The following is a 72,089-nucleotide window of genomic DNA, read 5'->3' as shown; positions in this document are numbered from 1 at the left end:
CAATCTGGGTTCTGAAATACAATGATAAATATTCTCATAAGATAAATAAAGAGAACACCCTGATATGGACAGTTAGGCATAGGATCAAGCTGGTAGGATGAAGTCACAAGCTGAGGAAACTACCTAAAGTTGGGAGAGAAACAAATTCTTTCCTTGAGTCTCTGGAGAGAATGTGTCTCTGGAGAGAACGTGGCCCTATGTAACTTGGTTTCACACTTCTGATCTTCTAATAGCTGAGAAAAATTTTATAGCAGTTCTAAGGATCATATACATCAGTAGTTTGGTCCATGGTTTATAGGGACATTCTTTCTCAATTCATTTCATACTGACCTTTATAAGAAAGAAGCTGGAATTTGATATCTTACATTTTCTGCTTCATTTCTTGTCTTCTTTCAAAAATCATTGATCCATCTGTTTTGGCACTTACCTTGAGTATTTATACAATTTTATCAATCTAATAGGACCCTTTCAACAATATCATCTATGTCTGAACCAATGGCTTATTCATTAGTATCATGTTTTTAAACTCCCTCACTATTTTATCTCTCCCTACCTCTCTCTTTCTTTCTCTTTTTTTATCTCTGTCTCCTTCCCCCACACATTCCTGATTTTTCTCTCTATATAATCTCCATCCTTCTCAAACTTTAGCAGTTTCCTTGAAATTAAAGTACACTGCCAATATGCCCTGTCTCAAGTGGAGAGCCAAATTTCATTACCACTTGGAGCATTTTAAATCAATATTTGGGCATTTAATGATTTTGCTCATTTTATTTGAATACATTAGAGAAGTCTGATAGGCCTATTAGGGTCTTGATGATTAACATCTTCGAATCAGCAAAAGGTGCCAATTTAAAAAAATCGGCTTGTTTGGAGCCCACCATAAAAATCTACATAATTTAGCAATTATTTTATCATTTTGAATATATATTAAAAATAGTTTTCAGTGTTTAATTAGAAGATATAGTCAACATATTTTAAAGTGAGCTACCTCCTCTATGTACTTAGAGTTGAAAGAAAGAAATATTTGGGACCAGTTCTAATTTGTAAACTAGCTTTACAACATATTTCTGCCCCAGACACTCATGACCCTCAATCATCTTGTGTGCCCTCATTAGGGGCTGATTTACAACTAATCAGATGAACTAGAATCTCCCCTCGAGAGTTTGTCTAGTGACACCACTATAAATGAAGACACTGTGTCTTCAAATCTAAATAGTTCCTTTAAAAACTGAACCCAAGAGACCTAATCCTAGAGACTTTATGGGATATTTTCTAGGAGGCACACGCTTAGCTATGGATCATCCTTTCTAAAAGAATTAAGAGTTTGGAAAGATGGTTTTAACCTACTCTTTTCACCTTCCAGCCTTTCAGGAATCCACGATCTATTCCTATCAGTCAACTTAGACTCATAAACAGAACTACAAAATGGTGAATGGTTGTCAGTGGTGGTTGTTTAAATTTTTTTTGCCAAGTGGCTTAGATAAGTGTGGCTAAAGCATTCACCAAGTCAGCTGACTGACTGACCAGTGAAGACTCTTGTTTCCAATGTTAAAAGACTAAACATGGCATACACCTGACATGTTGGAGATGTTGAGAACCAAAAAATACTACTAAGAAATATGACGGAGATCCATGATTACTGAGTACTGTGAAGAAAGACAAGGAACTAGAAGGAGCAAACAAATAAGTGATAAAATTGCAACTGAACATCAACAAAGCTGGAAGAGGTAGTCTTAACGCCTGAGCCATACTCCCTCCTAGGTAACGAACACATGATGTGAGGGAAATTACAAATACTGAGTCATCTGGGGAGAAAAGTGAGGCAGGTAAACCTTAGTTGATTTTACCTTCAGATCCTGATCCTCATTCATCATCTCCTGCATACACTAACACTGACCTTTCTCCCCAAATTCACCTACTACAGTAGGACTTCCTTTGTCCCACCATTGGATTGTTTCATTAGCTGCTTCCCCTTTGAAATTGGTTCTCAGTCATTTGGTCTCTACTCCTGAGATTCCTGAGACCTCAGTCCCTTCTTTTGAAGTCAAACACACACCAGTTATTGAAATACAGATGAGTGAGGCCCGAGCAATAGTACAGCATGTGGGGCACTTACTTGGCATGCGACAGACCTGAGTTAGTTTTCTGGCACCTCATATGGTTCCTGAGCAACATCAGGAGTTATTTAGGAGGGCTGAACCCAATGGTGCTCAGTATTACTTCTGGGTCTGTGCTCACCATACTCAACATCATATAATAATGAACAACACATGTATGTTGTGCATACATATAATGTATGTAGAGGAGAATAATATTTTATATAACTACTGAGGATAATATGAAAATATGGCAAAAGAAGCAGCCATAAGATCATTTTGGCTGATGAAGGAAGAATCAGGAGACATACTCAAGAGTGATATAGTGATATTTTCCTATAACTAGAGATATCAATGTACATAGTGAACAAATATTACCCAAGAGAGCTATAGGTATTAATAAAGCAGAAAAACCTGGTTAGAATACCAGACAAATAGTCAAGGAGTACCCTGGGAAGAGAGATAGGGACATGACTGGGAAGAAGAATTCATAGAACCTTCTCAGTGAAGAAAAGACCTTTTCTAGTTATGATATCGCCAATCTCCTTTGACCAGCAAGTTTCAGAAGTCTGTATTTATCTACAACATACTATGATGTTCTGTCACTAGTTTTTAACCCCTAACCATCTTTGGGAAGAGGACACATTATACTAGGAATGTGGCTCACCTACATCAGGAAGATCACTTCCTGATTTAGAATCAAAGGAATAGGACAGACACAGACTGATTAGTATTAGACTCTGATCATTCTGAAGATCCATTATTTTGAAATGTTATATCCAATAATTTCCTAAGCTAAATAACACTTTCCAAATATCTAATTTGGATGTCAGATACCAACCTATGAAGTTATGAACTGAATCTGTTACCTCTTGAGTCTAACTGATCCAACTTGAACTACTGGATTGTGAATTTTAGGCAGATAATTCACTTTGACCATCTGCCTAAAGCATAAAGAAAGCAAAATTTCCCACCTGTGTTTCCATTATATTTTTGAAAACAATTAATGTTAGAGTACCTAGTGAGAACTAAGTCAATCTGGGTGTTGGTACTTATAAATATAAATAGTAAATAGATTTTTCTTTCAAAATGAACAATCTTGGGCTGGGAATGTGGCTCAGTGATAGGGCACCTTCCTTGCATGTGTGAAGCCCTGGGTTCCATTGCTGGCACCATTAAAAAAAACAAACAGGGGCTGTAGTGCTTGTACAGTAGGTAGGGGACTTCCTTGCTTGCATCCTACCTGAGTTTGATGCCTTATATTCCATATGGTTCCCTGAGCCCATCAGGAGTGATCCCTGAGCAGAGCTAGGAGTAATATTTAAGTGCTACCAGGTGTAGTCCAAAAGCAAAAATTAAAAAAAGAAGAAAGAGAAAATAAATAATAAAGTGCAAAATTTTTATCATAGCCCCATTATCACTGTATCACTGTCATCCCACTGTTCATCAATTTGCTAAAGGGGGCATTAGTAACATCTCCATTCAATCCTGTCACATGCTAGTGTAGCCTGATGGCATATTGAGGGCTCTTTCAGGGTCAGGTGAATGAGGACAATTGTTGTTACTGTTTTTGGCATATCAAGTACGTCATGGATAACTTGCCAGGCTCTGCCATGCAGACGGGATACTCTCAGTAGCTTGCTGGCTATCCGAGAGGGACAGAAGTTTTTGGAGCAGCCTCTAATCACCATTACAGGTGTTTCCAGTCTACCAAATGTAAGCTTTTGGTCAACTGGCATGTTGTAACAATCCGCACACTGACAAACACGCACCTGCCTGCGTCTCTGGGCAGCACCTAGGACATCTGTGGCCTCAGATTGATCTTGAGATTGGTGGAGTGCGCCCGGAGGTTGTTGAGCAGCTGGCAAAGCAGGACCCTATCACAGAGGGTCTATGCCAGGTCAAACACCTGCACTAAGTCCCAGGTCACCCAGTGGTTGGCTGACAGCACCCCACAGTGGACGAGCCACTGTGCACACTGCTGCCACTGCTCTATGTCCAGTGGCACTGCGACTTGGCCCGGCTGGGGTAGGTAGTGACCCTGCTGCTGCTGCCACGCTTTCTCCGTGCCCCACCAACACCATTTGGAGGCAAGATAGCGCCCATGCCACCCAAACCCCTTGCACTCTCTCGAACCCAGCTCACCATCTCACCTTAGACAGCATGCGGTTCAGCACACCAGGCATAGAACTCTATGAGTGATCTCTGCTAGAACTCTATGCGTGACTCCTGCTGGACATCACCAGCTGTTTTGCAAGATTCAGACAGAATGCTTGAGTCAGGGGGCTACACGGGCTGTGCAGCTCGGAGGCAAGATTGTGCCACTGCCGCCTGAATCCCTCACGCTCTCCCGAACCCGGCTCACCATCTCACCCTAGACAACCCAGAATGTGATAAAGAAAACAAGAAACAAAACTGGGGGCTGGAGTGATAGCACAGCGGGTAGGGCGTTTGCCTTCGTTTGCCTTGCACACGGCCGACCTGGGTTCGATTCCCAGCATCCCATATGGTCTCCCGAGCACTGCCAGGAGTAATTTTTGAATGCAGATCCAGGAGTACCCCTGTGCAATGCCGGGTGTGACCCCAAAAGCAAAAAAAAAAAGAAGATGTGAAAATTATTAACCTTCCTTGAGCAAGTAATTCTTGTAATTTGTATTTAGTTACACTGATTCTGCTTAAGGGTGGAGATGACCTATGCTGTCATACTTCAGCCATGAATCAGATTTCCCAAAGTTCCAACATTTCAAATGTGGAAGAGAGGCCTTCCTAACGAGGCAGGGTCCCATCAGAGCTACACTTAGCAGTTCTTGTGGGGGCCATGCATTGCTTAGGATTGAACTGAGAATCTTGTGCATGCCTATGTGCTCCATTATACTGAACTATAATTACTCTCTTCCAATATTTATTGAAGTTTTTCAATACTGTTAATTTTCATGCATGTAGTATTTCAATAAAAAGCAAATTTCAAACGTTCATATTTATCCACAACATACTACAGTGTTTGCCAAAACAAATTCCACATCCTTTAAATAAATGCTCCAAAATCTGTTGCCCAATTAGTTATAGTTCTGTTGCTGTGAGTTTAATATTAATAGATCAACAATATGCATTAAACAAAATGTTTTGAAACAGAAAAGCAAACACTATATAAAGCGAGGTTATGTGAAAAAATTTGTGATATGAGACTGGTCAGAATCTAACCTTTCTCTTCCCCTAGAAGCAAATATTTGCTAATTTGATGTTTGTTAATTACTAGCTGCTGATTCAGCCATTGGAATGGCTTTAAATAAGACCTATTCTGAATATAAAAACCAACAAATTGTCCCTTTCCGGCCCTGCGCGAGATCGACCCCGGAGGCAACTGAACCACTTTCGACAGGAGCGGCGCCCCCAAAATGCCTCCAAACTGTGTGCCCGGAGCTTCTGGCCCAGGCGCTGCCAGCGAGTGATGCAATTACCAAAAGAATTTTCCCTGGACTTCATATAGAAATCCAAAACCGCGCTGCTGCTATTGCAGCCGCACGACCTAATATCTCTTGATTGTCAGCAACGTGTAAATGTTCCTTTTTGGCAGGGCTTACCATGGTGGGAAACTCCAAACAATAGTACTGAGTATTTTGTTGAAGGGTAAAAGATTGTAGTGATAGAATTTTAGGCAGAATTTTCCCTGGACTTTATATAGAAACCCAAAACCGCGCGGCCTCGGCAGCCTAATGTCATCTAATCATCAGCAATATGAAATGGTTCCTTTGTAATGGGTTGGACTTTGGGGGGACCATAATAGGGTTAAAGTTTATAGCGACGTGTAATTTCTGGCTGTACTTTCCCTGGACTTTATACAGAAATTCAAAGCCGCGAGGCCGCTGCCATGGCCGCGCAACCTATTGTCATTTAATCATCACCAATATGAAATGGTTCCTTCTTAGCGGGTCGGACTTTGGTGGGAAATCCTAACAAGAATAGTAAGTCTTTTGCTGAAATATTGAAGGCTACCAAAGTGGTAGCCATCTCTATAGACTGAACTAAGCCATATCCCCTCGCCGGCTGAGAAGAAATATCCTTCTTTCTCGGGAGGAAACGCGGCGTGGAGTTAACCATAGTATGATGTCCATTAAGCTGACACGGACCTGGTGGCGTGGGAATGGGATACAAGGGAATAAATTATTATGTACTTGGAACAGCAGGATGCTGGTGTAATCTCGAGCCGGGGCCGATACCAGCATATTACCTTTGATTCCAGAAACTGCTTGCAGACATTCTACCAGGCTATCAACTAAGCCAGAGCCCCACGCCAGCTGATGACGGGAAATAGCCATCTTTTTTGGTTTGTTTTCCCTTTGTCAGGCAGCGTGGTGATTACTAAACAGGCGTGATCTCGGTGGTGCGGGACGAGGGGGGAAAAAAATAGAAAAGTTATGTAACAAACAGCAGGACTTAATATCTCTACATTCTCAGCAATGGAGAGCCATCAAATGCTTCCTTGAGAGTGGGACTGTCTTTTCTTTTTTGGGGGAAACCCTAGCAACAATAGTGAGTTATGTGTTGAAACATGGACTGTAAACAAGATAAAGCGTAAACGAAGTGAAACTTATCATTTACAAGGGCGGGGACTGGGGGGGCGGGAGGAGGCGGGAGGTTTAATGGGGTGGTTTGCGATGGAATATGGGCACGGGTGAAGGGAATGGTGTTTGAGTATTGTATAACTGACATAATCTTGAGAACTATGTAACCCTCCACATGGTGATTCAATAAAATTTAAATTAAAAAAAAAAACCAACAAATTGATAAATTTAGGTTCATAATGTTTGATCACTATATCACTGTATCACTGTTGTCCCTTTGTTCATCAATTTGCTCTAGCGGACTCAGTAATGTCTCCATTCGTCCCTGTAGCATTCAGGGTCAGGGGAATTAGGCCCATTATTATTACTGTATTTGGCATATCAAATATGCCACGGGTAGCTTGTCAGGCTCTGCCATGAGAGATTCTGCATTGCTCTCTTCCAGGAGCTTCGTTTGATAGTCTCTGGATCTTGGCCATTGATGAGATTACATGACGCTAGGGGGCAGTTTGTGGGTGTGACTGCCAACCTACTGGAAGATTGGGTATCTGGGTGGAGGAGGCCCAGTCCTGATCTGAGCAGGTGTGGAGATCTCAGCCACGGGTCCTCTATACCTGTGTTCCTCTGTCGGTTCCTTCATGGGTGAGACTCGTCCAAGCATATGGAGAGTGGCCTTGAGCATGGCTGCAGCTGGGTTCTGGAGGTTTTCAGCTGCCCTCTGCTTGGGGCGGGGCAGGAGACTCAACCCGCCCCCTTCTGAGGGGACCCCAGTGAAGACAGCCTGGTGAGGGGGCAGGAGATTCTGCCTAATGTTTGATATCAATCAAAAACTAACAACCATATAAAGAAAAGTATTATGACTAACAAAGAAATTATAGAATGAAGGAATTAGCAAACAATTCCTTTAAAGCAACAATTTTGTTTTTGATTTAGGGTCACACTGGGTGATGCGTAGGGTTACTGCTGGCTCTGCACTCAGAAATAATTCCTGGAGGTGTTCAGGTAACCATATGGGATGCCGAGGATGGAATCCAGGTCTGCTGCATGCAAGGCAGAAGCCTACCCGCTGTACTATCACTCCGGGCCCTAAAGCAATTACCTAGTCACCCCACAAAACACTACCCAATTACCCAAAATGCTCAATGAACCCCAGTAGAAGAAAAAAAACATAATCTAAGTATTTTGCAATCAAACTGAGAACTTATTTATTATCAGAAACTAGAGATTAGAGTCCAAGGTGTGAAAAGAGAAACAGAAAACTGTCAGCCCAGAAAAATGTTTCAAAAATGAAAGCAAATAATTGTTTTTCTAATCTAGATGAAATGAGGAAATTTACAGCCAGTATTTTCACAAGAAATGCTAGAGGCAAATTTTCAAACATTTGAAAAGTAATACCTGATGAAAATTTAAATATGCACATGTGAATTAAGAAATTATAAATATGTAGGTAAGTACAAACTTTTTTTTTAATATAATAAACTTTGGGGGCCAGAGAGATAGTACAGGAGGCAAGGTGCTTGCCTTGCACACAGCTGGCCTGGGCTCTATTCTCAACACCCTTTATGGGCCTTTGAACCCTTCTAGGAGTGATCCCTGGTGAAGAGCCAGGAGTAAACCCTGAACCTTGCTAAGTGAGGCCCCAAATTTGTTTTCCTAAATTGGTTCATATATAATAAACTTTTAAAAGCCAAAATAATGATTTTTAATGATTCATATATAAATGAAAGATGATTATTTTTCATTTATATGGAGAAATAGCACAGCGGGTAGGGCATTTGCCTTGCATGTGGCTGACCCAGGTTCGATTCCTCCCTCCCTCTCAGAGAGCCTGGCAAGCTACCGAGATTATCTCACCTGCACGACAAAGTCTGGAAAGCTACCTGTGGAGTATTCAATATGCCAAAAACAGTAACAACAAGTCTCACAATGGAGACGTTACTGGTGCCCGCTCGAGCAAATCGATGAGCAACGGGATGACAGTGACCAAGAACTAGATTGTGTAAACACAAGGAAAAGTGGTGGGGGGGCACAGGGCAGAGGCACTCTATCTCTCTCCCACCGCCTGCGTTTGGTAGTCTCGAGCTGCTTCACCCACCCCAGAAAGGTTGATGGTGAAGAGGCAGGCGAAGGAAGAAACGGGAGCTGGAGTGGTTGGTCTCAGTTGCAGTTTATTCCATTCTCATCTCCATTCTCCTCTGATTCTCCTCCTGCTTCTTCCTCCCCCATGCTATTTCATTCTCCTTCTTGCTCTGGATCTGGATCTCGATCCAGCTTCTCTGGAGCCTAGTTAAATCCCCAAGCATGAGGGGTTGGGATTTACACATAGGTGTGGTCACAATTGTTTCCCTCAGGGGATGTTGCTTCTAGGACAGATTCTCATACAGCAAGATAAGGGCGAAATACCATCTAGGGGCGTATTTCTCCTTTCCTTAGTCCAACAAGCATACATTCATAATATTAGTCATTTTGTATGGACACAGTGAGAGATACATTGAACTTATAGAATTGCTTTCCTGGGGCCATCTCGATCTCAGACTACAGTGCTCAGACCAGATTGGTCTTTCCTATCCCTAGCAGGGTCCTAGCCTCATTGTTGCTTTTGGATCATGACAGCATTTGTCCATGATTAAGCTCTTAACTTATAGTTAAGAACCGTGGCTCTATGGCCTGGCCCATAATGATGCCAGGGTAGCTCACAGCTTGCCCTGGGTCCTTTCAGTCCCTCGTCAGGACCCTGTTTGGGGGGTACTAGGAACTAAGGGCAACTGAGGCTTAAATCAAGAAAGTAGATGCCCAGGAATGAATAATATTCAAAGCCAATTAAATCCCAAGTTCACTGTCACTGTCATCCCGTTGCTCATTGATTTGTTCGAGCGGGCACCAGTAACGTTTCCAGTAACGTTCTATCAAAGATCATTAAATAAGTGAAGCTCTTGATGTAAACTCATTCATTGGGCCAGCTCTACTAAATCTTGGAAGAAATACAAGCCAAGCTGCAAAAATTCAAGGGTACACTGGTCTCCCAGCAGAAAATTCTGGGGTGCTTTAGGAGAGTGTCCCCACCCTAATGAAGTCTTGGGAACTGCACCCACACCCCACAGCTGCCACCATGCCAATAGTCCAACTCCACTGCCTCATGACTAATCTCTGAAGAGACACAAAACAGATTAAAGTTCCAAGTACACCACTGTTTAGGCTGAAAACTATAGGATCTGTTCAGAGTTTCTGTGAGCAGACTCACTATTCCCCATACTTTCAGAAGCCCCCGCAATTACAACCACATCCTATAGCTGCTTCCATGTAAACTTATGAGTCCAATTCTACAGACCCTAGAGTTCTGGAATGCAGAGCCATGTAGGTGACAAGGAGATATCTCCAAATGCCTCAATACTGACATCCCAATAAAACCACACCAAATTCTATGGGAGAGTAACATAGAAGCCGCCTAAGCTCAATAAGAAAAAGCAATAACACAGAAGACACAACTAGCAAAAACCAGGTTCACTAAAACCCTCAAACACTTACTGACCCCATAATGAGATTTAACAATTTTCACAAATTTTTCTTTTACTGAAGTATTTTTGATAGTTCCATTAGCAATTTTGTTGTAATAAGCAATACAGAATAAATTATTTTGTGTCTGCTAAAGGGGCAGATTTGGGAGGTGGTTGGGAAAATGGGGATGATGGTGGAGAGAAATTCACTGTGTTGGTGGGACTGGTGTTGGAACACAGACTGCCCTTAACAACTGTATTATGAAAAACTTTGTAAACCACGGTGTTCAAATACAGTAAAAGTAACATTTTTTAAAAAAGATTAGTAAAACTCTTGGGAAACTAATCAAATAAAACATTGTTAAGTGTAGCCCCTCCCTCTCAAAAATTCCAAAAAATAAAGAAATAAAAAAAGAAACCATGAAGAACTGATTTTTTTAATAAAGACAGATATGAAAGATTTGTAAAGGAAATGAGGGGTTGGAATGAGAGTGCAGTGGGAAAAGTTTTTTCCTTGCATGTGGCAGAACCAAGATCCATCCTCTGGACCCCGCACGGTCCAGTTCTCAAGCCCCTCAAGGAGTGATCTTTGAGCACAGAGCCAAGAATAAACCCTGTGTGTGACTCAAAAGGCAAAAAATATTTTTAAGTAAATGAATATTATAAAAAATTTTTACTAATAAATCTGATTATTTCGATCAAATGGAAATATTCATGAAAAGACACATTCCCAAAGCTCACTCCAGAAGAAATGGCTAACTTGAATAGATCATAACCATTTATAAATTATATCTATAGTTAAATTCCTCTTCAGCCCAAAACTTTTTAGTGAGCCTCAAGCATAAAGGGACTGGCAGAGGAACCCAGGTGTGTGTGACCTGGCGCTGAGATCTCCAAGCCTGCTCAGCTTGGGACTGGGTCTTCTCCAGCCAGACCCCCCATTTTCCAGTAGCTTGGCAGCCACACCCACAAACTGCCCCCAGCACCGTGTAATCCACTAATGGCCAACATCCAGAGACTATAAGACCAAGCTCCCAGAAGAGAGCATGCAGAGTCTCTTGCCCCCCCCCCCACACACACACACCTGACTGTTTTCATGTAGGTCCCTCAGAGGGGACAGGTTGCCTTTTCCTCCCTAACCCAAGCAGATCCTTGACAGTTGAAGACCTCCGGAACCCAGCCACAGCCATGCTGAAGGTCACTCTCCACACACTTGGAAGAACCTCAAGCATGAAGGAACCGGCAGAGGAGCCCAGGTGTGCGGGACCTGGGGCTGAGATCTCCAAGCGTGCTCAGATTGGAACTGGGCCTACTCCAGCCAGAGGCCCCATTTTCCAGTAGTTTGGCAGCCACACTCACAAACTGCCTCCAGCTCCATGTAATTCCATCAACGGCCAGCATCCAGAGACTATAAAATCAAGCTTTGCGGCCGAGCGACATGTAATAGCCTTGTTCTCCCTCTTGGAGAACCTGACAAACTACCAACAGTTCATTGCCTTCATGGGAGAGCCTTGCAAGCTTCCCATGGTGGATTCATGTCCCAAAATACAGTAAGAGATATGTGCATGCCTCTCAGAGAGCCCGGCAAGCTACTGAGAGTATCCCACCAGCAAGGCAGAGCCTGGCAAGCTACCCGTGGCATATTCAATATGCCAAAAACAGTAAGAATAGGTCTCATTTCTCTGACCCTGAACGAGCCTCCAACCATTGGGAAAGATGAGTAAGGAGAGGCTGCTAAAATCTCAGGGCTGAGTGTAATAGAGACATTACTGGTGCCCGCTCGAATAAATCAATGAATAATGGGATGACAGTGATAGTGATACAGTCCAAAATAAAAATATTAACCCTCCAACCCAAATAACTTCTCTGCCAAATTCTAACATCCAATAATTTTTAAAAATTATTTTTGGTTTTAGGGTCTCAGTAGTGCTCAGGACTTAATTCCGGACTCTGTGCTCAGGGATCATACCTTGAAGTACTCAAATCCCATCAGGGCCACACCTGATGGTACTGGAGAATGGGGAGGGGGGGTGTGATATGTTGCTAGGTCTAGTACATGCTACTCATATAGTTTTTATAACATACTTTTGAAAACTGACAATTATACTTTTGATATTTTTCAGTCAGAAGGATCCTAACAGATAAAAATAGATCTACTGGTAATCTATTGCTTATATGCTTCTGTTTCCTCACTTCTAAATCATCATCATCCCACCAATCATCGAATTTCTTGAGAGGTCTCAGTAACGTCTCCATTCGTCCTAGCCCTGAGACTTTAGAAGCCTCTCTTTACTCGTCCTTTCCAATGGTGCCACATTGGAGGCTCTTTCAGGGTCAGGAGAATGAGACTCATCATTGTTACTGGTTTTGGCATATTAATACGCCATGGGGAGCTTGCAAGGCTCTCCCATGTGGGCAGGAAACTCTTGGTAGCTTGCCAGGTTCTCCCAGAGGGAGAACTAGGTGATAAGATGTCACGCTGCAGCAAAGCAGCTGTGCGCTTCCAGGAGCTTGGTTTTATAGTCTCTGGATGTTGGTCATTGAAGGAATTACACAGCGCAGGGGGTAGTCCCTGGGTGTGACCACATACCTGGAAAATGGGGAACCTGGGAGGAAGAGGCCCAGTCCCGATCTGAGCAGGCTTAGAAGTCTCAATCCCGGGTCCCACACACTTGGGTTCCTCTGCCGGTTCCTTCATGCATGAGGCTCATCCGAACGTGTGGAAAGGGGCCTTGAGCATGGCTGTGGTTAGGCTCCGGAGGTCTTCAGTTTCGGGAGCTCTGCTCAGGGCAGGGAGGAAAACTGAAGCCAAACCCCTCCGAGGGGCCCCAGGGAAGACAGCCAGGCGCGGGGCAAGGACTCTCTGCCCTTACTTCTAACACCCGTAAAAGAAGGGTCCCAAAGAGGGACTTGGATGGACCCAAGGCACGCTGTAAGCTACCCTGGCATCAAAAAGGAATAGGTTGAGCATGACAAGTAGTATAACAATTTAAGAGCAGGGTGATGGAACAAACTCTGTCATAACCCAAAAGATATAACTGAATAAGGACCTTGCTGGGGTTAGGAAAGACTAACTTAGCCTGAGGATTGTAGTCTGGGATATATGGTGAAATGTCCCCAGGAAGAGCCACTCTTTATACTTAATATATCTCTTACTGTGTTCATACAAAATGACTAGAAATATTAGTAAGAAGTAAATTTAATATAATTATTTAAATGGATTATTAGCTAAGGAAAGGAGAAAGAAATATGCCTTTGGATGAAATCCAGTCCCTGAGCCAATCTCCTAGTAATCTGGAACGCTGAACCCCCAAATACTTCTAAATAAGGAATAAGGAAAATTTCTAAATAAGGAATAATAATGAAAATAATACCCATGTAGTCTTTAGGCAGATATAACATGTAGTTGTTTAGGAAATATTCAGTTTGTGAATGTTTAGTAAATATTCAGTTTGTGAATATTTGCTCCTCCTCCTTTTGCTACTACTATTACTAATATATAGATTCTCAACAATGAGAATGAAGGAACCTCACAACTGAACAAAGGGATTTAATTCAGTCAACCATAATCTAATGACTGCCTGATATATATCAAGTCCTGTCACTATAGTTGTAAATGAATTTTTCTTAAAAATTTCACATGAGAGGGAAATAGAGCAAAGAAAAGAGGCAATTATGGTACAATACATTAGCAATTCACAACTGCTTTGACTGGTTAAGGATAGGGAGTTGGGGTTAAACAGAGAAGAGGCCTTTAGCCATGGTTTGATAGATTGTTAAGTCACTGAGACTTACTGGAGGAAATAACCCATAATCAAATGAATGAAATTCCCCATGAAGGAGACCCAGCAGAATATTTTAAAGGTGTTTCATGTAGAGAAAGGCGTATACAAAGTCCAAGACAAGGAAGAAGATGAAGCTTGCTCTGAATTCCAATATTCAGGTTACTAATCCATAGAGTCCTGTCAATCCAAAATATGAATAAGCACCTTGAAAACACTCACATTGAGTTTTTCCAAGTCATGAAAAGGAGGAAACTGCAGGCACGTTGGAAGGGTTTCTAATTTAGAAATCAGCGTAAAGTAGTTTTCAAATGAAAACCGCGCTCTTCCTGGTTCAGGTCTCTAAATATGAATTTGATGTGTTATTTATTTAAGCTCTTGCCTATACATCAAAGATCTGAGTTGAAAAAAGATAAAATTTGGCTCAAGTTAAGATTGGGTCTCTGAAAGTGGGGAAACTTATAAATTAACCAGTTACTCACCATATGCATGAATTGCAGGCTCATACTGAATTAGATCAGAGGCCTCGACCAGACTAATTGGTCTTGAAGTTTTTGAGTGCCCAAGTTGAGGCAGATATTTGGAAAAAGGCAAAAGAGTAATAATGGGAATATTAAACAAGCATAAGGTCTTGAGTTATAAATGTGATTAAACACAGATAGATATAAGAAGATTTCTGGAACTACTTTGGTCAGTAGCTCTAAAAAAAGTTTTTAAACGTTTACAAATATGCCATCCTCTTTTTAAACGTTCATTTATTTATTCTTATTTGGTTTTGGAGTCACAACCAGGCTGCTACCTTTTCTGAGTTCATAGATTGATCCTTGTGGTGCTCAAATGGGCATGTGGTGCCAGGAACTGAATCAAGAATGACCACATGTAAGACATATGCCTAAACAGCTGCACTAACCCTAAATGTTCATTTTTTAATCATGGTAAGTTGCAAAAGTGGCAAAATTTTCTTTAATTCTTTTGAACATGCTTTTTGTATTGTTACTCCCAAGCTTATCAAGGCCCTAAGAGAATCTGTACCCTTACTCCTTAAATCTCAGTTTGATCTTAGAATTTGTTTTGATCAACAAGATATTAGTGAATATAATGCACCTGGAAAACATTGCTTGTTGCAGTTTGTCCTGTTTTTCTGCTCCTAGTAACCAAAAGACTATATGGAAACAAATCCAGACTAATCTACTTAAGAAAAATAGGCCATGTAAGGAAAGGTTAAATTATCCGAAGCCTCCCTAGTCACATTAATTTGCTGCCCTCAGCTTCTTGAGTGAGCCTTTCTGAGAGAAGCACAAGTTCACCCATCGGAGCCCAGTCCAAAGTTCTGTCCATCTAGTCAGCAAATTAACACAATTATATTTTTAAATCACGAGACTTTGGTATTTTCTTTTTCCTTTTTTTAAAATTTTATTGAATCACCGTGAGATAGTTACAAGCTTTCATGATTGGGTTACAATCACACAACGATCAAACACCCATCCCTCCACCAGTGCACATTCCCCACCACCAATATCCCCAGTATGCCCCCCCCCCCATTTCCCACCCTTCCCCTGCCTCCATGGCAGACAATATTCCCCATACTCTTTCTCTACTTTTGGGCATTATGGCTTGCAACACAGAATTTTCTTTATGTAGCTGAAGTTAACTGGTTCAATCACCAGGTCTACACATGAGGAACAGATGAAATAAGATGTGTTCTTATTGAACCTGTGTAAAAGAAAGGGAGACTTGACCTTCTTTCTTCCTAAAAGACAATTTCACATCCCTTTTTCCTGAGTAGAGATTATTTAGAATCACTGGATCTCTCAAAAAGAGTTTGACTAATTTTTAAAAATTGAATGCCTACTTTGTAGGCCCAGTGGTGACCCTAATGGCTTAAGTCAATCAGTGCATTGTGAATGCCTGGCCATGGTTCATTGATATATATCATGAAAAATAATTAGACCCAATGAGTGACTTATGCTGAGAGGAATGAAAAATGGAGCCATTTTCACCATTCAGTAGAGACAAGCCTACTTAAGAACAGTGTCATCACCGAATCTGGCAGAGAGGAGAGATGGAGGAGTCAAATCTCAGTAATATTATACAAATTCACCTCAAGCTAAGCACAACTTTATTTTTACTTCCAGCTATATGCAGGGGATATTTTTCTTTCATCTATTAAGCCAGTAGGAGCAGTATTTTCTGTCACTATAGTCAACATTCCCAACTGCTTTCCTTGTGCAGACATACTTAATCAAGTTCACTTGGAGAGCCACTGCCCAAGCTAAAACCCCATCCTTCTGAGTCTAAATATTTGCTACTTTCTCTCTCCAACAGGCTGGGGAAAACTATAACCTTGCCATTCTCTGTGTGTCCTGAAGAGAACGGGGATCTGAAAATGTTTTCATGTAAAGAAGATATAAAGAAGTAGATACAAAGCAGAAAGAATCCTACAGACATGCGGGTTAGAAGGAGAACTTTGCTCCTAGTTGGTACTTCTGAGAGGCTAAGGTCTACATGGAACAGGAAGTCAGGCAGGAGGTCACCCCACAACAGACATAAACCAAGCAACAAAGTCAGACCTGACATATCAAGCATATGTCGGAACAGAACATAAGCTTGATAAGAACAGAACTGGTTTTGTCATGCTTAATATTTAAATCAGAATCAGAAGTTTCTCTCATGTGAACCCACAACAAAGTTGGACACATGTGTGCTCTATCTAATCATTGGAAAGTAAAAATAGGCCTTTCCTTCTTCTACTTGTTTGCAAATTGAAAGTCTAACAACTTTACCACTCAACTGCTTGATGATTAGTAGGCGGTAATTTAAACTATACACATTATGCTAAGTATCCTTATATTAATTCAGTCTGAGTGAGTTTTTATAAAATGCTTTGTTCTGCTCAATAAAGTTAATTATATGTTCTATGTTTCATAACTGAGTGTCTTGATTTTTTTTAACATAATGGCAGCTTCAATTGCATTTCCTTATCAACTGGGGTGTATAAAAAAAAAAGGAAGCACACTGTTAAGGAAGCAGAACTGTCTGTTCCATGCCATTCTGAGCTCTCCATGCCCCAAAGGCAACAGAGGTGGAAATCATCCTTTAACTTTGTAAAGTGCTTCTGTACCAAGGAGACAAAAGACAAAGCCCTGAGGAAACAGTCCCTGGGAAAAGTTCTAATGTAGAAGTGGAAGGTAAGATATAGTTCAGGAAGTATGCGCAGAAACACCCAGGACTGTGGGGCTAGAGCTATAGTACAGTGGGTAGGGTGTTTGCCTTGCATGCGGCCAACCGGGTTCATCCCCAGCATCCCATATGGTCCCCCAGCACTGCCAGGAATGATTCTTGAGTGCAGAGCCAGGAGTAATTCCTGAGCATCGCTGGGTGTGAAACAAAAAAGCCAAAACAAAAATCAAACAACAAAAAGAAACACCCAGAATTGGTCCTTAAAAACAGAGGCGTAAGAAGAGGTACTTGACCACAACACACAAGCTTATTCTGAAAAGTATAATCATTGACTCTCCTTAGTGCATTACCAGCCGGGGTTTAAGATCCCAAGAAGAAACTGATGCCAGTGGTTTCTCCTGGTGACTTGTGTGAAGTGGGAAAGAGAGTGGTGGCAGCCCCAAGAAAAAGATCTACTGCTTTCTCTCTATCCACTTTTTGCCACGAGAAATGGCTGGGGAGATTTAGGACTGCTAGGAATCTGCTGTGAGCCTTCCTCTTTGCATGAAAGGAAAGTCAGTCCTAGATTTTACGCAGGTCTTTTCAGTCCATTGCCTTTGCCTTTCAGAAAAGAATTTCAGGAGACTAGCAGTGAGGAAAAGCAGGTTTAATTTGGAAGTTTTGAGAGTGTGGGGGTGAGGAAGAGAGAGAAAGAGTTAGCAGTGGATGGTCTTCTTTGATATTCCTTTCCTGGTCTTTGTTCTTACTGGCACTTCCCTTGATAGGGTTTCCAGCCTTCTCTAGGTCTGTGCTGCTGCCAGGTAAAGGTTGTATCAGCCCTACGGTCTACAAGGTGGGTCCTGGCAGCCACAGGGTTAGTTGGTTTTATTACTTCCCAAAATCTCATTGCCCTGGGGAGACCCTTCCCTATCTGTCTGCCTGACTGCTGCAGCAAGAGAGATTTTATTTATTTGTCGGTTTGGAATACAAAGGGCTAGCATTTATTGAACACTTTTTCTAAACATTTTATGGGCATCAACCCATTAATTCTCTTCAGAGTCCTGTAAAATAGTTATGCTATCCCCAGTATAGAAATGTGCAAAGCTGAGATTTAGAGATGTTAGGTGAATTGGGCATAAAGCCAGGTAACTAGTACAGAGTCCAGAAGGTCAATCCATATTCCCAGGGGCAATGCCTTCTGAGGATAAAGAAAAAACCCCTACCAGATCATTATTGTGAAGAATCCGCTGGTCAGGAACAGTTTGGCCCCATAGCTCACAGGGGAATCTCAGAAAGAGGAGGATTAGAGGCAGAGGTGGGGCAAGCACTCCTGAATGGTTCTTAGGATGCATCCTCTCTGTGAAGCAGAGGTATTCAGGAGTCAACAGGTTCTGCTAAAGAGCAAGAAAACTCATGTTAGTCTCAGAAAATGAAAATTATTATTATTAATCTTATTATTCCAATAATTTAGCAATGTATTTTATTCAATCAATATACCTCTACATGCAATGTATTGTCTTATTTAATAAATAATTCTATCTAAAGGACCAAACGTGATAGCCTCCCAGTATCTGTACTGCAAACCATAATGCCCAAAGTTAGCGAGAGAGTATGGGAGAAACTGTCTGCCATAGAGGCAGGGAGAGGGTTGAGATGGGAGGTGGGGACATACTGGGGACATTGGTGGTGGAAAATGTGCACTGGTGGAGGGATGTGTGTTCGATCACTGTATGATTGAAACTCAAACATGAAAGCTTTGTAACTATCTCATGGTGATTTAATAAAAAAAAAAATTTAATCTAATTCTTACTCAGTGCAGAGTGTGGGTCTTGATAGGACTAAATTAATGCCTATTAAATAAATGTTTATTGATGGTTTTAACTAAATATAATATACATGTTAACTGCTCTTTAACTTAGTGTAAAGATAATAGCACTGATATGATAGTATTAAAATCTATATTTTGACATTTTTCTGGGGGGTCCAGCTACTCTTGAACAAATCATTTCAGCAACCTGATACTCATTTTTTGAAACAGTAAATGGGAATAAAATATCAGTAAACTCACCCTCAGACCTGTTTCTAAGATCAAGTAAGCATTTGAAAGCTTTTTAGAAACTATAAAATAACATTTTCATGTTTGGTTCCATTAATCTAATTAACCCTCTCACATACAAATACATTGCATTTTGACAGTTAATATTTCACCTAGTTTGTCCTAGGCGATGATATGTAAAGTAGAGCTACAGATCACCAGCCAGGGATGACTTCATACAAGCTACTGTTTCTTTTTCATTTGTGGTGGAAATAACCCTAGACAAGTACTCAGAAAACTCTGCCTTTCTAGCTCTTCTATTCAACTTCTGGTTAATAATAAACCAGATTATAAAATTTCTAAGTCTCAGGTTTCACCTCTAAAACTTAAAGGTAAGAATAATAGCTGTCTTACTCTTGTTACAGTGTTCTGCTGAGGAAACTAATTCTATTGAAAAAAAAAAAAAACAGGTCTTGGATGATATTTCTTACCTCCTCTGACTTAACCTTTCAATGTTGTTTATGTGATCATGATTGTATACATGTCATAACACAACTAATGTTAGCTCTGAACATTTAAATGAGCAGGGCATTAATTCACGGGACTCAAATAGTATTTTGAGCAGAATCAGTTTTCATAATCCAATTCAGAAAAACGAAGATATATTTCATATTTCACAGAGGGAAGAGGTATTATAAGTAATTCCAAATATCTGAAAATCTTCACATCCACCAAAGATTTTAAAATGCATACCATATCTAATTCAACATACTTCTGCTATCAACTCTTGAAGTAGTGGCGTTGGGTACTTTTGGGAACATTTCTCTTCTCTTATAGTAAAATCCAAATACTACAGAGATATGAATGCTCTATACTTATTTGTGCAGGAATCAACTTCAGAAATTAAAAGTGGTCCATGCCAGACTCATTCTCCAAGGTGACAAGAGAAGGCACAAGGCCACATTTTCTAAGTTAAGTAGGCGAGAGCCACGCAGCCCAGTCATGCAGCTCAGATGGCCCTTCCTTGATGGGTCTCAGTCTACCCTATCTGTAACACAAAGGATTTTGCTCCTGACTGTGACCCACGCTTCTAAGAGAAAAGCTCCGTAGTTCCATTCTTGTGAAGAATTCTATGATCAGAACCTTTTATTTTTTCTCTTTTCTTTTTTGGCTTATTTTCACATATGTGTCCATTCAGTTAACGGGCTTTCATGAGCGCTAATTTAATCAATCACGCCTTACAAACCCAGGGAAAAAAAAGTGCAGACTGAATGTTCCACTCAATTCTCTTCTCTGAGGAAAAATTCCTTTTTTCCTTTAACTTCTAAGAGAAAAAAATTAGTAGTCTTAACCACTAATCACAACTAATGGAAGATAGCACTGTGCTATTCTTGACTACAATGACTTGAAGCAGACCCCAGGGAAGTCAATATTAGATCCATTTGTGGATGGAGGCAGAGGAAGGTGTAAAAAGCTCCCACTGTAGGTCCATTGTAGAGCCCTGTGAGGGCTGCACTTGACGGGACACACTTAAATCTATTTTCTTCTGACCTCTGAGGACTCTTAAGTGAAGGGGGAAAAAAGCCCTTTGCAACAGGTCTGGTGTTTTGACATTCATTTCCCAGGGCACAGGTTCTTTTTGAAGGAGAAGAGGACAAGTGCTGAAAGTTAATGGAAGCCAAGCTGGGCAATTGGTGTCATCAGAACTTCAGGCTGAGTTCATAGACAGAATCTCAAATTTTGAGTCAAATTTGAGGGGCGCGACAAGGCTGCAATGCATGACTATTGACCAGGAGATGAAACAAGAAGTATCAGCACTCTCAACTGAAGTAGGTACCAGAGGAGGACACTTGACTTCTAATTTCACCCAGGATGTAATAATCAATTACTATGTGTGTTCCACATTTCTTCTACTCAGTAACCCTCTGTGATAGGCATTCTTGCACTCCTGTTTTGCCAAGTAGATAAACAAGGAATAATAGAACTGTGATTCAAATATAGATTTGAACTAAACATTTATGTTTTTAATTATTATGTTATCCCGATTTCTTGCTTTGTCACTAACTCTCTGACTGATGGAACAAGATGTAACTTCTCCAGGTTTCATTTTTGTAAGTTTAATGTGACCTACAGGTCTGTGATGATTAATTGTATATGTCAACTTGATTAAACATTATTTCTGGATATGTCTGTGAGGATGCTTCCCAGGGATATTAGCATTTGAATTGATGGACTCAGGTTGGTATCACTCAATCGTCTGAGTGCCTGAACAAAGAACTGAGAAATGGAATATGTATTCCTTCCTGCTTGCCTGCTTGAGTGACACATTGATCAGCTGCCCTGGCACTGGTGTTTACACAATCAGCTCCCCTGATTCTCAGATCTTCACACTAAAGTTGAATTACAACAAGCACCTTCTTGTGTTTCCAGCTTGCAGAGGGAAGATAGTTAGATTTCTTGGCATAATCACATGAACCAAATACACATAATGCCTAGTATAATCTCTTTTTTATATGTCTGTACATATACCTATACAGATATATCTGTATATATTTTTAAGAGAGCATTCATAGATATAAAATGTATTATATATAGATACACATACACATATACAGCATTAGGAATTCTCTTCACTAAATCCACTCCCCCTTTTCAATAGAAACTTTAAGGTTTAGATAATATTGATCTACCGCAGCACCAGTATTGGGACCTACTTAACCAAAGGCAGTGATTATAAAATTTTTCCATAAAAGGTAAGAAAGTAGATATTTTACAATGTGTTAGTCAGATGGTCCCAACTACACAACTCTGATCTTATATCATGAAAGCTGTGATAGGCAGTAAGTAAACAAAAGAATTTGGCTTTATTCCAATAAAACTTTATTTACAAAATTGGGCAGAAAGATGAATTTGGCTTGTGGCCAGCCAAAGTCTGCTGTTCTAAATCAATCAAAGTAACTTCATCTGCCCTTTTTCAAAATAATGCCTAATCCAAATGGTGCATGACATTCCAGTGGCTACAGTGATTGGCTTTGGAATAGTCTAATCAGAGTGCGCCTGAGGAATCTGGCTTGATGGTTGGCACAGGATATGTTATGACCTCTCACCTTAGACTTTTTCTGTGCACAAGCAAGAAAATGACCATAAGAAAACCCAGGCTAAGGAAGAACTCAGCAAAATGAAGAAGGAAAAGTCGAAAAGTATAGCAAAGAGAGGGATAATTGAACAATGCCTGAACCCTGCCCCATATCTTGACTTCATAGTTTCAAAATCAAACATATTCCCTCTTATAAGTTATTTTGTAGTCCTATCAATTTAAAACATTTTAACTGATACAAGTTGGATTTCATAAGAACTAATAGCAGCATCATAAGAACTATGGTGCTGCCAACAGGTCAACCTGTACCTGCAGGGGGAGTGTATCAGCAGCCTGATGGTGCCTTCAGGCTTCCTGACACTCCAAAATTGCCACTGGGCCTCTGGCCAGACCCCAACAACCTGGGACCAAGTTTACCAAGAAATCAAATGACCAACATTTAGGTGTGTGGGAGCCATGCTCACAAACCATTTCTGACTCAGTTGCACAGAGACCCATAGATAAATCTTGAAAGAGATCAAAAGATTCAGTCAATCTCGGACCCACACATGGCTGAACAGACTGGGGTAAATCAGAGGCGGTGGGTTGGGCTGGGGCCCACCCAAGCAGGTCCCCCAGCAGCCACTTGCTTCCACAACCCAAAATCACCACCATATTCCCCGAACTAACTCCACCATCTCAGAATGGACTCCATCAAGATATAATTCTGCTAAAAATTCTGGTATGTATGTGGTTTTTGTGACTGAAATCTCCAGGTTCTCTCAGAGTTGGGGTGGGTTACTTCCTCCCACTTCCCAATACCCATGGAAGCACTGCTAGTCACCCCCACGAACCAACTCCAGCACCACCCTATAAGCTCTACTACAGGCCTTGAAAGAGATCAAAAGCCACAGTTAAGCTCAGACCCACGCACAACTGAACAGACCAGGGTAAATCGAAGTGGGGCAGGTTGACCTGTGCCCACTCAAACAGAGCCCCTGGAAGCCACTTGCTTCCACAATCCAAAGTTGCCGCCATACTTCTGGCCTGACTCCACGTCTCAGGACAGACCTCACCAAGATAGAATCTGTTGAAATTTCTGGTATGCGGGTTTTGTAACTGAAATCTCCAGGCTTTCTTGGGGTTGGGATGAGTTACCTCCCTCTACTTCTCTGTACTTCCGGAAGCCTCAGCAGTCACATCCACACCCCGAAGCTGTCACCCAATTGGAAATCTATTCCAGCCTTACCATCCCAATAAAAATACCGAATGCCCTGAACAAACACCATGATCTCTTAGCACCGGTATTGCAAATCATAATGCATAAAAAGAAAAGGAGAGAGAGAGAGAGCAAGAAGGAAAGTGCATCCCATAGAGGGAGCCTTGGTGGGGGGTTGGGAGATGGTGGTGGGGAAACAACGGACATTAATGGTGGGAAATGTACACTGGTGAAGGGATGGGTACTGGATCATTGCATAACTGATAGCAGAAAAGCTGAGGGATATATGCTGAAGGATGATCCCACTCATTCGTGGTAGAGACACAAATCAAGGGTATGTACAACACAATCAATAATAAACTTTGGGCACTAGAATATAGATATGAGAGTGCCATATTTAGGGGGACAAGGAAAGGTGAACAAAAAGGCTCCATGAAGCTACACAAGTGCCTAAGGTTTTCAAGCACCTTGGTGGTGCTAATGGAGGTGACAGTATTCACTAAAACTATCACTGTCACTGTCATCCCGTTGCTCATCGATTTGCTTGAGCCGGCACCAGTAATGTCTTCAGTGTGAGACTTTGTTGTTACTGGTTTTGGCATATCGAATACACCACGGTAGCTTGCCAGGCTCTGCTGTGTAGGCGAGATACTCTTGGAATCTTGTTGAACTCTCCGAGAGGGGCAGAGGAACCGAACCCAGATCGGCTGCGTGTAAGGCAACTGCTTTATCAGCTGTGCTATTGCTTTATCCCACTAAAACTATAACTGCTAATAAATAAATAATGCTAGGATAGTTGGGTGAAAGAAAAATCATACTGTAGAAGACACAGAGGTGGGGGAGATGGTCATGAGTACTTTAGTGGCAGTGGTGTTCAATAACTTTTAACACCAATACCAGTAACTTGAACAAATTTATCACCAGATACTCCAAACTAGAATAATATGAAAAATTGAAATAAAGAACTAGTGGAAGGAAAATAATATTTTGCCTTTCCAAAACTAAAACATAATAATAAAAGAAATAAAACAAGTAGTGGCTAATGCATCAACTTAACTGTTTTATAGAGTCTTTAGAACATTAGCTAACTATTATTTCTGGATTCATTTTTCAGGATGTTTCTGAGTAATATTAATATTTGAATCAATAGAATAAGTAAAACAAATGGTCTCCCAATAGAGGTTTTGAATAAAAATGTAGGGGAAGAAATAATCTTCTTTCTGCTTCACTTTGAGCTATAGCACTGGTCTCCTCTCTTCAGACTTGTACTCAGGTGGGAACTTACAACATTAGGTTTGATGGTTTTCGGGACTTTTGATTTAGGCTGAGATTATACCATTGACTGCCCTGGACATGACTGCTTAGCCTTCAAAATGTATGAATCGATTCTATATTTATTTGGATAACTCTGACTAATACAAAATGAAATTGCTTTTGATGCAGCACTGGTTAGAACATCAAAGTGGACTGTGTTCTATTTGCCATTTAACCTATCCATAGAGGTCCTGAGGTATCTTCTCTGTCACATAAAGTATTAAAAATCATATTTGAAAAAGCACAATGAAAATAATCTGTTAGGCCATTTCTAATTTCAGAATACATAACTGAGAATGCTTTGTTAGGTCATAGAAGTTTTCAAATGTTTTTTTCTCCATGTGTTTGACTTGCTCCAGGTTCCCTCCATGGAGCTCTATTTCCTCATCCATAAATAAGCATCTTGGACAAAACACACATCAGAAACTCTCCTTTCCTGTCCTACCCAGTATCAGGGAAAGGGCAGCCTAATCATCTCTCTGATTAAGAAATAACTAGAATAAGACTTTGGGTAGCTACTATTATTTTTATTCTTATATTAAAGTGGTATAATACTATGGAAATATTTATAAATTAACATAAGGGTGGAGAAAGCATAAAATACAAATAACTAATAATACCCCTCTTGAAATAACCATTATGAACATTTGGTATCAATGTATTTATACCTCCTTCTTTCTTCTCTTCCACTCTCTCTCTCTCTCTCCTCTCTCTCTCTCACACACACAGAAGACATTATACAGTTGCAGGCTATCTATAACCTATTGAATTATCTTAAAAATACAATAATCATCTTTCCAAACTAATAAATATTCTTTTCTTATGCAAGTTTTAATGGCTATAACAAATTTCAATTGCATATTTATATAAAAATTTATTCCAATAATATCCTTCTGTTGGAAATTTAAGTTTATCCAACGTTCTGTTATTTTAATAGTATGGTGAGCATTATTATAGCTAAATCTCTACACATTTGCATTATTATATCCCTAGGATTTATTTTTAGAAATGAAATTGCTAATTCAAAGGGTTTAAAACCTTTTAAAATTGTTTGGTTCATTTTACCAAATTATCCAGAAATTTTATGCAAATGTAAGTACCCTTTCCTGTATATGAAAATGCCAGTTCCTCAAACTCTCACCACTAACATGTCATTATACTTCAAATTTTTAATGTTAGAAAAAGTGAGAAAAATGAGATCTGGGTTTCGTTTAAAACTATAACTTGGATTTTAATTTATATATATTTGGGAGGGAGAGGTTAGGAATCTCTTCTTAGTTTTGATTTGTAGTTGAACCTACAAGTTTTATTAGAATCTAACTCTATCTGTGCACCTAATATAAAGGCACATGAACACAATTTAATACTCTTAAAATATAAAAATGTAGAAATTGCCTCAATGGGACAAGGAAGAAAGGATTCTTGATAGACCATGGGGTGTCAGTAGCAATGCATATTAAATATAATCTCAGGTTTGGTGAATTTTTGTCTGTTTCTTTGTTGTTCACATTGCAGTGCTCAGAGCTTATTCCTGGCTTTATGCTTTTCATGAGGCACTTGCCTTGTACTATGTCTATGGCCTCGATTTGAACGTTTTTTTTTTAAATCCTATTTATCAGCCTCTAAGTATTTGAACTTAAACCTCTTGTAGATCATTATCTTAATTGTGACTTAAGAACTAAATTTTAGTCTAGTAATGGAACACAGTCTGCAAGAGCATATTTAAAAACTTTTTATGCATCTATTTATTTTTTATAAAGTCACTCTCAGCAAAGCTAACTAGATGCAGGTTAATTGTGCTGAGGGATCAGGGAACACCAGGGATACACCTGGGAGTACTCAGTGGAAGGATATGGAGCTGAGGAATCAATCTCAGGACCTTGCACATACAAGGCATATGTTCTGACACTTGAGCTCTCTCCTTCACCCTTCAAGAACCACTTTTATTTGGTTGCTTTTATGATTATTTATCAAGATAATTTCTTTAAAGCTGTCATACCATGTCCAAGATAGTGTTTTCAACATCCTGAGCAGAAATTTGGAGGCAAATTATCCTCCAGTGAGTCTCTGATGAAACTTCAGCTCCAACTAATACCTGGGTTCTACCTGATAAGAATTTGAAGCAAAGAACATAGATAAACCACACTTTGACTTTTGATCTACAGAAAATGTAAGATAGCACATATACGTGATTTGAGTTTTCCAAGGTTTTAGGAACCTGTTGTGCAGCAATAAAACAAAGGCCCCCTTCCATAACCAATTGTTCTAACGAAATTCTATTGCAAACCAATTTCTATGATTTAAGTAGTTCAGAGAATAGTTGAGTATATAGCATCAATAGAAAGAAAGGTTATAGAACTAGAGAACTGTAACTGTCACTGTCATCCCATTGCTCATCGATTTGTTTGAGTGGGCACCAGTAACGTCTCTCATTGTGAGACTTACTGTTATTGTTTTTGGCATATCCAATACACCACGGGTAGCTTGCCAGGCTCTGCAGTGCAGGCGCGATACTCTCGGTAGTTTGCAGGGCTCTCCGAGAGGGGCAGAGGAGTCGAACACGGGTCAGCCACATGAAAGAACTCCCTAGCACTGTGCTATTGTTCCAGCCCAACTAGAGAACAACAGAAAATACAGCCTATGTCCTTCAGCATCAGTTTTGGCAAGTCACCACCATTAGACAATTAGGTCATTATTATCTCTGCTAGATAATAACACCATTGGACCTGACTGCTACTGTTGGAGCTTTAGTGCCATATTCTCAGTATATCCTCACACATTTTAGAAGAGGCAAGAGAAATGGAGCTATCTTACTAGGATCAAGGCTCCACTCTCATGAGCTAATTGTCTGCCCATTATAAAAACTAGGGATTAGATTTCAACATATGGACATGGAGTACAGAAAGACACACTCTGTCTTTAGAAAATGGTCATTCTAAAGGTTCTTGACTGCTTGTTTGCGGGGGCCTGGGGTGGAAAAGTGGTATTCAGGGTGACTGAAGGCCAATGCTGGATATCCTTTCCCAAATGGGCCAGATGAGTCACCCATGGACAGGAAGGTGTTATGATACTTGGGCTCCTTGTTGTTGGGAACTCCAGGGTCACCTGGTTGATGATCAGGGGCCTCCAGAGAGAAGCTTAGCAATGCTAGGGAGGTCATCTGATATCACTGTATCACTGTCATCCCATTGCTCATCGGTTTACTCAAGCAGGCACCAGTAACGCCTCCATTGCAAGACTTGTTACTGTTTTTGGCATATCGAATACACCATGGGTAGCTGGCCAGGTTCTGCTGTGTGGGCAAGATAGTCTCGGTAGCTTGCCTGGCTCTCTGAAAGGGGCAGAGGAGTCGAACCCGGGTCATCTGCGTGCAAGGCAAACGCCCTACCCGCTGTGCTATTGCTCCAGCCCAGTCATGTGATTTTTGTTCAAGCGGGCACTAGTAATGTCTCTCATTGTGAGACTTATTGTTACTGTTTTTGGCATGCCCAATACGCCACGGGTAGCTTGCCAGGCTCTGCCGTGTGGGCACGATACTCTAGGTAGCTTGCCAGGCTCTGCGAAAGGGGCAAAGGAATCGAACGCGGGTCGGCTGTGTAAAAGGCGAACGCCTACCGCTGTGCTATCACTCCATATAACATAAGGAATAAAATGCAGAAGACTTGCATGCAAGATAATACCCTAGTACCTGTACTATCTACAATATTGTCCTACAATATTACAGGATTCAGCTATAGTAATCACAGTAAAAGTGGTGAATTTGTAATGTCTAGAATTATGCAATGTATAACTATTTGAAGATGTAACAATGAGACTTAAAACCCATTGGAGTTATGCAGGGCAGTCTCCTGTACACTGTTTCTGTCCATCTTCTACTGTGAAGGAAGAAATTTCATCCTATCAATACTTAGCCTATGGAATATGCCTCCCACTAGAAAAGTATTAAGACTCAGGGCAATCATGAAAAATTTAAAAATATAAATGACTCATATCAGTAGATAGATAGTAATTGAATCCATATGTGTGGATAAGCTTTGCTTAGTCAAAGATCAAAACATAAGGATAGAAGAGACCATAGAAAAAGCCGCAAGGCACTTTAGCAGTGCATAGTAAGGGAGAGAATGACAAGTGTGGAGATGGAACAGTGAGAGATGCATCTCTGAAGTATAATTCTGGAGAAGAAATTCCAAAAAAGAGTTCAAGGTACACATTATAATTAATTATTTTTGATAATGAAGTATAGCTTTCTAATAAAATATAATCTTTTTTTTGGGGGGGTGCGGGTCACACTCAGCAGTGCACAGGAGTTACTCCTGGCTCTGCACTCAGGAATTACTCTTGGCGGTGCTCAGGGGACCATATGCGATGCTGGGAATCGGTTGGCCGCATGCAAGGCAAATGCCCTACCCACTGTGCTATCACTCCATCCCCTATAATCTTATTTTATTATTATTTTTTTTATGTGTGGGCCACACCCAGTGGTGCTCAGGCCTGGAGGTACTTAGGGCACCACATATAGTGCTGAATATTTGTACCAGCGTTAGCTGCTTTTAAGGCAGCATCTTACTATAGTACTAGCTCTCTGAGCCTATGGTCTTATTTCTAAGGAAATAACTATAAAATAATATGAGTTGTGTGGTGTTTTAAAATTTATGGAATGATTTGAATTTGAAGTTGTGACTACTTTAGAAGTACTATTCAAACTCATGATTATAATTTTAGTTATAATGAGGGATCAGAGAACCCTCAGCCACTGTTATGGGAAAGCTGTTATAGCCTCTGCAGAAAAAAAATACTGAGAGTTTTCAGTAGACTTAGAATTGAATTGCCAAATGACCAATTCTACTTTTGACCATCTACCCCCAAAACATACTAATAATCTCTCAAAAGAATATATGCACACAATTATTCATTGCAACACTCAGTACAATAGATAAGCTATGGAATCAAACTAGATGTTCAACAACAGATAAATGGATTATGAAGATTAGGTATATATGCACAATGGAATATTATCACGTATATGGAATACTATAGCTACAAGGAAGAAATTGTGAAATTTTCTGCAACCTAGTTAGAGCTGGAAGATATCATGTTGAGTGGAATAAGCCAGAAGAAGAAAGACAAGCATAGGATGATCTCACTTATCTGGCATATATAGAATATTGTATGAGGAAATGTATTGTAAAAGGTAGATGCTTAGATCACCCTTTACCCAAGTGTTTAGAGATAAGGACAGAGAAGGAAAGAAATCAAAGAAGGAAGAATAGAACAGGAAGTTATGGGTGAACAGGCACCAGATCTTCAGTGATACCAGTAGCATGGGTGAGGAGTGTAGCCCTATATATATCCAAAACACAGATTCAATAGAACTGAAAACATGTGATCTAAGCTGCAACCATTGGAACTTTGTAATGTGCCTGTCAAGTTAACAGGTGGAAATAGGATTGGGTGGGAAGAGAATACAGGAACACTGGTAAAGGGAAGTAAATATTGATGGTGGGGTTGGTGTTAAAATAGTATATGCCTTATGTGCCTCACAATCAACTATTAATAATTTTGCAAATCGCAGTTTTTAATAAAAAATTATTTTTAATGAGGGATCAGAACCCAGGATTTGTAGCCCCACATCATGTGGGACCAAAGTAATTTCTCTCATGTTTCAATCTAGTCACTCTACCAGTAACTAACATATTAAAAGATGCAATATAATTGTAAAGCTGACTGTAACCTTTCCTAAAATAACCAAAATCAAATTCCTTTAATCATAGAGAATATGATGTGGTCATGATATAAACCTGGAAACTTAATCAGGAAAAGTTTTAGAATTCAACGAATTGAGTCTGATGGGTCATCATACATATCTACAGAAAAATCAGGTATAATCACAACTTTTAATAACCTGTGTCAGGTTTGTTTGGTTCCTAGAGAATGGGGAAAGTTAACCTGTAAAAGGTTATGATGGAGAAGAACTTAGCTAACTACATGACAGGAAGAAACGAGGTAAGCACTCTGGTCAACTAACTGATTCTGGGTAAACTAGGAGAGATTATTCTACAGGAAAAAATACCTTTTATAACATCTCTATATTTGATTAATGCAGAACTTTGTGACCTTTGACTCTGGACTCAATGGGACCCGGAAGCAGAGATCCTCGGCCTGCTATCCCCCAACCTCAGGTGACCCAGAGATCATACCCACAAGCCATACCCTGCCACACCCTGCCGGCACCAGATAATCTCCTCATCAGCCACCTTCCAGATCTCAATGGCTGCTCCTCCCAGACAAAACTATAAAATAAGGCCCCCAAAGTCATGCCACCAGACTCTGCAACCAGGCTGTTTTCACTCAGGACACGCCAGAGGGGGGCAGGTGAGAACCCTTCCTATCCCAAGGGACCCAGCCCTGGCAGCTTACCTCCATCCCCCAACCACCACCACGATCCAGGCTGCTTTCTGGACTGTGTGGCCGCTTTGTGGTAAGTATAAGACACTTCCTACCCATTTTCCATAACTACCACACCATATTTGATGGAGTTCAGACAGGCAACAAATCATAGAGAGTAATATATACATATATACATACATATATACACATACATATATACATACATATATACACATACATATATACACATATATGTATGTATACACATATGTATGTATATGTATATGTGTATATATGTGTGTATATATGTGTGTGGTATATATACATATATGTGTATATATGTATGTATATGTATGTGTGTATATATATGTATGTATACCTACCTCTCGGAGAACCCAGTAAGCTACCCCCTGCATGGTCAGAGCCTGGCAAGCTACTCATGGAATATTTGATATGCCAAAAACAGTAACGATAGGTCTCATTCCCCTGACCCTGAAAGAATGTCCAATCATTGGGAAAGACTAGTAAGAAGAGACTGGTAAAATCTCAGGGCTGGGAGGAATAAAGACGTTACTGGTGCCAGCTTGCGTAAATCGACGAACAACGGGATGACAGTGATACAGTGATATTTGATTATCACACACATGCTTAAGACCTATGTCTTTTCTTTGTTTAGGAATGAATCCAAGCACTTTTATGGGATCTTCAAGACCTTCTTTGTTCTGGCCAAACTTTAGTCAAATATGTTTATTTTTTCCCAGATCACTACTCATACCCAGACATGGAACTCAGTCTAAATATATTATTACAAACTTGTTTAGCAAGTTTGCAGAGAGTTTGAAGAGAGTCTCTTGCCCGAATGCCTGGATGTCTTCCCCGGGGCTCCTCGGAGGGGATGGGCTCCAGCATCCCTCCCTGCCCCAAGCAGAGCTCCCGGAGGCTGAAGATCACCGGAACCTAGCCACAGCCATGCTCAAGGCCCCTCTCCACATGTTTGGACAGGCCTCACGAATGAAGGTACCAGCAGAGGAACCCAGGTGTGTGTAATCCCATCAACAGCCAACATCCAGAGACTTAAAAGCAAGTTTCCAGAAGCTTCGCAGCCGCACGATATCTTATAACATACTTTTCCCTCTGGGAGAAACTCACAAACTATTTGAGTGCTTCCTGCCCACATGGGACAGCCTCGCAAGCTTCCCATGGTGTATTTATATGCCAAAGCCAGTAACCAGCTGAATCTCATTCCCCTGACCCTGAAGGAGCCTCTAATGTGGCATCGTTGGGATGGCTGAGAAGAGAGAGGCTTCTAAGATCTTAGGGATAGGACAAATGTAGAGGTTACTGAGGCCGCTCGAGCTACTCGACGATCAACGGGATTTCGTGATTTGTGATTTGTGTTTAGTAATTATCTGTAATTGAAAATTCTAGTCATATTCAGCCTCTTTCTAAATGTGGTCATTACCTAGAGTTTTGTGGCCCAGGAATTATTTATCCTAAGCCAGAATATAAGGAAAGTTCTTTGAAACAGAAGCAAGTGAGGGAAGAATGTATAACTAAAATAGGACCATGTTAGGAGAATCATTCTAACCTTGAGACTGATCCTTAGTTGTGCGATCCTTGTCTTACCATATATCCCTGAACAGGATGTCCAGGAAGGCAAAATGAATTTAGAATTAATTCAGGCCAGCACTGACCAGCAAGTCGAAGTGTAATTGCTATTATGAACGATCAATTAGAAGGGGAAATAAAAGTCTGTTCAAAGACAATATAGTTATCTGGCCACAAATGGATAAGGTCAGACCAGGTAACAAACCTTAATTACTAGAGCAAAAATCCCTTACTTGTGAGAGAAACAACTATACTTATATATACATATATATGTATATATATATAGTTGTTATATATATAAAACATATATACATATATATGTCATATATATGTATATATTTTTGGCTTTTGGGTCTCACCTGTCAATGCACAGGGGTTACCCCTGGTTCATGCACTCAGGAATTACTCATGGTGGTGCTCAGGGAACCGTATGGGATGCTAGGGATTGAACCTGGGTCAGCTATGTGCAAGGCAAATGCCCTACTTGCTGTGCTATCACTCCAGCCCCAAAACAACTATATTTTAAGTTATGGCAAAGACAATGAGAACAACCAATGATCACAATAAAGACTGACAACTACTACTATTGTTACCACTATCAACACTATCAACACTAATGGCTACCATCAACTGAATATCTACTGTCTCCAACTGGCTTACTAATACTTTACAATATACTTCAAGTTGCATGATATTATCTGGTTTTTTTTTACAGAAAATAAGTCAGGTAATTGAATTCATACAGCTAGAAAGTGGAAGAAGCAAGATGTAAACCAGTCTCTGAAGTCCATACATTGCCCTGTAAATCACATTTTAACAAAAACTGTCAAGGTAAGAAAACCTTGAGCTATAGCTTCAGTAAGGTTTGGGAGCATATCTTTAACTAAATTGGAGGAGGAAATGCAATTTAAGATGACAGTCCTGCGTAAACACCAAATACACTGGAGATCAGGTTTAACTTTTGGAGGACATTTGGGTCTCAACATTCTTCATGTTGAGGGCATTGGGCCTTTGTTTGTGTGGCTTAACCAGTAGAGCCTGGACTGAGCATGTTCAAGTTTATAGTTAATAATATCCAGGGAAATCAAATGCTATCATAATTGATTCATCTTCCGGGCTATAGAACTGTATTATCGATGAGATTATTGGTGGCACTGAATATCTTCTATACCTATCCTGAGGGCTGGCTCACAGTAGGTCCTCAATAACTGCTTGCTGGTATATTTGTTGATCAATTAGTTGATATGCTAATTGCCTGAATAAAAAATAATTAGGAAAAGCAATAATTGTTTTGTTTTTCCATTGTTCATTATCCATATACTACTACCATGTTTCCTTAGACCTATCACACAGATATATGACTTATAGTAGCCCCAAGTTTCTCAGCCCCATCTTCTCAGAAAATATGACATGACCTTTCTTGTTTCATATAATATATTTACTTTTCCCCTGGGTACTATTTACATAGAGTGAAACAATGCTCAATTTTATTTCTCCCTTGCCCTTAATAAATGGGAGCTCTGACTATGTTCAAAGTCCTAGACAAATCAATGATCCAGATCACATTAGCTCTGAGTGGATCCATCTCATAAGGCAATGGCTATACACACATCCTATCCTCTACTTCCCTTTCCCACCCACACCATCCCATACTTCAATACTCTAATTTGTCTAAGATATGAAAGATGGTGTATTGAGTTTCTGAACTTATTCCAGTCTTTCATACTGCCCAAAGAAATTGCTCAAGTATCCATGAACAGGAAGCTAGGGTCTAATGAAGTTGACCTTAATTACAAGGCTGGTCATATGTGATGCTGTTACATGAGTTCATATCAGATGAGGTCAAGTCTTTGTAGGTTCACTGTATCACTGTCATCTCTTTGTTTGTCAATTTACTCGAGCAGGCACCAGTAACGTCTCTATTCCTCCTAGCCCTGAGATTTTACCAGCCTCTCCTTGTCTTTCCCAATGATTGGAGCCTCTTTCAGGGTCAGGGGAATGAGACATATTGTTACTGTTTTTGGCATATTGAATACGCCATGGGTAGCTTGCCAGACTCTGCCCATGCGGGCAGGATACTCTCGTTAGCTTGCTGGGCTCTTTGAGAGGTGTGTGTGTGTGTGTGTGTGTGTGTATACACATATATATATGTGTGTATACACACACACACACACACACACACACATATATATATTACTCTCTATGATTTGTTGCCTACTGTCTGAACTCCATCAAATGTGATGTGGGAATTATGGAAAATGGGTAGGAAGTGTCTTATAATGTGTCTGGAAAGTGGCCTGGAGTGTGGTGGCGGTTGGCCGCCAGGGCTAGGGCCCTTGGGGTGGGGAGGGTTCTCACGCCTCCCCGCCCCAGGGCACCCTGAGTGAAAAAAGTCTGGTGCAGAGTCCCTTCGTAGGTTAAATGTCAATAACCCCTAACCACTGTGATATCTCACTCACTGGGAGACTGTGAATCCATTTTTAATATTTCTGAGATTTTCTAGACAGTGATTTCTAAATAGAAGCATGACTTGGTTTTAAGTCTGGTTTCAAGTAAAGGTAGTTTGCATTTTTATCTATTAAAACCATTTTGGATAATTTCTTATTAACATTACTGAATGGTCACTAATTTTTATTTTATCTGGAAATGTTCGAGAGAGGTCATAATAAATAAGTATACATGCATAAAAGACATATTTTTGGACTGTCCAAGAAAAACCAGGATGAATGGAGACCACACTATAGGCTTTTTTTTTTTAAGAAATATTTTATTGAACCACGTGAAAACAAAAAAAATACAAAGCTTTCAGGTTTAAGTCACAGTCAAATACTGATTAAACCACCATCCCTTCACCAGTGCACCCGTTCCACCACCAAGAACCCCAATACACCCCCCTCCCACTCCACCCCCCATCTAAGTAGCTAATGATATTCCCATTATTCCCTATATATGTTGAGTACATTTCATATTTCCATACAGAACTCATTATTATTGATTGGAAATTTTCCCCAACAATCAGGCCTGCTGAATAGTCATCATCTAATAATTTCTCTTCATTGCTGAGAGTGAAGACTTTGAGTCCTCACTCAAAGGTTTTGGGTTTCTAATATTTTAGCTCAAATCACAGTCAAAATGGATGGCTGCAAGAATCCGCTCTGGTGCCAAAATGGGTTAGGAGACCTCAGGATCACAGTCAATAGGCGCGGAGGCTCTGCTTCTCGTGCCGCAGCTCTCGGTTCATCTCTGGGCGGAAGGCGCACCGGGAACGCCCCCCCTCCCAGGACCACCTACAGGCTACGTCACTAAAGAAAGTCCTACCTCCTGGTGGAGGGGTCTTAGAGGGTGGCTCTCACCGCGTGGCTGCTGCCGCTGCCGCCATTTTCGCTCAGAAAAATGGGGTGGAGAGGGAAAAAAAAATCCCTCCCTGGGCTGCACGAGGTTGTAGCTCAGTTCACAGTCAAAATGCATGGCTCAAGCATCCGCTCTGGTGCCCAAATGGGTTAGGAGACCTCAGGATCACAGTCAATAGGCGTGGAGGCTCTGCTTCTTGTGCCACGGCTTTCGGTTCATCCACACTATAGGCTTTTCATCCTACAAGGAAGTTCCCTGGGGCAAAGCCAGTCAATGCTCTATCCCTTCTCTTCTCTCTCTTCCCAGGTAGATATTCAATTTTATTTAGGGTGAGTGTATTCACCACATTCTACAGACCAATTCTAATAGCATCCACTCATACGGAGATTTTGGTATAGAGTATTACATGCAAGCTTCAAGACCCTGATTTCTAACCAAAGCATGAGCAAGATAGTTCCAAAGACTGAAATATAGTCGTTACTCCTTTCCCCCATGCTCTTGGCCACTGTGGATAACTTACCTTCTTATTCTATAAGCAACCTGACTGTGGTCGGGAGAATACTTACTGAAAAGGAACTGGATAATCTAGCTCTCTGAGACACGAACGGATGAAAAGTACGTTAGCACAAAAGTGGATTTTTCTGCACTGTTGGGTTCTTGAGAATTGTATGAAAGATTTGCATACAAAACGTGAAACGTGGCAGATGAAAAGTTAGAGTTGATTATACAGATGAAAGGTAGAAGGGTCCGGTCTCTCACCAGATGTCCAGGCTTCTCTTTCACCCGTGGACAAGAAACCAGGTCCTGTCTCTGACGTTGCCGGTCCAGTAAACGACTTTACTGTACTGTCCCGCGTGGTTCACTCTCCTCTCGAGTACCAAATCTCGTCCCACTCCGTTTTCTTGCCTCTTGTACGATGGCCAAGTCCCGTCCCTGCTCCGCATTCTCTGTGCTGTGTCAGCTTTCCTCAGTCTCTGGCCATGGCCACAGGCACAAGACCCCTGTGACTTGTATTTTAGCCCCTATTTGGGCCTAGGTAACCTGCCTGTGCTGGGTCATGCTTCTGGGGTGCACAGCCCTACCCGAGAGAGGATCGAGTCCAGCGAATGCTGCTCAGGAGAGAGATGGGGTTAGGGCTTCCTTTTATCTGCTGCCAAATCTCATCTCCCGCGAATTACCACCCCCAGCCATCCCATTTTACATTCTGATTGGCTATCTGTTCCATGGACAGAGATTTAAAGCGACCTGACGCGCCACACTTCACCTGCTGTATCAGTCAGGAGAATACTTAACTGATGAGACTGAACATTCTAGCTGAGACACAAACATATGAAGAGGAATAACTACACAAAACAGGGTTCTTATGAAATCCTGAGAAGAGGCTTGAACTGTAGGTAATAGTTTGAGACCCTTGACAAAAATCAACATAAAAGCATTCCTTGCCAGATCAGGCATTATTCTTGATCCTGTCTTCATCAGAGAAGCAAACAACTCTTCAGGGTCTGCTAACATCTGGAGTCAGAAAGTCACCATATACAGTTTCCTTAACTATTGACCTGTGATTAATAAATGAAGTTCAATTTAAATTCTAATCACTCTGGTGGAACTATTTCTAAGAAGATATTTTATTATGGACTAGCAATGTAATGCTTTGTTTGAATTGTGCACTTAATTACCAAATAGTATTCGAGCACACATAAATGGAAAATACAGCATTAAAAAAAGCATTAGATAATAAAAAGTGGTGATGGTAGAATTATATATATACTTTTAAGTCTAGATACTTACAAAAGTATTCTAGTAAAGCTTTTTAAAAGCATGGTCTAAAGCAGAGCACGTAAATTTTGGCTGTAAAGCTCCACTCTTACTGAGTTTGTAGTTTTAGTTCTCTGAGCCCTGAGTTCTTCATTTTATAAAGTAAACACACAATCACTAAGTAATTCTGAAACACAAATGGTTTAATCCATTATCTAATGCTCAGTTTTACTCTCCTTTCTTCTCTCTTGAAAAAGAAAATGTCTTCAAGATAAGAAGAAAAAAGATCAACCAAGTGAAACATTCATTTGCTAGTCTTCTGCAGAGAAGTTTCCCAAGTCGAGAGATCAGCATTAGGACCCAGTCAGTGCCCAGAAATACATTTCCTTCTGCCACACTCAAGGCATCAGAAGAGTAGCTTTACCCATGAAAATCATAGCATTGGAGGAGGGGAATAAAACCTATAATTAATCAAACAGGAATTCCCAGAGCAAACATGCATCAATTAGGGGAAATGTTACCATCAGGTACTGGGTTTGGAATTTCACGAGGGACTCATAAGGTGAATAAACTAAGCTCTGGCATTGATTATGGAAAGCAGTGGCTGCATGATGTTAGGACTGCTGTGATCAGTTCAGCCAGAAACATATTTTTCAGTGCCTAGATTCCTGGATTACCTTTGTGCTGACTGACAGCCAAGAAAAGAAAAATAGGACCACTTAGTGGAAAACTTTCCCTGATGTGTTTGTCTTCAGACAACAGATACACCAATGGTGTTATACTTTGCCCAATTTTCAGCACTGCACAATCTTTAAATTGGAGAAAGTAAAAACAATAAACTCTTCATTGTCCCTTCTCTGTACCATGAGAGACAAACATGTTCTCTCAAACCTGTTAATGTGTTGGCTAAGACTGTGTATAATCTTATTTCTCCTTACAGCACCAGAACTTGGAAATTCAAAAGAATATTCACATCATTTTCTTAAGGAACTAGAAATACTAGAAATCAAGAATAGCTGTATGGTTAAATCAGGAAGAAGAGAGAGGTGAGGGAAGTGAACTAGCAGCAAAACTCAAAGAATCACTGCTTAATATCTCTAAATATCTGGCCATTCTCTTGTTCCAGTACTAGCTCAGTATATTATAGCTTTTTAGTTTTGGATCTGATTCTCCCATGAGAAGTTACCAAATTTCACCTAATTATTGCCACAACTCAGTTTTTTGTAAATTTTAGGAAAAAATTTCTTTATGACCTTTTAAAAATTCACATACTAGTTTCACCTCAATTTTCTACACATACACAAACACACACACACACACACACCACATGCTGATGACGGGAGTCAGTGGCAGAATGTATGCTTTGCATACAGTTCAATTCCTGGGACTGTCAAAATAAATATTTGGCATAATATCTGCTATCATTATGTGGTTAAAATGCTCTACCATATTTCATATTCATTGTTGCTAAATTTTAAGTGTATAGTTGGGGATTGTGTCCCAAGCTATAGATTTATATTATATTTATATTATATTTCAGAAGATGTTTATTTCCCAATTTGATACTAATGAGTTATGTGACCTACAGATCATATTTTTATTAGAATATTGAGATATTAAAAATCAAAAACCACTTTGTAAAGCAAAGTGTTTAAATAAAGTGTGTGTGGGAGGGAAGATAATATTTTTCTCCCTCAATTTCCCCAAGGAAATTGAGCCATAAAATCATATTAATGTATCCTATTTCTCTGTCACCTTCATACTACCTTCATAACTGTGCCATATCAAATCACATCTGTATTATTCTTTCTTTGTTTTGAAGCAAACCACTCAGACTGAATCCACTCCCTCTCCTTCTTCCAAGGGAAGAGAAGAATGAGCATCCATGGTAAAAGGCAGTTGCAAAAGCAACACCTAGAACCAGCTTGACGCTCAGGAAAGAATGCTCTGACTCCTCTTCGGGGTTTCGGGTGCTCTACACAATCAGAGAAACTTCTCTAATACAAGCTATAGAAAATATGATCTTCACATTATTCTTATTTACTAATTTCTACTTAGATGGACTGTTTTTAACTTAATTAAATTTTCTTCAAAAGAAGCATTTTATTACTGGCATGTCACTTAATAAACCCCAACACTATGGAAAAAAAACTTTAATGAAAAACAAAACAGTTTCATTACATTTTAGCTAAGTATTTTGTGTGCCATATGTTCTATTCTTTATTAAGAGTGAAAATTGCAACTGCCAGAGGGGTGTGACAGACACAACCATAACCAAAAGCTTCCTTCTGATAAAATAGAAAAATTGAAATAATAACAAGTGCTCTTGAACTTGACAGACTGGAGCGATAGCATAGCGGATAAGTCGTTTGTCTTGCACGCAGCCAACCTGGGATTGATTCCTCCATCCCTCTCAGAGAGCCCGACAAGCTACCAAGAGTATCCTGCCTGTACGGCAGAGCCTGGCAAGCTACCGGTGGTATATTGAATATGCCAAAAACAGTAACAACAAGTCTCACAATGGAGAAGTTACTGGTGCCCACTTGAGCAAATCAATGAACAACGGGTCGACAGTGCTATGACAGTACTATAGTGCTTGAACTTGACAACATTTTTCTCAGAGCACTACAAGCTGGAGTCCTAAATTTAAAGCACTAGATTAGATAATCCTTAAATCCTTCTACACCTTAGTGTTCTAATTCTGTTCTCTTTGCATTCATGGGTTATTCACACAAAGTCTATTCCTTGTCTATATATTCATGTGTCTCTTCTGTTCTCAGCTAAACTGCCACATCTTCAATTTCCTCCTGTTCTAATGACCCCTTGAATGCTGAAGGTCTAAGTAAGGTCACTTCTACTTTCTAGGTCTAATAGCATTTTTGTTTCATCTTTCCAGGGTTTGTACTTTCCCTCTGTGCCCACTTCACTCCATTTCCATCAGGAGGAGGCCAGACCCCCGGGGTTCAGTGGCCAGATGAGCTCCTGACACACCTGGTCACACTGCTAAAGCCTGTATTTTTCATATCTCACACTTGTCTGCCTGTGTCACTCACACCTGTGGTCAGCGCAGACTTGAAAACACACCTGCTTCAGAGCCAAACCTGCAGAGAAGGCGTGTCAAGCGTGACTAATGCCCCAGCAGGCCCGAGGACACAGCTTGCAGACCTTGTAGAAATTGGTTTAGATCCTTTCCCACAGCCAGCCTGAACTCTGTCTCCCAAGGAAGCATGGAAAATGGTGCCATCTCCTAGTGGCAGATAGGAGAACACAGGCACAGCATTTCAATTTCAGTCTTATCTAGAGTGAAATCAATGCTATTGTTCATCATCTTTTGAAGTCCCTCTTTGGTCACTGTCATTCTCACATTTTCTAGTTTTGGAAAAGAATAGAAAGAGCAACTTCACTTCCAAAAGTATAGCAATCAGGTATACAGAAGTGCTCTCCCACTGCACACAACATACGTGATACACTGTTGCGTGCAGTGCTGACATCTCAGAAAGCGAGACATTTCTAAGTATCCATTCTCCTACTCAAAAGAAGGAACAATAAAAACCTGAGTGTGGCCTGTAAAAAATATGGAAAGCAAGACGTTTTAAAAAATAAACACTGTTATTAGTGTGCTGAATTCTGGTGAAAATGCCTTTGTTGAACTCTGAAGTCCAACTTCATAGATGAACTGTGAAGTCATTTATCTTCATATGTTCCCACTAAGCTGGGGATCTAGAAATAGAGCAGCCCTAGGTAGGTAGCAGCACTCTGGCTGCCAGATGAAACAAATTTGGGGAGGAGTGAGAAGAAATTGTCCTTGATTTAGTCCACAAGAATTCCCAAAATGTATAATCAAGCAACGGAGAACTTAGTGAAAGGTAATTAAGGACACAAGAAAATAAATCATCATGTGTAAGATTCAGCAGAAACAAAGATACCAGATGTAGACCCTGTATCAGACACCGAACATCTTCTGTCTGATGCATTTGAACTCACCTGTTTCACATTCTGGTCACTGCTGTAACAACCAACTCTGTGTGGGCTCTAAACCAGCTTCGTACAGGTGCAGCCGGAAAGAGTCCTACATAGAGCCTGCACCTCAGGATCTCACTTCTTGTCTCTGGGCTTCCATGTTGCTATGCAGTGGAGAGACATTAAAAAAAACTTCACAGTGTGTGGAAACTGAGAATATGTGGGAGTCAGTGCCTCACGGGGCAAAACTTTAATGGCAGCAGCCAGTGGACAAATTCTTACTCATTCAATGAGATAGCTGATACTGAGAAGTAGTTTATGTGACTTCTTGAGATGTTAGTGCATAGTTTTGTCTTATTCTATGAGAAAAACAGTCACATTTAGTGTCAATGAGCAAGTTATACAAGTTCATTTAGTTATCACTCCTTCCCTGCTTTTTTCCCCCTGCAATCTTCTTTCCTGAATCGCACTACCTCTCATTCACAATGAGATGAATCTGAAGTTGATACATAATTCTCTTTTTGAATTTTTTAAGAGCTTTGTAACACTTAATTTAGTATCTGGGCCCAAATCCCTGAGCATTCCTCATTGTGAATAGTGAATAACAGATAATCATCAAAACTAGGAGTAAAATTTATAATTTCCTATTGTTAGTTAAAAAAGCAAAAATTCTTCAACTGAGAAAAAAGGATATAAATGTTTAGATCAAATTATAAAATAAATAGTGAACAGTCAGTGTTGGCATAAATATGAAAAACGGGGACCCTCATTTACTGCTGGTGGGACTGTTGACTAGTCTGACCTTTTGGGAAAACAATATGGATTCTCAAAACACTTCTCAAAAACTAGGGATTGATCTTTCAGCTGACCCAGCAATTCCACTTCTTGGCCTCTATCCCAAGGGCCCAAAAACTTTACTCAGAAAAGACATTTGTATCTTTATGTTCATTGTAACACTATTCACAGTAGTCCAAATCTAGAAACAACTCAAATGTCCTAGAACAGATGGGCAGATAAAGAAATTATGGAACATATTCACACTGGAATACTACTTAGCTTTAAGAAAGGATTAAATCATGCAATTTGCTGCTATGAGGACAGATCTGGAGAGTAGCATATTGAGTTAAGTTAATCAGAAGGAAAAAAACACAGAAAAATCTCTCTCCTGTGCTGAATGTTAAAAAAAAAAAAATGCCATGGGAGTAACAAGAGTCACAAAGGCAAAAGAAACAGAGAACTGGTTTCCAGTAGGAAGCTTATCTACTGGAAGGATGCAGGGGCAGAGGAGAAAGGGAGCAGGGGGGTTACTGGAACAACGGTGGAAGGAGGCAGACACCAGCGGAGAGTACGCTGCTAGGAATATTTATATTTGAAACCATACCATAACAGTTTTGTAAACCATGGTGCTTATAATAATTTTTTAGAAAGAAAATAGTAAATAGAAGTGTAAATATATCAATAGCCCTGATAAACATTAATAGATTAAACTCACCAGTAAAAGAGAACATTTTTTAGTTGGATTATGAAACCAAAGTTAGTTTCATATTCTTTGTAAGAGGCATTATTAAACACGAAAACTGCAAAGTCTGAAATCACTGTATCACTGTCGTCCTGTTGCTCATCTATTTGCTCAAGTGGGTGCCAGCAATGTCCCATTCATCCCTGTTGCATTCAGGATCAGAGGAATGAGGCCCATTATTGTTACTGTTTTTGGCATATAAAATAAGCTACAGGTAGCTTGCCAGGCTTTGCTGTGCGAGATTGTGCAAATCTGAAATAAGAGAGTAGAAAAAGAAATATCAGGCAAATAATGATCTCAGAAACTCAAGGTGCCTATATTATTATCAAACTAAGTTGATAGGGTAAACATTCTTAGAGATGGCCCTGCTTTCAGCTACTGACAACTTTGCTCCATCTTTCAGCAATTTACTTCCACCCAATAGAATATAGCAGTGTTGAGAGGATGCTATCTCAATGACAAAATATTATAATGTCTATGTTAGTATTAGAATTTATTGCTTAAACCTGACTTGCAAACCTTAAGGAAGCAATCTGTCATCTTGAAGAGGGTATAAATCCAGAAATTGGATATACTATTTGGTCACATACCAATTAGCAATGGAGATCAAGAGGAGTTCATTGAAAGCTTCCAATAGCTGTAGGCTGACCATTCCCTTCAGAAGAGCCTATAGACCCTGGACTTGTCATCATGACCATAACCTTGTAAAAGATTGAAGGAGAGACCCAGTGAAGTCTTGCCTGACTTTATGGTCTCACAGAGACTGAGATAATACATGGTACTGCAACAATATTTGGTTTAAGTTATTCAACAAAGATAACTAATATCCAGGAAGCAAATTCTTACATGGGAGCATTGCAATCACTACTAAAGATAAATATTCAACTCACAAGAAAAAGCTAAAAAAAATAAAATTAGGTTAAACCAATGCAATAAACTCAATTGCATAAACTGGAAGTTTGTGCAAATGCAGGTGCAGGGCAATAAGCTGGGCTCTAAGCTTGACTCTGCTAATCATTTTCTACGAAACCTTGTGCCAACTCACCTCTCCCGAGCCTCAGAGTTCAAGGCTAGAGACTGCATGCGGTCTAATTTCCTTTTCTTTTAAGAATTTGCTAATTTGGTGATTAAAAATTACAGAATTAAATAACTTGTGAATGTTTTTTACCAATGCCAATACATCTTTTTTTCATTTGTGACACAGGTTCTTTAGGATTCCTGAACAAGTCCAATGTAACATAGCATCTCGCTAGCTATGATGTACTGAATATGAAGTACAGAACGATTACAAGAAGTCGGGAAAGTTTAGCTTAGAAAAAAAAAGAAGATCAAAGAAGCCCCTCTGGGATATGTCCCATTCCTCCACCCCAAGCACTGCAGAAGAGCTTTGTACAATTTGCCGGTTTCCCTCCCCACTTTCAAATCAATAGGTTAAATCATCATGATTGAAGAAATCCAGCCAAAGGAAAAACAAGAGTCACTAGTGTGGCCAGTGCTGTAGGTCACCATATCCCAGAGAACTTGCTCTCATAAGTGAAAAAAAACCTTCTACAAGAATTGAAAAAACCATGGAAATACAATCACGTTGAGGCTAATAGTAGCTTGTCCCTCCCAACAGGTAAGGACATTAAATAATGCAAGAGTCAGTCTACTAGGTATTGATTTGGAGAGAAAAGTCTCACTGGTGAAACTATACATCTATGTATAGTAAATACAAAGTTGCAATTAAAAGTATATATTCAGAAATGCATGGGTCTGTGTGTGCTGCCTGTTCCTTATGCTTTATAAATGTAAACCATGATTCTTTGTCTTCGGGCAGAAATTTAGCCATACTCTCCTGCAGGTAAGTTATCTACAAATTCTAGCCTGAGGGTAGACTTTTTCACTTTGTATTTAATGCTGTTTGAAGATGCCTGAGTGGAACTTATGAAATTCCCAGTATCACAGAGGAGGTTTGTATTTTCCATTTAACCCCTGAGTTCTACCTCCTTTTTACAAATTGTTACTATGCTGCTGGCAGCCCCCTCCAGCCTAAAGCTAAGAGAGGCAGATAGGAAGATTTCAGAATAGTTTGGGGTTGGACATAAATATTCTCACTTCTTCCAAACCAAGATGAATACTAAATTTGGAAATATTTGTATAGAATGGGGTCCCGAAATAGAAGCTGATTCTTAACACACTCAAATCAAAGAATAAAGCATTTATTTTATTTTATTTTATTTTTTGTTTTTTGGGTCACACTCGGCAATGCACAGGGGTTACTCCTGGCTCTGAACTCAGGAATTACTCCCGGCGGTGCTCAGGGGACCATATGGGATGCTGGGATTCAAACCCAGGTTGGCTGTGTGCAAGGCAAACGCCCTACCCACTGTGCTATCCCTCCAGCCCCGGGAATAAAGCATTTAATGCTACAGTTTTGCTTTCAAACTAGCTCTGCCACTGCTCTGCCACTGCTGATTTTTCAACTTTGGGAATACTTCCCTTTAAGGGAGTTGGATGAAACCTAAGTGGTGCTCAGGAGGCCTGGGGGATCCACCAGTAATTCTTGGCCAATCTATGGGCAGTTCAGAGCAATGAACCCAGACTGCAATGCTGCTCAGTGCCACGGACACCCAGGCTGTGCCCACAAAACTGAGACTCCACAGCACCACACCCCATGATGCTAAAGGGACCATGTGGTTTCATCAATTCAATTCTAGTCTCAAACATGTTCGTCTCAAACATGTTCGCGTGTACTCTAACCACTGTATTTTCTCCAGCCATTAAGTAAATTTCTTAACCTTTTTGTACCCTCAGTTCCCTCATCTGTAACAGAGGACTGTTAAAATGCCTGTTTCAAAGCTTTTCTCTGAGAAAATATATATTAAATGTATGTAAACTTGTCACTGTCATTGTCATCCCATTGCTCATCGATTTGCTCCAGTGGGCACCAGTAACGTCTCCATTGTGAGGCTTGTTGTTACTGTTATTAGCATATTGAATATGCAAGGCAAACGCCCTGCCCGCTATGAATCTGGCATTCAAAAAAGTTTTAATTTAAGTAATTAGCAAAATTCTAAGTATAAAAAAAGTAATAAAAAGACCTGTAAGTGCTTTATTGTATCAGAACTCTTCAACAATTCATCAACCAGATACTCTTCACCTTTTTTATTTCCTGGACTAGAAACTGGATTGTCAGAGCAATCAAGTCAATTGTTTAAGTTTATGCGGAAGTTGTAGTGACATGCAGCAGAATTCACTTTCACTCTAAAAGCAGAGCCAGTAAAGATCGGGTAAAGTTAATTTAAATAGCTCACCCCTAAAGTTAATATACTTTTAGGACTGATAAAGATCATGTAATGGGGAATGCTCAGGAATCCAAATCTACTTGGCATTCTCAGAAGCGTCCTTGGCTGCTTGAAGATTCGCAGCCTATAGCTTTTGGCAGTCCCCAAAGAGGGAGCTCTTTCCACTAACAAAATACAAAATGCAAAATTAATAAAAAGACCCTTTGAAACTGACAAATGTGCCTCAGGCAAACTATCTGCCCAGCAGCTGGTTAAAATTTAATCAGTTTTTTTTTTAATTTTTTTTTCAGGCCTATATATCTTTTGTATGGCGCTCCCCAGTTTGAGAGTGGTCAAAGTTTATTAAACAAGAAATAACAACCAAGGCTTTTTAATTCTGCAAATAAGCAGCGGATGCTTAATGCAGCTGGGCAACAATCAAGAAACTAATTGCCCAGGTCTCAACAAAGCTGAATAATTCTTTATTAATTTCTATTCTTAATCTGTAGAAACCTAAATTGGCAACTATACAATATACAATGAATCATAAAATTGATTTTGGCTTCTGAATGACATTGTGGCTTCTTCTGGGAAGTTGAGTCTTAAGTGGAAAAGGAAGGTAGAAGAAGAAATGGAAAATAAATGACCATTATATTGATAGGGTTTTGTATTAAAACTCTGAAAACTTAGTTGAATTGATTGCCGCTACTGCCACTAGGATACTCAAAAGCAGTAGATGTTCAATTATTGGCCAATCAATTGTCACCAAGCAGAAAAATCAGACTAATGGGCCTAGCTCTAATTTAATTTTTTTATTAACTCTCCTTCCAAAAATATGAATAAAATTAAAGAATGAAGTAAAGCCAAGATAAACAATCATCTAGAATGGAAACCTATCAAGAAGTGAATTAGGAAAGTTCACAGTTGTCCAGAAAATGTAGCAATAACCATACAACTTCTCTAGTTACCTTTGGAAGAGGTAATTCTAAAAGGAGGAGAATGGGGGGTTGGAAGGGAGGGGGGTTACAGTTAACAGTGGACAAGAGTTTTTATGTGCAGTGTAGTTTTATAAAAGACGAAGTAACTTGAGTTGAAAAACACCAAGACCTTGGAACTGAATTCCTAGGGTGAGACAGGTGTGTGTTGGGGGTCAGGCATGAGGGGAAGCTTGAAATCAAGTTACAAAGTCTTCTAGGTACTATTGTGACCTGGTTGAGACAATCCCTTAGTTGAACACTGAGAGATTTTTGAGGGGAAAGGGGCTTTCTCCTCCTAATTAATCACAGGAGTAACTACTACTAGTAGTTAATTAAATACCTTAATTATCATAAGAATCAAAATCATTCATCCTTTGTGGACATAACTAGATTCTATGATGGTCAATTAAAGATAAGAACTAACAACTCTTCTAATAAGTGAAAGATAATACTCCTAACATCCAGCTCTCAACACTGTGAAATGGTGATTGACTTGAAATTCAAATCCACACCTCAATCTCAGTTCTTCATATACCAGTGACTTAACATAAACAACTCACTTTATCTCTTTGAAGTTAATCTTCATTACAAATTGAAGAAATAATATCTGACTTTCAGTATTATAGGAAGACTTAATAAACTATGCTAGACAATTTTTATTACTTATATAGAGTAAATGGTCTTTTTTTTTAACCCTCATTCATCTAGAGTACTAGGAGCCAAAGACCTAAATTTGCTCCTTATCTCCAGGTGGTCTCATCAGTACCACAGGTATAGTCCCAAAGGCTCCCAAGTACACGAGGGGACTCTGGTGGTCTCCCACACCATTTGTACTGAACCACTAGCCCAACAAACCAAATTTTGCTGGGAGTTATCTCTGAGCCCTGTACCACCACTTAGGAACACTGGCCCTCCCTCACACCTCCTTCCACCAATCCTGCACATGGAGTGGGATGGGGGACATAGCATTAACTTTACACCCAAGAGTGCAGATAATTGCTCTCAAGTGTTCAAGTTCTCTCAAGTTTTGAAAGTTCTGTTACATTTAATTCATCCACTGCCCTGGTGACAAATTCTTGATTCTTACTTCATTGAAGTTCTGGCCTCTCTTGGTACTTGTGTTCATCAGACAATCTAGTAATTAATTCGTGACTTTATTCTGTGATTTTGCTCTTGGCTTCAAAACAAATATGTGACAGAATGGAAAACATAAACATAACAATAACAAAAGTAATTACTGGTACTTACGTGGTGCTTAATAATATATACGAGCTATTATAAGTTTAATTGTTAAACCTCAAGGGAAACACATATGCCGGGTACCATTGTATCACCACTTTGAAAATGAGGAAACTAAATAACAGAAAAATTTACTTCTCTCAAGTTTTACATCAGAGTAAGAATTTGATTAGATGTTGGGATCCAAAGTTTTTCATAAACAGGAGCTAACGTTAAAACCAGAGTCAGCATGTAACAGTTGGATCGGTAACAGTGGTTGAGCTTTTACTCTGTGCTATGTACTGAATTAATTTTTGTGTTTTAAACATACAAATTGTCACTATAAACTTGATGTTGTGGGAGATATTACATACTTGTCTCACATATGAGAAAATGGAATCTGTATTTCTTTTTAGTGAGTTAAGTCTACCTGACTTTAGTCATTAATTAAAATTGTAGCGCTACCTACAAAAGTATGCATCATTGATATTATTCTTTAGGAATACATCACCTAGAAATTTTCTATACATCAAAATTTTGAGTTCCAAGGATTTTTCATCTGGATCTGTTCTCCCAACTGTAATCATGCATGCCCCAAAGACTGCCTCATTTTATACATTTTTAGTTTCCTTGTCCAGGCATTGACTCCAATTTCAACAGATAAAAAATCTTTAAATTATGTTTTAAGTTTACTAAAAATGTTTTGAAAATATTAAAATATTGTTCTAAAATTTGTTTCTATGTACATTTTATCTTTACTTTTCTTATTTGCCTCTTTACATATTAATTCTATGTTTTAAGCATATACATCTATTACAGTCATGTTTGTTAGAGAGTATCATCTTCTATTAAAATGATCTTCTGTAGGAAATATCATTTATATCATTTATTTTTCTATTCAGTATCTTTCCTTTCTTTCTACTGATAGTGATTCCAAGTTCCTTAGGAGAAATAATTCTTTCTTCAACCTACAACAAAAGAATTTGAATTTAACTGAATTTATGTGAATCTATAATTTAATAGAATTAGACAGTGTACTATACTTCAGTGATAAATCAATTACAATTTCTCCAATTGATTTAAAGATGGATACATGAACCAACTAAAGATTGTAAGATTCAGGATAAGTTTTAAAAAGAACAATTTCTGATGGTGTCCTTTGCATCTTTATTGGGACACCTATAGCTATTTAAATTTTCTATCACTAAAATAAAGTATAAAATCAAAACTACTGGGACATGATCAATAGTAGAGTGGCTACAGCATTTGCCTTGCGCGCAGGCGCAGTTGACCTGGGTTCCATGAAGGATATTCAATTTTTGGCATCCCATATGGTCTCCCGAGCATCACCAGGAGTGATCCCTGAGCACAGAGCAAAGAGAAAACAAACAAAAAAATAAATCAATACTATTTTCATTTTTAAATCTTGCCTTCCTATATTTATGTCCAAATAAATTTCTTACCTTATATATTCCATTCAGTTAAAGGTACCAAAGTCTTCCCAATATTTCTAAGTAAAAATCTAGAGAACTCAATCAAGGTGTTTATATAAGATATAAATGTTTTATGCTCAAATAAGTTACCAAATGCACAGCTATACACACCTCCATGAATACAAACCAATTATATCTAAACAAATCAATGCTTCTATCATTATGAAAAATTCTGTCATCTATAATATTATTCCAATCTTGGGTAGGAGTAGCTATTTATATAATAAAGCTTTGTGACATTTCTCAGTTTATTCTTTGCAAAATGCTTCTTTTTACCTCTTTCAATTATTCTGTATCTTTTTAATTAAAGTTGACATATTAATATATCAAGTGTCTGGATGAAAAAATAGAACATTCCCAGCATTCAAGATGCTCTTTACAGAACTACTAACCTTAACTAACTACTAACAAAACTACTAATGTGACTATTAATACCACAAAATCATGTCAACTATTTTTCTTAAGTAAGTGAATGTATAAGAAAAATAGTGTGTTTTGCTTAAACTGAAACAAAAAACTCATTTCTTTTGCTCAAAATTTTAGTTATGTAATTAACTTGTATATTTTATGTTTTAGCTTATTCATTTTATAGCTGTATCTATCCTGTTGTATGAATAATACCACAATTATCAATTCTACTGTCGATACCTTTTGATACCCATTGATACCCACTTCCAGACTTTAGCTCTTAAGAAGAGTGCCACGATAAATATATTCTCACCTCATTTTTGATACATATTTCTATAAGTTACTAGTAAACTTCTTTTAAAAACCTTGCAAATTTCTTTTTTTAATACTTACGAGCATTTTAGAACATTATCAAGAATTCTGAAAGGTGCTTTTATTTCTTCATACATGTAGAGAAAACTCCACAGATTTGGTACGACACAAGTTGTGGCTGAGCTTCAAACAGCAAGAGGTCTCCATTAGCTCACTAATCTTCATATTTACCGGAAACAGTCATCACAGTGTGAAAATTTCCAGAGAGAAAGCCCAATTTGGTGTTGGATGCCATACGGATCAGAAGCATGCTTGAGGTGCTAATGATTGCTGGTCTTTAATCCTGTGAATTTAGTGATAACAGGGCTGCCAGTTTGGGGTTGTCTGGATTTAGCATTATCCAGACCTCCCTGGCTATTTTCCAGAGTTCTAATGATTTTCTGCCTGCTTCTGTACTAGGCTGGGTTATTTAATTCACAGGAAACATTCTCTTAGGGATTCCCTTTTTTTAGTTGCTAGGTTTTCTCCCCCACCCATCCTATTCCCCACCTACTTCAGTGCCAAGAAAAGAAAAGTGTGAAATTGTACCCAGCTGGAATTTCTCTAACTACACATATCAGATATCATTAGATAGGGAAATAAGTCCTTGGGGACCTACAAGGTATAGAAAATTCCTACCCTGCATTTGAGTCTCTCTACAATTTTTCTCCCACATAATTTTCAGTACCATTTCCCATTGGTTCCAATGTGACCATTCCCAACCATCTTTCTTGCTGCTTTCTTCTATGCTTCCCATGCACTGAAGGACATATTCTCATTCCCCCAATTTCTTCATACTGTTTTATACTCTTCTTTCTATTCTATTGATTAACTGTTTCATCTCAAAAATATATCAATAGATATGTGTATGCACGTAAGTCCCAGTGCTTAAAATACTGCCGGACATTTGGAAATAAAAATTAGTAAAGCAGAAAACCTGTTTTCAAAATGCATACTTTGACAGAATGGGTAGGAAGCATAGAAGCAAAATAATCTCTGTAATTTGTGAAGAAAAGTATGCAGGTAATATCAGGATGGCTGCTTTGCACATATCTAGATTGGTACCAATAAGAAGATTTATTAGAACCAATTTGGAGGTCACAGTGCAAAATAAAAGCATGGAGTTTCTTATTAAAAATATTAAAAATTTTAAGATGCTATCATTAGAGTATTTACCCATGTAGAAGGCCAGGTTTCTCATGAAGCTGCCCATTGTTGAGATTATTTCAGGGACAAAATACAACTAATAACTCATACATCTGCCTGTCTCAAGAGGAGATTTAGAAAATCAGTCAAATTGGGATTGAATTAGTGATGAGTAAGTAGAAAATTAAACAAACATCAACAACAAAATAAGACAACCATTTTTTCTAGGAAAGTTGGGCAGAAAAATAAAAATGTTTATTTTCACATCTCAGCTGTGAATTGCTGTTTGCATAGTCTATTAGTCAGAGTTCTCTGAAGAAACAGAATCAGTAGAATGTGGAAAAAAAGAGAAAGAGAGATTTACTTTAAGGAATTGGCTCATCAGATTGTAGGGATTGGCAATCCTAAATTCTACAGAGCAGTAAACTAGAGATCCAGGGAAGAATTGATGTGGTAGCCCATGTCAGTTTAAAGTTCCTCTTCAAAATGGTCTATTATATTTCTGTTTGATTGGGCCCACCACAGTCTAGAATTTAGAATCATTAGAATTTACTCAAAGTCTAGTGATTTTAGTATTAATATGCCCTATAAAATACTCAGTAATAGATCCTAGTCTTGTTTTGACCAAACATCTGAGTACCTTAACCAACTTGACATATAAAATGCACTGTCACATCATCATAACAACTTAAACACAAAATCTCATCTCACCAAAGTCATTAAACTTTATTTTGGAAGGTTTAGAAAGACATTAGGCATTTCTACGTGGATACAGAAAGCTATAACTCAACTCTACCCTGTTCAGGGAAGTCAAGGAATAATTATAATAAAGACAAATCAGAGGTGGCAATGCAATCATGTTTTCCATAGAAGGGAAAACAGATGCAAGACTATAAGGTAGAAGAAGTAAAAGGTTTGCATTTGGAGAAGGGAGAAATAATAATAAGATGTAGAGAAATGCTGTTTTACATAACACACTAGAAAAATATTTTTAAGTATATGAACACAAAGAGCAAGGATTTACTCCAACATCAAAGCAAACACCATCCCATGAGGAACGAGGTACTGGCTAAACAATGACTGCATGTACCCCGTGATGCTCCCTGCTTGTGTGGGTGGTCTCTATCCTTGGGTCTCTGCTGTGGCAGGGAGAGAGCCACAAGGCTGGGACATATCACAGCCCCTTTCCAAAGAACCTTTGAAATGAAACCAGTGGGCAGGAGGCAGGGGGCCCTGACCTTCACGCCTGAGGTCTGCTGCCCATCAGGCTGCCTCCTCTCCTTAAATCATGTTGGCGATTTAAGATGCTTGAACTGGTCCTTCCCATTCCTAAACACTGACTACTGTGCCTCACATATTATCACTAACATTGGTGCTCACGTGCAGAGCATGAGATGGAGGTACTGGGGTTTCTAAATACTTTTGCAGAATATAATCCCACCAAGATCCAGAGACTACAAAACAAACCTCCCAGAAGTGTACTGCCGCATTTGTGGCCGTGCAACCTCTTGTAGCCTAGTTCTCCCTCTTGGAGAACATGGCAAACTACCGAGAGTATCCTGCCCGCATGTCAGAGCCTGGCAAGCTCCCGTGGCGTATTCGATATGCCAAAAACAATAACAATGATGGGTCTCATTCCCATGGCCCTGAAAGAGCCTCCAATGAGGCACAGTAGGGAAGGACAAGTAAAGAGAGGCTGCTAAAATCTCAGGCCTAGGACAAATGGAGACATTACTGTGCCTGCTTGAGCAAATTGATGAACAGGATGGCAGTGATACAGTGATATGCACACAAGCACACTTTAAGAAAGAAAAAAGAAGACATTCATAGAAGTTAAGTACTGCACGTCAATAATAAAAACAATAGAATCAAAGGGATATTGATATATAGTGAGCCTTATGGCAGTAATAAAGGTCCACTGTGGATTGATTGAAAGACAGAGAAATTTCGTCAAAGGACTCAGGCTGAGGAGAACATGCTGGAGAACACATTTAGCAAAGACATTCTAGGAAGATGTGGTATATATGGGTGGTCTATTCCTTATTATTTCTATTTTGCATATGAATGCAGGACCCTGCTCAAATTTCTTGCCATCCTTGATTTCTTTATACATCTTCCTAGAAACGTGATGCTATCTTCTTCTGAGATTGTTTGTTTGTTTTTCAGTTTTGGGTTTTGGGTGTTCAGGGCTTACCCCAAGGTCTGTGCTCAGAGATCACTCCTTGTGACGCTCAGGGGACCATATGCAGTGCTGGGGATTAAAATCTAGGCCATGCAAGGCAAGTGCCTCAATCACTAGACCATTTCTTCAGTCCCTCTTCTGAGTTTTTATAGCATGTAAAGTTCACCAGACTTCCCTTCAATTGTTTAATACACAGATTGTTTTTCCCTGCTAAGATCTCAGTACTTTGGAGTAAGAATACTGTATCATATTAACAATAGTCTAATTATCAGGACCCTTGTTTATTGAGCATTTACTCTTGACTGGTCTTTGACTAAATGTTCTGAAGATATATTACTTTATCAGTTGCTACATGAGTATAGTCACAACTTTGCATTTTGGAAAAAAGAGAGTGAATCTTAGAGAGTTGACTTACTAGAGCGATAGAAAGTAAGAAACAGGATTCAGACTCAGATCCTCCTGACTCTAAAGCATTTGTTTATTAACTTCTCTGTCATATCTTCCCCACTGCTTTACATTGTCTGGTATATTGTATGTGCTTAGGATATATCACCTATATAGTAGGTATATAGAATATGGTAGACTGGAAGAGACAAAGAGACAAAAGCCATTTGGAAGGTGTCTTGCTGCCCCCTTGCAGAAATACACAGAGTCAAATTACCATAACCAAACTAAGCTGTCATGGCGACAGAACATAGCTCTTCTGACCCTACATATGCATTTAATGACAGCTCACTGTGTGTAAACAGATGTCAGGTTTAAATCAATCTTGCTTCCTGACACCTTACTTAAAAACAGTAATTATGTGCTCATTTTTGAATATGCAACCCTAGGTAAATTATCCAACTCCACCCTCCTCCCCAAGTTTTAATTTTTTAATATCAATTAAAGTTGTTAGTTTTTTTTTTTCAAGGAGCTCACTACAGAAGATACACACACAGGGAGGCCAAAACAAGAATGTTTCTTTGCAGAAGGAAGGCTAAGTAAGACAGCATCAACTATGCTTACAACAGAGCATGGCGACATAGAAAGCACAGACTTTCAGAAACAACCTGAAGGGCATGGCAAGTGGACAAGGAAAATAAGTTCAGCGCACGACACAAGGCTTGCGCAGACGCAGGCACACAGGTTAACTCCCAAGGAAACAAGGCCTGACGTTGTAGGGAGAACACAAGAAAGAGCTGTTCAGCAGCTCTCTATCATGCTGGACTTCAGAGCCAGACCTGTCAAGTTTCAGACATCTCAGTAGCCCATACCCGAGACAATATCAGGCCCCAATAGTTAGGACACCACCTCTTGGCCTCCTCATGGGCCAATATAAGCATGTTTTTCTTAAGAGCTAGAAGATATCAAGGTCTTGTTTGCCTTTTGAATTTGTATCTCAGATCTTCTTCTATATTCCCTGCCTTCTGAGTATCCAACACGGTACCCTGCTTCCATTCCCAGCTACTCTAGCTCATCTCCCAAATCAGACCATGCTCTGGTTGAAGAGCTACAACTTGGTTTTTTCATCCCAGACAACTGCAAGTCTCTACTCTCTTCACTTCCACAAGTTGCCTTAACTAGCTTTTCTTCCCAATTCCTCTATGATTTTCATTTTTTTTTTTTTTTTACATTTGAGTATCATGCCCTCTCCAGCTCCAGGAGAAATTCCTACCCCCATGTCAGGCACTTCTCAAACTCAAAAGGTCTCTTGTAAAAAATATAAATGCGCACAGACATGGAAGGGTAATGTGTGTTAGCAGGCTCTCAGAGCAGCTCTCTCTCTCTCTCTCTCTCTCTCTCTCTCTCTCTCTCTCTCTCTCTCTCTGCTCGCATTCAGTGCTCTCAAGCCTCTGTGTATGGACCGGATCGGGATGGGTCCTCCTTTATGCTCTGCTTCTGTGTGTGCTGCTGTGCTCTCTTCTGTCTGCCTCTTTATCTCTGACTCTGTCTCTGTAGTCTCTCCTCTGCTTCTCTCTCTCTCTCTTTGGAGCCCAACTCACTCTCACTTCTGACTCTCTCTCTCTCCAGAGCCCTTCTGCTTCTCTCTCTGGAGCTCCCCCCGCTCTCACTTCTGACTCTGACTCTAACTTCTGACTATCACCCTTACTTCTGACTCTGACTCTGACTTCTGACTCTGACTGACTTCTGTCTCTTTCTTCCCCCTGCTTCTGACTCCAATGACTCCATGATTATCTTTCGCTTTGTGCTCTGCTTCTGTGTCTTCTCCCTCTACTTCTTTACAGTCTTAGTTTATACAGAAATCACATAGGGTGGTGACACAAAGGTGGGTTGAACACTAACAAATCAACAAAGAGGAGTAATATCACTCCTCCAGGAGATTAACAAAATCTCATCTAAGGAGATTACTCCAGATTACTAGGAGATCTGCTTAAGAGCAGGATCCCATCCAGGATGTGTTGCTTTCTTCCTTCCTCAGCTAGTAATCCACTTAAATAGTTATAGTAAATTTACTTCTAATATTTCTATCAATGTCATTCTGTATGAGCACAGTAAGAGATATATTAAACTTAAAGTTTGGTTCTTCCTGAGGACATTTCACTATATATTCCAGACCGTACTCCTCAGGTCAGGTTAGTCTTCCTAACCCCAGCAGGTTCCTAGTCTTGTCTTTTGGATCATGACAGCATTTGTCTATGACCATGCTCTCAACTTATAGTTGAGTATTGTGGCACTTTGGCCTGGCCCATTTTAATGCCAGGGTAGCTCACAGCTTGCCCTGGATCCATTCAGTTCCTTGACAGGACCCTGCTTTTGGGGTGTTAAAAATTAAGGGAAACTGAGTTGAGATGCTCAGAGTAAATATTATTGAAGTCAATCAACTCCCAAGTTACAAAGCATAATATTCACTGTCTTCCTGTGTCCATACAGAAAGGACATTGCTTTAAGATAAACTAAGTTCTCTGTGGCAATGCTGAAAAGAAAAACCCAATGTTATCCTACAGTTTCTGGATGTTGAAAGATGATGCTCCTCAGACCAACACAAATATGCTATAATGTTCATAAAATTTTGTTGTTTGCTTTGTTTTAGTTTGCTTTGTTTTAGTTTGCTTCCTTAGGGAGAATATCAGTGAGGCACTCTTTACATCGGGTGGAAATACCTGTGAAAACCCAAAGAAGTTAAATGTGGGAGTGAGCACAAGAGGATTCATCCAGAAACTCCCAAATGGATCTGAGCTAAAAGTGTTGTTGTGTTTGACCTCCCAAATCTATATTGTATAGAAAGGGTTGGTAATCCTTTGGTATAGACCTCTGAGTGCAGTGGGCTACAGCTAGAATTGAACACAGAATTTTTGTTTCCTGGACAACTATTTTTGTGTCTTAACAGTCTATCCTTTTTTACCTAGTGGGTTTTAGTTGAATGGAAACATCCATTAGTCTTTAATGACAGACTAGCACTCCCTTTAGGATGTATGGACTTATCAGAACCTCAAGCAAGGCTTGTATACTGCTCCTTGCTCCTACCCAGTTTCACATTGAACAGGTCATTGAACCATCTTTTAAGATCCAATTAGTCCTTTGTACTTGGCTGTTGCTTCTGAATTGGGTTCCTCACCCAGAACTCTCAGCAGTTGCTCAGTTAGATTTCTCCTGGTGTTTTCTGGAACTCACTGAGGTGTCCAATATGGGTCCCTCAGCTTACTCAAGAAGGGATATTTTAATACCATATTAATTTATGCCCCACAAGTATTTATCAAACAGCCCTTGAACTTTAGGCTAAAGGCAGAAGAGTGACCTTGAGCAGGGGGAAAGCACAGTGCCCAGAATAGGACTTACTTTGAGTCTACTGCTGTTGAGGTGCAGACAGAATTGTTAGCTGTGTAGGAAAGCTATGACATATGTTCCTGTTATTCACTCTTGAAAGGCCTCTGAGAACAAGGAATTGATCCTGCTGAAAGAATCAACAATAAAATGCAGAAGAATCTTCAGAAAAGTGCAAGCTGCTTTGCTGATGTCTGCAGAGAAGAGGTATCCACAACTCTGCCAGACACTTCCCAAGTACTAAAGGCTCACCTTTAGAGACATCCTATGTAGCGCCCTACCAGGAACTCAGGCCCAGAGCCAGACTCCTCGAAGGGTGATGAGAAAGTAAGCCATTATTACTTCATCAGCGTTTTCTCTGTGCTACATTTGAAACCAGTTTCCAAATATTATATTTTGACCAAATAATCCCAACTCCTCTGCCTTCTCACATCATTCTTAGACAGGGCTAAGACTGAAACTACTAAAGAAAATTCTCTGTAATAATCAGTAACTGATACTTGCTTTGGGAATGCTTTTCTAACTCCCAACCGCCACAGTGCAGCCACACCGAGGCCTGAACTTTCCTTTTAAGACTGTCTGTGGTAGCGAGGAGGAGGCACAATGGTCTCTATTGTTCTTCCCTGGCAAAGAAGAGTCCTGATGAAGTGTATAAGGCCCGGCTACAAGGCGTCTCCTGGGGCTTATACCTCAGTTCATTCTTGCTTTTTGAAGAGGCTTCTTTAAAGATTGGGCAGATACCAAGGTGTCAGCAAACACAGATATGCAGGCCACAGCTCCCCCTGGGTGTCTGCTGTTATACCTCTGATTTCTCTAGGTGAACTGCCACAATAGCATGTCCCCTACTGAGTCTGGAAGACCCTTATGTCATATCAACCAAACTCTTTCTCTCTGCATCATCCAGTTCCTCAGATAGCAGGAAACATAAAGCCTACCCCTGACCTGTAAAGGACCCTCGCAGAGAACTCCAAATTTACATTGCTAAGATGGGCTCTGCAAAATAATATCTCCATTTCAAGTGCCATCAGTTTACTGAGTTCCTGGGAACTGGGCAGGTGAAAGTACCATGTCTCTTACAGGCCCTGTAGTCAACAATGGTTAAATAATCAGAAAATATTTAAAGAACATCTTTCTACTGAGTAGCATGAAGCTGTGCTGTGAGAAGGTTACATATCTATTTTAGGAGTCATAAAATACTTCATTCACATTTAATTTGTGGGTGCATCTACAATTGACCTATCACCATGATCAAATAGATTTGATAACAGCCATTGAGCAAGTCAAAAATTTGGGGCAGTTTTTTTAAATTATTTTTTTTTATTATTTTTGGATCACATCCAGCAATGCTCAGGATTTACTCCTAGCTCTGCAGTCAGGAATTACTCCTGGCAGTGCTTGGGGGACCATATATATGGGATGCCAGGGATCTAACCCAGATTGGCTGTGTGCAAGGCAAATGCCCTACCCGATGTACTACCACTCCAGCTTTGGGCAGTTTCTTTAGGGTCTTCTCTACTCAAATATAGCAATCAGCTATCCTGTGGGCTATCACTGATGTCCAGGAAATGGCAAGAGTTTCCAAGTGATTCCATAATCTCACCTTTTGAACCTATAGGAACTGAAAATAGGGCTGCAAATAGCCAGTACTGACAATAGTCAAGTTAAGCAGGCCTATCAGACACAAATCCTGTCTATCAGTGGTCTTCAACATTAATTACAAAATTTAGCTACAGATTGTATTAATTAATCAGATAAAAAGGGGCTAGATAGACCACATAAAGAGGTGGAGCAATGTCTTGTACTGTGAAATCCATTTGATTCCCAGTGCCAAATATGACTGATAGTACATCGGTATTGCTGACAACTATTTCTTTAGTACTCCCAATCAAATTGCTGTCAGCTTACCAACCAACTGACTTCTGGGGACCTCTATCTCTCTGACCATGCTTAATGCTTTTGACTTGTGATTCTCAGCCTCCCACTCTCTATTTTAGGAGAAAGAGCTATGTCTTCCTTCACATTTAACTTTAAATAATATGTATTTCTAAAAAAGGTCAAACATACACCTTTCTCCTAAACCGTATATGATGTACTATTAAAATGGTATATGATACTAGACCTAACTTTTCTTATAAATAATCTACTCATCTCAATCCCACCAAAATCAAAAACTCATGGAGCATTATTGAGTTGTTATAATGATTTAACATGCAAGTAAGATAGAGAATTGGGAGGTAGATGGTAAATGTAAAGTCCAGGAAAGGAGAAGTGGTGAGGTACAGAGTCTGTGAGTCTACCTTTCAGATTTATGTCCTTAGTACCTTATGCATTGGTTTCACTATTGACTCCCTGATTGATACTGTAATCGTATTCAACTCATCATCTAAGCATTGCCTTCTCCAATTCATCTGCAAATAGCTCTGAGAATATTACTTCTAAAGCTGAACTGTCCCCAGAAATAGTATTGGCAAAGGACTGAATCTATATTTAGAATAAAATACTTAGTAGAGGGGTTGGAGAGATATTATAGTTGACCAACATGGGTTTGATCCTAAAATGCCATATAGTCTCCTGAGATCTACCAGGAATGGTGCTTGAGCACATAGCTAGGAGTAAACATAGAATACTGCCAGGTGTGGTTCAAAAAAAAAAAGTTAGTTGCTTATTAAACAATGATCTACATCAAGCAACAAGGTGACTAGGCTAGAGAGACAGCTTCAAGGGATTTGTAAAAGATTCTCATTTATGTGACTGCTAAGAAGTATTTTCATGCCTTTGAACCCATAAGGATTTATGTGAAAGGGGGCTCTTTACTGCTACCCAGGATTCAGCACAGATACCTAGCATCTCTGCTCCCTCTTTCAGGTTCTCACCTTTGTGTCTGTTACGTGGAGTGGCCTGTAATTATGGCAGGTAGTAGGAAGGAAGTGGGGAGGGGCAGATAATGTAGATTGGAATAGAAACTATTCTGGTTCTCAAGCCAGTCAAATGGTATGAAGGTCTTTGAAATACAGGACCCATCTGAGGCCCAGAAAATGTTTGCGATGTGGAATTCCTGGACTAGGACATCTGATACACCTCCCTTGAAGGAGAGACTTCATTGCATAAATAAAGGTCACACTAAAAATATCAAAGAGGACAATCAATAATTTTAAACTTTCCCCGTTGGTCATACCCTAGCCCAGATTTTGGATTGGGGGTGTAGGTGGGAAAACCTATATAAAAACTAATTAATTGAACAGAGGAAAAGGCACATATCTCCCAAACTAGAGTAGCCCACATATCTGCCTATATATATATATATACAATATATGTATATACTTCCTTTCTTTAGATTCATAGCACTCTTGAGGATTTGCCTACCTCTCAAAATATGTACTTAATTGGCTTGTTCCATGTTAAAAAATCCTGACTTCTCTCTTGTGCTTGTAACTCTTTTTCTCTCACTTTATATTTTTCAAATTAACTAATCTTCACTACTTATATATTTCTTGAAATTCTTTTCTGTGATGATAGGTGATGTACTAGAGAAGAAATCTAAACAGAGATAGGACTGGTTTTCCAATTTCTCGCTCTAATCTGATCCCACAGATTCCTCAGAAATCATATGACATCATTAGTTCTAGTACTATAAAGATCAAGTGGGACTCAGGTGCTGTTTGACAAATGCCACATGAAGCTGGTGAGATACAAGTTCTATGTTTCATAGGTGTTAGTAGAAGACTATCAGTCCTCTCCTCCCAGACTCTTCCCCCAGTGACTGGGTTGGGTAAAGAGGAAGGTAATAGACTTCCCTCTCAAAGCTACTACCTCTCTTCCACTTCATGCAAGTCACCAGCACAGTGTATGAGATGAAATACGAATATGGTTGAGGCTTTCTGCTGCCTTCTAAATAAAGTCTAAAGGCCAAATTAAGTCTAAAGCCACCTTCCTACTCAGTCCTCCCTTTATGTTACTTTGATTCCAGTGTCCCTATCTCTCCAGTGGTATCCTTCATCCATCCTGCCTAATTCAAGTTATTTTTTTTTACCTGAGTGATAGGACAGCGGGTAGGGCATTTGCCTTGTACACAACCAACCCGAGTTTGATTCCTCTGCCGCTCTCGGAGAGCCTGGCAAGCTACCGAAAGTATCTCTCCCTCACGGCAGAGCCTGACAAGCTACCCATGGTGTATTCGATATGCCAAAGACAGTAACAAGTCTCACAACGGAGACGTTACTGGTGCCCGCTCGAGCAAATCGATGAGCACCGGGATGACAGTGACAGTGACATAACCATGCCCTAATTTTCATAGACCCAAACACCTCTCATTCTATTGTCATATTAATCAGAGGCCCCCAGTTGCTCCTCACGCTTAGCATTTATCCTTTAAGCAGGTGTTTAAGACATATTTTCCTTAGGTTTTTAACGGTTTAAACTTCCTGAAAATTACTAGAGCTTTTAGGTTTCTCTAGGTATAGTATCATATCGTCTGCGAATAGTGAGAGCTTGATTTCTTCCTTTCAAATCTGAATCCCCTTAATATCTTTTTCTTGCCTGATGGCTATTGCTAAAACTTCCAGTACTATATTAAAGAGAAGTGGTGAGAGTGGACATCCTTGTCTTGTCCCCGATCTTAGAGGAAAAGCCCTTAGTTTTTCTCCATTGATGATAATGCTTGCCATAGGTTCATGGTAGATGGCTTTGACTATCTTCAGAAAAGTTCCTCCAAAACCCATTTTGCTGAGAGTTTTTATCATGAATGGGTGGAATATCCCCACACACAACCTCAAATATATGATCATCTAATCTTTGATAAAGGTGCAAGAGATGTGAAGTGGAGCAAGGAAAGTCTCTTTAACAAATGGTGCTGGCACAACTGGACAACCACATGCAAAAAAATGGGCTTAAAACTCAACCTGACACCATGCACAAAAGTCAGATCAAAATGGATTAAAGACCTCAACATCAGACCACAAACCATAAGGTACATTGAAGACAAGGTAGGCAAAACCCTCCACGATATTGAAGATAAAGGTATCTTCAAAGATGACACGGAACTAAGCAATCTAGTAAAAACAGAGATCAACAAATGGGACTACATTAAACTAAAAAGCTTCTGCACCGCAAAAGATACAGTGACCAGAATACAAAGACTATCTACAGAATGGGAAAGGATATTTACACAATACCCATCAGATAAGGGGTTGATATCAAGGGTATATAAAGCACTGGTTGAACTCTACAAGAAGAAAACATCCAACCCCATCAAAAAATGGGGCAAAGAAATGAACAGAAACTTTACCAAGGAAGAGATACGAATGGCCAAAAGGCACATGAAAAAGTGCTCTACATCACTAATCATCAGAGAGATGCAGATCAAAACAACCATGAGATACCACCTCACACCACAGAGGCTAGCACACATCCAAAAGAACAAAAGCAACTGCTGTTGGAGAGGATGTGGGGAGAAAGGGACCCTTCTACACTGCTGGTGGGAATGCCGGCTAGTTCAGCCCTTTTGGAAAACAATATGGACGATTCTCAAAAAATTAGAGGTTGAGCTCCCATTTGACCCAGCAATACCACTGCTGGGAATATATCCCAGAAAAGCCAAAAATTATAGTCGAAATGACATCTGCACTTATATGTTCATCGCAGCACTGTTTACAATAGCCAGAATCTGGAAAAAACCCGAGTACCCTAGAACAGATGACTGGTTGAAGAAACTTTGGTATATCTATACAATGGAATACTATGCAGCTCTTAGAAAGAATGAGGTCATGACGTTTGCATATAAGTGGATCAGCATGGAAAGTATTATGCTAAGTGAAATGAGTCAGAAAGAGAGAGACAGACATAGAAAGATTGCACTCATCTGTGGAATATAGAATGATAGACTATAGAACTAACACCCAAGAATAGTAGAAATAAGTACCAGGAGGCTGTCTCCATGGCTTGGAGGCTGGTCTCTCATTCTGGGCAACTCAGAGAAGGGAACACCAAGTAAAATGTGGTTGGAGGTCATGTGGGGGAAAGATGATGCGGACCAAATATAGACTAGAGACTGAACACAATGGCCACTCAACACCTTTATTGCAAACCACAACACCTAATCAGAGAGAGAGAACAACAGGAAATACCCTGCCATAGTGGCAGTGTGGGGTGGGGGGAGACGGGACTGGGGAGGGGGGGAGGGATGTTGGGTTTACTGGTGGTGGAGAATGGGCACTGGTGAAGGGATGGGCTATCAAACTTTGTAAGGGAGAAACATGAGCACAAAAATGTATAAATCTGTAACTGTAAAAAATAAATAAATAAATAAAATAAAATCCAAAAAAAAAACTTCCTGAAAATTGATTTTGTGTTTTGTGTAAACTTATAACACCTTAAAATTCGTGTTCACTATATGAACTATCAAGATAATGAATCTGCCCTCTGTCTTCTGATTGCTCTTTAAGTTCTCACTTGACCTCAACCCTACCACTTTGCTGATGCCTTATCATTCCCTCCAGACTCTGTTGTGCTTTGTGCTCTGATTTGACCTTTGCCCTCTAGTACTGGTGAATTTTTTATCTAACACACACTTCTTTACTTTTATTTTCCTCTGTGACTGGTAAGCAGCCTCTATTTCAAAGATAGCCCCTTCCTCACTTAAAAGCTTAGAGCTTGAAGAGGTCTAGATCCTAGTTTGGCTGAGGAACTCTAGCCACATGGCCCTAGGCAAAGCACTTAACCTTTCTGAGCCTCATTGTCTTTATAAAAAGAACAAATTAACCCAGCTGATCTCTGTGGTCCTCCACACGCAACAATTTCTGGTTCTAAATTCAAATATTATGTGATCATTTTCTATATCCACACACTTACAATCTCGTTATATTTCTATTAAAGGGGACATGCAACAAAATGCAAGAAGCGTTTCTAATAGATCCCAGTGATTTTTCTGACCTCCCTATTCCAACAGGCCCTTTCCTCAGGGAGCGCTTGTTTCTCCCACAGTCTTTGAACCTCTTACAGGCCCGCTCATTATTTTGTTGTCTGAAGTTAAGCAGGAATGTTTCTGTGATTAATTAAGCAAAAGGCCCCAGTACTGGTTATGCATTTGAAACCATCAGATAATCACGCCCTTGGGGTGATTGCCAGGCCTGGGGAGCGGCTGGTCTGGGGTCCTCAGAGGGTTGATTAACTCTGGGAATCTCAGACCTACACTAGATACATGGATGCCTAAGACACAAACCATTTTATCAAAATAGTCAAAGGCTTGCCTTGCGGGGGGCTGCGGGGATTGGCGGAGTAGGATGACAAGGTTGTCCCACTGGGATTGACCCAATGGCAGATCTTCGAAACATTGAGCTAGAATTTTTAAAATAAGGACTACTTCTAAGTCTTCCCTGAGGAGGCCTCAAATTCCAGAGTGGCATCTCACAAGTAGCCTGGATTTGGGAAAGTAGATGAGAGTTAAGTGGTTAGGCTCTACTTTGATTCAGCTGAGTTTTGATAGAAGCCTGTTGAACAAAATAGCCTGTTGTAACAAAATAGCACAATTTAGATGACTTAAAGCAACAGAAAAAAAAAGTGAATGATCCTACAGGTATTGGATATACAAAATCAAGGTGTCAGCTGATTTTGGAAGCTCTAAGAAAGAAGCTGTCCATGTACCTTTCCATATTTTTGGTTATTGCTGGCTACTTTAGCTTGTAGATACATAACTCCTAACTCTGACTAGCTTCCCTGGATTTCTTTCTAGTGGCTGTGTTTCTGCACCTAAAAGTCTCTTTTCTCTCACTTTTTAGGTCCCACTCCATACCACTGTGAACTTCCTTAAATCGATGACAGCTGAAAAGATCCTATCTAGAAATAAGGTCATGTTCATAACTACCAGAGTTGGAAATTAAACATATTCTGGGAAGACATAAATTTATGCCTTATATCCTATTATTTGGGTTTAATGCCTGCATACAATTGTTTTGTTTTGTTTTTGATTGTTTTGTTTTGTTTGGGGGCCATACCAACTGTGCTCAGGGCTTACTTTTGGCTCTGAACTCAAGAATCATTCCTGACAGTGCTCAGGGAACATATGGGATGCCAGGGATTAAACCAGAGTTAGCTGGTGCCAGGAAACCATCCTACCCACTGTATTATCTCTCCGGCCCCACCGGCTTAAGGTTTTCTTCAAAGAAAGCATCTTACAACTTAAATAAGTTTAATGAGAAATCAAAGTTATAAAACATCATAGGGATCATGATTGAAATATTACAGTTGCAGATTCTTCACTGAGCCTGGAATACCAACTTCACCAGGACTCTGTGAGCAGAAAATTGCACTTATGATAATTTTCTTCCCTCAAGATTCAACCAGAGAGCAGAACCTTATGGATATAGGGAGTTGTCTAAGCTCTCTGTAAGGTTCTTCTCATCACCTGTAATGATTACCTTGAATATTACAAGGCAGACAGGAAAGAAATACGGGTATAAATTAAGGAAGATTAAGAATAAACCAGAACCAACAAGCAAGAGCTAGAATCCTTGAGGATGCATATCAAAACCAGTAAAGCTGTGACCTCTGGCCTTGTTGTCCTATGATATCCTGCATAAGAGGCAAAGGTCCTTCATTAAGAAACTCTCCTGACTGCTGTCAATGCTAAAGGAGCATCTAGGATTAGCAGAGCAGTGGCCAGCCTCACCTTTGCTTCATAGGTGTCAGCCAGCAGATAAATGACAAATAGTATAAACTCCAAGTAGCTATTTCCCTACAAGAAATTTCTCTGATGGCCCACCTTCACTAAAATTTAAAGGAAAAGTAATTTAGGGAAAAGGAGGTTAGCTCAGCCAAGTTGACACATTAGAAAGCTGTCATGTCTAAGTAACTCCCTGTGAGTCCCTTTGAACTCCTGTCCCCTTCTCACCGGACAGTGCATATGGGACCATTGATGGGGCCTACCCCATCTCCCTAGTTTATTCTGTGTCCAGTACTTAGTATTCAGGATTAAATGGTAGGCACTCACTGATGAAAGTTGAACGACACAGACCTGAAAGACAGGCAGACTTCCAAGACAGATCCCCAAATTATTCTCATGCTTTTAAACCATACTCAACATGGTTTCTAAAGCATGCTAACTGTGTTAAAATCCGTGCTGGGCTAGAATTGTCATTTTAATTCTATGACTGTTCTGTGAAGAAAAGCTAAGTGCCTCCCTCTTCTCAGATAAAGAAATCAAGCTTCAATTAAGTCATGATTGGAGGCCATATGTTAATCACCGGAAAAACTTAGATTTAAATTCAAATCTTCTAAAGCCACGTCCATTTCTGGCTCAGAACTGGCAAAGGAACTGGTGCCTTCAGCACTGCTCTCAGGCAATATGTGAAAATACCAGTATTGGATCTTGGAGAGGAGAAAATCTAATTTGACTTTGATAAGCTAGGCCCAGCGCTCTCAATGGTGCTTTGGAGAAAGTAGTACATGCAATGCCAGAGACAATTAACCCTGAGTAACAGGATCTCTTAGCAAAGCAAAAGGGTCACATGCTAAAGTAGGCGTTGCTGTTTCCAAGGAAAAAAGATGATCTTGCCAATGAGCTTGGGCCTCCCCTCCAAGCTCCTCAGACCTAGCTGTGACCCTCCCGGCAGAATCTGTTTACTAAATTAACTAATGAAGGGAATTGATTGGGAGGACTTCATCAGAGAGAGAGGACTAGCAGCCTGGAGGGTGAGAAAGATTGGGGGGTGGGGGGGCGGCGAACAGCCGAGAATGAGAGGACTAGCAAGATGGGGAAAAAAGAAGCAGAGTTCTACCCCTGGAAGCATTCCAGGTGGGAATATTGGATTGTATTCAGGGAGGAGAAAGATGATTGGCCATTATAAATGGAATAACTTGCGGAGCCAGAATGATAGTATAGTAAGGTAATTGCCTTGCACATGGCCCACCGTGGTTTGATCCCCGGTCCCTCAAGTCCACCAGGAGTGAGCCCTGAACACAGAACCAAGAGTAAGCCCTGTGCACCACTGGGTGTGGCCCCCAAACTAAATACAAATAAACAACAACAACAAAATAAACTGAATAAGTTGAGTGAGTTAGGAAGGTGTTTGTAGCATAGCAATCTGTGAGTGTAGCTTTTTTTAAATTTTTCCTGAGAATATTTTTATATTCCTCTTACCTTCAAATAATAATTAATTTAGATTATTGATCTTAATTTTTTGTAGTGAAATGTTTTCTATTCCAATAATCACATATTTGATTTCACAACATTTTCTTATTGCCTATTTATCCTGATATCCACATTTTTATTAGCATCTGGCTCAGATTTACTTCTAGTTATTCTGATCAGAAATTCTAAGATCCCACATTTCATGCCTTTCATCAGTTCTTATATTTTTTGCCACTACTTTCTTTGGACTTTTGCCAATCTCGCATTCCCCTTATTTTCTCTTTCTGCTGCAATTATAAATTACAATCTGTATACATATTCATTTCATAATTTTCCCTGGATATTCTAACCATATCTGTCATCTAATATACTGATTCTCTATTCACTAATATCTAACCTAGAATTTTATTATCAGCAGAGCTTTTGATAGCCAGGATTATATTTTGTATGTCTTTATGTTATTAAGGAGATACCGATACACACACACAAGCACACACACATACACATATATATGTATATATATATACATACACATATACATGCTTGTATATGTATATATATGCAGATCATTGAGTCTCTGCTCAACAATCACTCCTGATTACTCCTGGCAGTGCTCAGGGCTCAGGGGACTAAGTATGGTGTTGAGTTAAAACCAGGCCTGTGGGCTGGTCAAGTGCAAGGCAAATGCCTTAACCCCCGTATATCTCTCTATTCCTTTAGTGAATATTTTTTTTAAAAAAGCTGCCTGACTAATCTTTATTTTTTTCCCTTTAATCCAGATTTCATATCTCTATACATCTTAAAATTTTAAAATATTTCACATAGCTTTTTAGATTGTTTTATTGAAATTTCTTTAAGGTTCTTGTTTTCCTCTTGTCTACTTACTATAATTCACTGTATTTTCTCTCTCTCTTTCTCTCTCTCTCTCTCTCTCTCTCTCTCTCTCTCTCTCTGTGTATATGTGTGTGTTATTTTGAATTGTGAGTTTATCTTTAATGACCTTGGTCATTATGCCATGTGTTCTGCAGTAGGAAAGTGATTTGTCACAGTGCTTTTGAATTTACTTTTGCTAAACATCACAGAAATATCTTAACTAGAGAATAACTTCTCAGGGTCATACTTACCAGCCTCAAGGGTAGTATAAATTTCAACCACAAAAGAAGTAAAGTCAATACTTAGATTTCTCATAGGATTTTTTTTAATTCTCCAAGAACTCAAAGACAACATGCCTTTCTCTCTCAATGTGTCCTTTTGTTAGTAATTTATTTTTTCTAGCTCTCCTCCTGCATTGAGGGAGATAGCACATTTTACCTTATAAATATTACAGCTTTTTATGACATTTGTCTTGGGAGAAAGTGGGGTGTGATATTCTATAAAGCTTTAAAATAATATTGTGATAGTATTACTTTAAAAATTATTTATTACTTGTTTATCTTTGGTGCAAGGTTAGAATAGGTGGAATATTCCTAGACATATATTAAAATTAAACAGGCAAGTAATACTTTCAGCTTGAAGCCCACAGAATAGTCTCAGCATTTACTCATAATAAGAAAGACATGTTTTGCACATTAATGTATCTATGGAATGCAAACTCTACTGTTTAGCTAACAGGGAAAGATGCAAGTCTTGCCATGTTATGTGACTTAGCCATGGCATCTTCACCTCTGGCAGGCCTCCCCTTGCATTTACAACTCTTCATTGGATTGAGTGACAATACCATTAGTACTGCAGTGAAACAAGCAAATCACCCAAGTGCCCAAGTGCAGGGGCTAAGGAACATGGGTTAAGGAATGTGCCTTACATGCAACTGACCTCAGTTCAAATATATTCAAGCTACAGAAATCAGCTTTAGAAATAGGCAGAAAATGCTCATGCACTGAGAATTCTAGGCTCATGTATCACAATGTATGAGAAAACAAATAAGCATTCATATGGCACTGGAGCATTTACCTTTTAAGTGATGTGAGAACAAAATTATAACATGTAATCTTTAAGCAATAAAAGGTTATAAACCATTTAATTTTTTAATTGAATCATAGTGAAATACACAGTTACAAAGCTGTTCATGATTGGTTTTTAGTCACATAATGTTCCATCCCTTCTTCACCAGTGTATGTTTCCAACCAATGTCCCCCAGCAAGCTACTGAGAGTATCCCACCCGTATAGCAGAGCCTGGCAACTACCCGTGGCATATTCAATATGCCAAAAACAGTAACAACAAGTCTCACAATGGAGACGTTTGTGGTGCCTGCTCGAGCAAATCAATGACCAACGGGATGACAATGATACAGTGATATTTAATCACCGTGAGATAGCTATAAGCTTTCATGTTTAAGTTACATTCATACAATGATCATACACACATCCCTCCACCAGTACACATTCCCCACCATCAATATCCTCGATATACACCCCCCTTTCCCACCCTCCCCCTGCCTCCATGGCGGACAATTTCCCCCATACTCTCTCTCTACTTTAGGGCACTATGGTCTGAAATACAGATACTGAGAGGTCATCATGTTTGGTCCTTTATCTATTTTCAGCACACATCTCCCATCCAAGGCGATCCCACCAGCCATCATTTTCTTAGTGATTCCTTCTCTATTCCAACTGCCTTCTCCCCCTGCTCATAAAGCAGGCTTTCAACTATGGAGCAATTCTCCTGATCCCTGTGTCTACTGTCCTTGGGTGTCTGTCTCATGTTTTGTTATTTTACACTCCACAAATGAGTGCAGTCTGAAGGCTTGTTTTGCATGCTGAAACCTTTGGAAGCTTGGTAAGGATAGGACAGGTTTCCAGCAGAATTAAAGCCTGTGACCAAGAGCCAGAACTTTTAGCCTCAGACGTCTGATCTTCAGGCAGAAAAGAGACTAGAAGCTGAATCGATTGCCAATGATAAAATCATTTAACCAATCACACTTAACTGATGGTACTTTCATGGTGGGGGATGGGGTGGGGGTGGTGGGAGGGATACTGGAACATTGGAGGAGGAGAATGAGCACTGGTGGAGGGATAGGTAAACAATCACTATGACTGAAACGCAAACATGAAAGTTCATAACTTTGTAGCTGTACCTCACGGTGATTCACTAATAAATATTTTTTTAATGAAGAAAAGGGAAGGCTGTGGATAATTTCAAAACTGAGATTGAAGAAAGAATTAGGCAAAACAATTGCCTTGGGAAGGCCTGAAAGATATTGCATCTCTTTCATCTGGATGCACCTGAGTTGTAATTCCGTTTTGGGTTTGGTTGGTTTTGGTTTTGGAGTCAAATTCAGTGGTTGACAGAATTTACCCCTGACTCTTCCCTTAGTGAGAACTCCTGGAAATGCTTGGGGAACCATGTCTGGTGCTGGGGATCTAACCCAGGACAGCCGCGTGCAAGGCAAACACCTATCTGCTGTACTCAATTCAACCACCTGAATTGCAATTCTTTTATAACAAGCAATGATCTAGAGAGTGAGATATTTTCCTGAGTTCTGTAAGCCCTACTCCCAAATTAACTAACCCTAAAGTAGGTTTTTAAAACCTTTTTACTTGCAATTTGTTGGTGAGGAGCACATGGGATGTCTTAAAATGTATTTCTATTGCCCCAGTGGTGAATGACAACTTAACGGAATATATTTTTTGGCTTATATTATTCTGTCCTTCTACAGCATTATCAGCAGGAAGGGCAGTTGCCTTGCTTGCAGCTTACCTGAGTTTGATCCCAGGACCAGATATGATTCTTGAGTGAAGAGCCAGGAGTGAATTCTGAGCACTGTTGAGTGTGGCCCCGAAACAAACAAAACAGAATCAATGATGTTTCTCTCTGGTATCTGAAGCTTAGTTTGTGAGAGAAA

General features: G+C 39.8%; 1 non-coding gene across 1 annotated transcript; it reads right to left on the bottom strand.

Moving 5' to 3' along the window:
* Nucleotides 1-39,663: 39,663 nt before the first annotated feature.
* Nucleotides 39,664-39,876, bottom strand: LOC129406141 (small nucleolar RNA U3). The gene has a single exon (XR_008630815.1). It is a non-coding gene; the product is annotated as a small nucleolar RNA U3 (small nucleolar RNA).
* Nucleotides 39,877-72,089: the final 32,213 nt, after the last annotated feature.

Source organism: Sorex araneus, chromosome 6, assembly GCF_027595985.1.
Source record: "Sorex araneus isolate mSorAra2 chromosome 6, mSorAra2.pri, whole genome shotgun sequence".
Lineage (NCBI taxonomy): Eukaryota > Metazoa > Chordata > Mammalia > Eulipotyphla > Soricidae > Sorex > Sorex araneus.
This window is presented reverse-complemented; position numbering and strand designations above follow the sequence as displayed.